We start from the raw sequence: 70,653 nt of genomic DNA, 5'->3' as shown, positions 1-70,653 counted from the left end.
TGGGTTAAAGATGGCAAACAGGATTTAAACGGAGAGTGATGGACACTTAGAAAACCGCACAGCACTTTATAGGCGAACCCACTTTATGAGCAGCTGATATCCAATCACCGGCACAAGGCTTTAAAACCTCCGCTGAGTTTTAGCTCTCAGTAGAGTTTAAACACTGGACATAATTCACTCAGGTTCTGTCTGTTGGGTCACATTTACTTCACTGTTTTATTTACAACTGAGAAAATCAGTTTGGCTCAGATTACAGTTAAGTTTCATAACTGCATAATTTTACTGAAATTTAATGTCTCACTGGAGCACATGTTAGACTGAACCATCTGGTGCTCATTATGTGTTGGATTTTTTTAACCGTGACTTTTGAATTTAAAAAAAAAATTTATGCAAGGAGGAACGAGAAGGTGAATTTCCACCGAGAGGAGCAGCCTCGGATACTGAAAGACTCCAGTCTGTCCAGAAATATTACATTATCTGTTTGTTAATAGTTATTCAACTGTAAAATAAAAATAAATGAGGTTAATATATGATTTGTGAGGTGTTTTGTTTTGTTTTTTGATGTTGGTGTTTCGGTCATGTTACCTTTAACTCTCAAAGGCTTGTTAGAAACTATGAAACACATTGTGCAGACTTCTGGATGTTAGAAGAGAACTAATACTGCTCATGAATGAGACTAAAGGCAGGAAGCTGTCCTTTATAACTAAACATGTTAATCACACCTTCACATGTATATCATAGTTTATTATATAGCAGGTGTATTTCAGTAATAGCTGATTTATTTCAGTATAGTGGTGTACAGTCACACACCTCACGTGGGCATTATGTATGATACTCCGAAACTATAATTTAAACAACAATTTTACATATATGATCTTAAAACAGGACACAGACACTGTAATTGCTGACCTCATATCAAGTGTGTATGTAGACTGAGTTTATGTTTGACGTTTGTTTTATATCCAATCTTAACTCTCAAACATTTAAACAGCAGCGAGTCTGCAGCTGAGAGAATACAAACTTAAACTGGTTTGATTTTTAAAATCAGCAGGAAGTGCCACATTTTCACTCAGTCTTTTATTTGCTGCATGTTTTAAGTGTTTAAAAGGGGGAATGATGGAGGAATGTGTTGTAAGTGAGCATTGTGCTGTAAATCTCTGCACAAACAGTGTGTAGCATTGTCAATTTGGTTATTGATTATTCACAAAATCACCAAATGATTAATTTGGTGATTTCTTAAATGTAAAAATTTTATTATACTTGATTCTAATCTGCTGCTGAGTCTCCTACTCTGATGGAAATGCAGATAACACAGAACACAGATGACGAACACCTGTTCAACCAATCACATTCATTCATTCATTCATTCACCCAATCCGAAATCATCAAAGCAATTTTGCAAAGAGGCTGTATCTTGACAATCCGACCAGATATCTGAAAAAATAAACCACTACATTCTCGGCTAAAAAAAAAAAATTAAAAGCGTGTTTGCTGACACACAAACAGTTTTTTTCAGTACAGTTCAGTTAGTTTCTACATGCCAGGGTTGCTGGTGTGCAGAAACGGGGCCACCAGGTCAAAGTTTTGACTCGATCAGCGATAACCCCGCCCCCTGAGTATGACGGGCCACCCTGAAAGATAAAACTAATTCATGAACAGCCAGGGGTCAGGACTGCCAAAATGAATTAATTAAATACATCAGTAAATAATTAATTAAATGTGTCAATAATTAATTAATTAAATATTTATTTAATTAATTAATTCCAATTTAATTTAATTACACATTTAACTAATTATTTGATGGTGTATTTAATTAATCCATTTAGTCACTCCTGGCCCTCCATAGAACTCAGTATCCATTTTAAATCTTTCTTATACAACTTCCAGTGGGTAAATTAAATGTAATATTTTTTAAAGGAACTCCCTTTTTAGCTTTCACGACAAATGCGGAGCTGCACATCTTTCCTCTAGCATCCTCCCCGTCGTGCACGCGCACGTCGGGTCGTCGTAGGGTGGTGGGGGGCGGAGCCAGCGGACTGCTGCACTGTCCATGGTTGTGTAGTGGGAGCCAGAAAGGGTCCGGATACGTGCGAGGAGATGCGGCCATAGTCACGCTGTACTGTCTAAAATCATAACCTGCTGGGATCGTTAGCTTCGCAGCGCATTAGAGCCTACTGAAAGGTGAGCCTCCTCCTGCATTTCCATTATTTCCTTTCTTCCTCGACACTCTGGTCCTTGTCCTTGAAAATAACTGCTGACGATCCATTCCTGTCTTGCATCAAGAGCAGGCCGGGGAAGCGAACCAACATGGATGCTGTGCGCTATAGCAGTGCTGCTGATGCTTGCACGGAGATTATGCATCAGCATCGTACCCAGAGTCTAATCCTTCCTTTAGACATCTTTTGGAGCGGGATGCGATTCGTGACGAGTGGAAATTTGACAGCCGTTTGACTGAACATGTAGTTTTTGATGAAAATTTAAGAAATTAGGCATTATAGGGCTTCAAACAGCGTAGTAGATGTTGATTTGTGTCGAGATGACACCCATTTGGAGGCTTCTGTCTTCTTTAAAGAGTGTGTTTTCTGGTCCTCACCTGATGAAGCCTGTGCTGTTGCAGTGCGTTGTCTCTATGGGTGTCAGCTGCTGATTTACTTAAAGCAGCATATGCATCAGGGGTCCTGCCAAGATGTCACACCTTCAAAAATCAATAAGGAGAATTTATCTCCTGCTGAAAATCTAAAGTTTATATCATCAAAATAAAAAAAGGAGAAAAAATCACTATTTTTTCCCCCTTCCCAGGACTTTTTTCCCCCATATATTTCCCACACAGCTGGGTGTTTCTAGTAAGTACTGGACATCTGTATTTCATCCAGACAGCACAGGACCAGCTGTTGCCTGCCTGCAGCAGAGAGCATGGAATCACAAGGGCCTCACTTTAGTTGAATGAATGTACATCCTGGTAAAACAGTCCAAGCAGTGCCTCTTAATTTTGTGCATTTCTGTGTGCAGCCTGTGGACGTGAGGCATCATGAGTGAGCAGCAGAGGCAGCGCTCTCTGTCCACCGCGGGTGAGTCTCTCTACCATGTGTTGGGAGTTGAGAAGATGGCCACGACGGACGATATAAAGAGATCTTACAGGTGAGGCTTTACTCTGGTCACCTGGCTTAGCTCACAGAAAGGTCTGATAACCTGTAAAGCTGACTGTGATGCATTCTGCAGGAAACTGGCGTTAAAGTTCCACCCTGACAAGAATCCCGACAATCCAGAGGCCGCAGATAAGTTCAAGGAGATAAACAACGCCCACGCCATCCTGAATGACCCCACGAAGCGTAACATTTACGATAAATATGGCTCTCTAGGCCTATATGTGGCAGAGCAGTTTGGAGAGGAGAATGTTAACACTTACTTTGTCCTTTCTAGCTGGTGGGCAAAGGTAAGACAGGATCGTTTACTGTTTGCTCTTGTACAACCTTTTACATCTGTTGTCTTAACCTTTATTTCATGAATCTGTTTCCTACAGGCTCTGTTTGTATTGTGTGGCCTGGCCACTGGCTGTTACTTCTGTTGCTGCCTGTGTTGCTGCTGTAACTGCTGCTGTGGAAGATGTAAACCACGGCCTCGAGAGGGCCAGGAGCAGGACTTTTATGTGTCCCCTGAGGACCTGGAGGCTCAGCTGCAATCTGATGAGAGAGGTGAGAACGAGCACAGTTTTGTTTGTTTTTTTTCTTCTCACAAGTACGTTTTTTTGTATAGCACTTATAAAAATAACAGTGCTACAAAGAGTGTCACAAAAACACATAAATCACACACACTCAAAATCCAAAAAAATCTAACTCTTGCTGGAAATGGGTGGGAACAGTCTGCAGGCTCCTGCCTGAGGATCTCAGACTACACTTGGGGTGTTATGGGTACAGCAGCTCCAATATGTTTTCTGGAAACAGGCTGCAAAGAGCTTTAAATGTAATAAGAAAAATCTTAAAATCTCTTCTAAAACAAAGAGGAAGCCAGTGCAAAGTCATTCAGGCTGGTGTATTATGTTTGCTTTTCCTGTAAGAAGTCTTGCTGCTGGCTATTGAATCATTTTTATTTAAGTATTTTAATTAATAGCATTGTACATTTTACACCTTGCTAGTGTTTGATTGGACCCCTTTTGCCTTCAGAACTGCCTCATTTCTCTTTGGTATAGATTCCACAAGGTGCCGGAAGCATTCCTTAGAGATTTTTGGCCATATTGACATGATAGCATCACATAGTTGCTGGAGATTTGCTGGCTGCACACTGGGTACACTAAACACACTATTATATTCAAGAAACCATATATTTTGAGATGATTTGGGTTTTGTGATTCCTGGTGGACTAAGCCAGTTGAAGACAAGTTCACTGTGGTCATAGAGTCAGCAGCACTCAGGTAGGCTGAACTACAAGGCAGCATGGAGCTACGCTTTTACATTGTTTATGCCAAATACTGACCCTAGCATCCAACTGCAGCAGAAATTAAGACTCATCGGACCAGACAATGTTTTTCAGTCTTCTATTGTCCAAGCTTGGTGAGTTTGTGTGAATTGTAGTCTCAGTTTCCTGTTCTTAGCTGACAGGATTGACAACCAGTGTGTTCTTCTGCTCCTGTAGCACATCTGCTTCAAGGTTCATCATGTTATGCTTATCTGTATACCGGTACCTTGGTTCTAAAAAGTGTTTATTTGAGTTACTGTTGGCTTTCCCTCACCTCAAACAGTCTGACAATTCTTATTTGACATCAGAGAATACAGAGAACTGCTGCTCACCGGATATTTTCTCTTTTCAGACTCTTCACTGTAAACTATAGAGATGGTTGTGTGGGAAAATCATAGTAGATTAGCAGTTCCTGAAATGCAGTTAAACGGGTGTACCTAACAATGTGTCCGGTGAGTGATTTTTCATCTGACAAGCACTTGAAATATTCCTTGTGTTTGTCGTACAGAGGCTGGTGGTGAACCTATAGTGCTGCAGCCGTCAGCGACAGAGACAACCCAGTTAACATCAGATGGGCACCACTCCTACCGCACCGACCCCGGCTTCAACTAACCCTCCGTTCCCATCGATCCTGGCCTGCGGTCCTGCCTGCTTCCCTGCTCCACCTCAGTGAGATGAACGAAAGGGGCAAAACATCTTTCCACTTCAGAAAGAGAGCCATGCGGAGGTGAAGGGGACTAGTAAGCATGGCCCATGAAAGGAACTAATGAATTCGCATCCCTTACACCTCCCTCCCTGATCGGTCCGCTACGTATTTCCCCGCCAGTACGAGAAGAAATCCCTTTTATTTCTTCTTTTGTATCTCTCAGCCTTTACTCACACAGGTCGCCTGCCCTACCTTACCTTTCCCATAGTTTGCATTATGGTGTAGCATGCACTGTTTGGAAAAAAAAAGGTCTCCACGTTTTCTTTAATCCTTTGCAACATTTTTACTTTGCAAAGCCCATCATGCAGGTGCAGTTTTTTCAAATGAGTACAGTACATGAGGAGGGGATAAAGTTTACCAGATGTTTTATGCTAAAGGAACAGAGAGCCATGGCTCAGGGAGGTGCTGGTTGGAGAAGTGCTCGCTGGCTTAGGTGGTCGGTACCATCATCAAACCTCCAAGAACTAAGTTGTCATACATATTTACACTTTTCTCGTGTGATTCGCAATCGATATTCTTTCAGTTGAAAATGCCACCTGATGTTGTCAGACCTGCAGCGTGGTCTTTAGTGTGCGCCCCACCAGAGTGTTTTTAATGTCAATCATGAGGTTATTAAGGCACAGAGCTTTATTTGCAGACAGTTTGCTATAGATTTCTGCTGACGTTAGAGTTTCTGCTTTAGTTAGTAATTCGCTTTGGCATTTTCCTTCCTTCTGAAAGCCCCTCATCGCAGGACAGACTACTTCCCCCTGTTTTTCCTGCAGCACTGAGCAGGTTGTTATAATTGTTACTTTACATTAATGCATATTGTCTTTTAATGTATTTTAAATCAAATATGGCACATTTCAACCCCATGGTACAGTTCACTGTTGTTTCATCATATCACCAGCTACAAATTGACGATGACACTGGATACATAAAGTAAAAAAAAAAAAAAATCATACATAACCAACACGTTCTTATCTCAAGGAGTGATATAATGTTGTTTTGTCAGATGCCATAAATGTTTCCAGGTTAAAGATAAAATGTCCTTTGGTGACAGTGCCTTAATGCAATGGCCATAGTTAATCCGTGAAAGTTAATAGTCTGGTTTTAGACACCTATGAAGTCTCTGTTAGGAGGCTGAAGGGGTGGAGGTGCATAAGTTGTAGTTTTGTCATGGAGGAGACCCTGGTTTGGTTCTTGTTTGAACTTATGTATCATGGTTTACCAAGTTGAAAACCAAAAAGCAGATTCAGAGAGCTTTAATTTTAACATAAATGTAAGCAGTCCAACAGAGAGCAGCGATTAGAGCACAGGGAGTCATCTGCTTATCTCGTAGAGATGAGTTCACAGACTGGAGAGAGCACTTTGGCAATGAGTAAATGGGCTCTTTTATGTGCAGGAGGTAATGAGTTGATGGGAAACAGGTACACCAACCTGCCGCTCAGCAAACAGTGGAGAGGACACACCTCTAGCTTGCTCGTGCACGGAATCCTACCAGGGACTGAGAGAGGCCATGGCGCTTTGTGTTTTTCCTCTTTTCATTTTTGCTTTCACTCAGTTAGGTTTAAGCCCTAAAACTACTTGGTTGGCCTCCCTTTAAAATAGCAGCCTTGCTTGATGAAGTTGGAAGTGACAGTTCTGTGTCACCAGTGCCATAACCCGGTGCATCGTGAGCTGCCACCAAAGGACACCTTGTGCATAAATGAGCCTCGGCTTTGACAAAACAGCGTTATCTGACACCCGACTAATGAGAATGGGCAGATGAAACAATAACATTTCAATAGATTGTATTTATTTTATGGTGACACATCCAGTCTCTTCTTCTCTTCTGTTTTCCTGTCCTTACCTAAGATTTGTACTAATAGTAAAACTATTTTTTAGAGCTACTGCAGCTCACTAAGACTGAGAGACATTTATTTTATGTTAGTTTTATTTTTCTGCTACGTGAAGCCAAGGAGCTCCAGGTAATCCAGCTGGCTCTGATGAGAACTGCTAAAAGGTAGAAATAACAGATATTTATCAGCAGCAGTGCTGGTTAGGAGGGTGACATGTTTTTAACTCTAGATAAGGTTTAGGGAAAAAAACATGTTACACTCTTCTGAGTTATTATTATAAAAAAAATAATTAGCATGGAGGATTTCTATTTTCAACTCATTCCTGTGTTTTGAACTGTCCGATGACTTTGATATTTTGTCCGATGCTGTGTGATCGTTCCTCATTGTCGACTTTTCTGAATCCATGCTCATCAGGCATATCATCTGTGAGCCAGTGCTACAGGCAGCTCAGAGTAAAAGATTTTTACATACTGCTGAATTTGCATATATTGCCACACATTTTTGCCATAAATCGCCATGAACATCTTCGCCACTTTGTCAGTTTCATGACTGCTAATGATGTGTTTTTAATGGTTTACAATTGGTGAGCTCCCGTTGCCCACCCTCTGCTATTAACGGTATGGATGTTGACCTCTGTGGCCCTTGTATGATGTTTCCTGTAACCCTTGATGAAACGTAGATGTTCCTGTCATGGCTTTTTCATTGAGATACTGAAAAATGCTACTGTAAATGTTCTAAGTTGAATGCACTGTGTGTTTAAAAAAAATTGTAATGGATCAATGATCAGGAAATGACTCCATAAAAAGACAATATAGTATATAGTGTAACTATAGTGAAATGGTTATATGATGCATTTTTGGAATTTTATTTATTTCATACTTGGTCATGTTCCTATGGAAGCCCGTTTCTGCCACTAAAAAAAAAAAAAGCTAGTATCCATAACTCGAAATTTCGAGTTATTTTCTCGAAATTTCGAGTTATTTTCTCGAAATTTCGAGAAATATAACTCGAAATTTTGAGTTACATTTCTCAAAATTTCGAGTTAGCTCTGCCAATCAAAAATATACGTGAATGAGGTCGCTTTCTTGTTACCCGGAAGCATATGGCGCAGGACCGCGCACTCAAAAACGGATCCCAACAAATTAAAGTATGTTTGCTGATAGTAACACCATGTGATTCAGCTAATAACACAGGGATTTCATCATTTGTGAAGCCAGGCTGAAAACACTCAGCAATCTGTGCATTCACGACTGGATGTAATACCGGTAGCTTAGCTGTAGCATTTGTAGCTGAGGGCTTCAGCTTCCGGGTAACATGGAAATGACGTCATTCACGTAGATTACTGATTGGCAGCGCTAACTCGAAATTTCGAGTTGCTTTTCTCAAAATTTTGAGTTAATATGTCGAAATTTCGAGAAAATAACTCGAAATTTCGAGAAAATAACTCGAAATTTTGAGTTATGGATCCTTTTTTTTTTTAGTGGCGGAAACGGGCTTCCATATGTTTCAGATGATGATCGATTATGATTTTAACTGGTATGGTGTTGTAATGTAGCCATTAAATTTTGCAAGGAATGGTTTAATGGTTAAGGTCGCTTGTACATACACTTGGCCCATATAAAGTATAAACCTTAACATTTATGTTGTAGCATGGTAACTGTGTGTCTGGAAGAAAACAAGTGGATCATTGATCTCATTTGCTCTTGGTGAATAAATGTTCCTCAACATTTTGACTCGGGTTTTTATCAAATTAAGTTACATACAGGTTTTTTGTTTTGACATGGATTTCAGATATTTACAGTAGTAGTAATGATATTACTCAGGTAATGTTTTAAGCCAAGTAACCAACAAGTTAATGTCAAGTCTTGAACCAACCTTCATTTCTTCATATTTTGTTTCCAGGGAGCCAGATTTGTAATTTTTTAAGAGGTCTTGAGTGATAGTTGTCTGGACTTTTGAAGGTATGGCTGCTTTTTCACCAATTTTTCCGTCCAGTCGGTGTATATGTACGGAGCCCCGCAGGGGACATGGGAGAAAATAAATGAAGACTGACTTTGCGAGATCCCGAGTTCGTTTTGTGAGATCTCGCAAAAGTCCGTCTTAATTTTTTTTTCTCCCATGTCCCCTGCGGGGCTCCGTATATATGACCATTTTCAGAGGATTTTTGTTTTTTAAACCTGATACAGGACATGAGAGATGCATCTACTTGGCCACTGGCCCATCTAGCCTCATCAGAAATAGTGTCAGTGGAAGGAAAACAAGAAGAAAAAGCTCAAGTATGCCAAACTGGAGTTAAAATCAGCAGCAGCAGGTCTTATGGAGCAATGAAATAAAAAAATCTTTGGCCCAGTTCATTGTCATTTCTTTATGAAGGCGGTCTACAGCCAACTGTAAACTCTGCACGATCAGTTTGGAGCTGCATTTCAGCTGACGGTGTCTTGTTGGTTTTTCACAGTTGCTGTAACATATGAAAGTACTGTCAAATTTTCAATCACCATGCAGAAAAGTAAGCATCTAAATGACTAAATAAATGTCATATTAAATATTAAAAAAATAAGAAGCATGAACACTGTTGATATCCTTTACACCAATTTATCTTTAAAATTATTATTATATTATTACTTTTAATTTAAAATATACTGCACATATATAAAAAGAATAATAAAAAAATTTAATAATTAATTTTGACAATGAAATGCTAATGCTAAATGCTAACATAACAGCTGTCAGTTATTACATTTTTGCTCACATGTGAAGGTATTTGTTAGATAAACAAATGTATCTAACTGTAATTAAAAATCAATTTTTTTAAGCAAAAGGATATTAACTAAAAAAAACAAAGTAATCTGACTTCCAAATAAATCATCCCTTACCTTCATAGTGTGGTGGATTGTTTAGCCAGCAGATGGAGACAAGTCATTCTTCCAACTTACCTCAGGATCCTTGTACTAAAACATCTCTCAACTGTTCAAACTAGCAATTTGATTTGATTTGAAACTTTGATTTCATGTACATGAGTATAGATTTTATTTGTGATTTTACCCTTGTTTTTTGAAGCTATACTGTGCAGGGGATAAGGCTAGATGCAGATGTTTTTAGTTAAACTAATTTAAAGGACACAGTAGGCATATGTGAACATCTTGCTCCTCTTCTTTGCATGGGTTTTAATCTGCATGTGTGGGTGGCCTGGTCAACCATGTTCACAGACAATGATTTCCATAATAGAATCATACCTGTTTTAATGCAGTGCCACCTGTGGGCCTGAAGATCTCTGAATCTTTTGATGATATCATGAAGGGTAAATGGAAATATATTTAAAGTCTTCACAATTTTATGTTGAGGAATATTATCAAAATTGTTCCACAATTTGCAGATGCAGCTTTTGCAGACTGATGATCTTTTTGAGATCATCTGACTGATGAAATGAGTTAAATATGAGCTACTATTTTTCTTAAAATGAAGCATTGTCTCAGTTTAAATATTTTATATCGTCCTGAGAACCAAGGAAAAAAATATATATTTCAGTTTATCATTGTTCCTGTGGTGTGTATGTGTGTGGGTGTAAGCCCATTAACAGCCTCGGTGATCCTGGCTGCCTGCCTCCTGCTGAGCTCAGTGGGGACAGTTGGCAGCAGCTAGCCAGTCAAACACTTGCGAGGTGAAACTGGCAGCAATGAGCAGACAAGGTAAGACCGTCTCGCCATGTCTGTATGGGACCATGTGTGAAATTAGCACCGACATGCATTTACTTTAAAGGTTTATTCGTTGAAATTGTGCGGTTCATGTTATCAGCTAACAGCAACAAATGTGCAACAGGTGAGGTTAGCTGTTAGCAGAGCAGCTACTTATTAGCTAGTTTTTTGTACAGGAAGAGGGGGAGGAGAGTTCAGCACTGAGGACAGCTCCAGTGTCTGTTTATAAATGTCTACAAAAAGTGTTAAAAGTATGCAGAAGTTTCATATGTATCTATAAAAGGCTTTTCTGTGGCTTTTTGTACATAACATCTATATTAGCTATATCATTAGCTGTGTATATGCTATACTGTGTATCTATACCTACATTTGGTGTATTTTGTTGTTGTTTTATGCATTTTAAAGGCATTTCTAAGTTAGATGAGGTTCTGAAGGCTAATGATATTTATGTCTGGTGAGTGCTATGTATTTATCTGTACAAATAAACAGGAACTAAACAGTTATTTAATAGGTGTTTCCATTTTACATGGCTTTATCTTATAGTTCATTGCCCTCATTGTTCGTGATGGTTTTTTTTATTCTCACTGAATATGTTCTCTCAGGTGTTTTTAATTAAATGTGAACTCTTCATCCAGTGCGCATTTTGTTGTTAATTTGCATGTTTTTCAAAGGCCTGTCTACTTCACAATCAAAGCACTAAATACTATGGTTTGTAGCTTTGGTTAATGCAGCATACCTTTTCTGTTAAAACATATATTAAATCAGATACAAAGACATTATATATATAAGAGCCAGCTAAGTTAACCTGGGCTTCAGTTACACCACAATAGCCAATATTTTGTTAATAAAATAGTCAAAGGTAACAGGAAAGTATCTATATGATTTTTTTAATTTATCTGGTCTTTTCCTCTTTGCTGTTTCTAAGGTTTTGGTGGCGCTTCTGTTCACTTCTCTCCGAGCATATTGGGAAATGGATCTTCACCCACAGATCTTACAGAGGAGGACTTAGATGCTCTACGTTTTGAACTTACAAAAGTAAAGTTATTCATGGGGGTATTTGGGACAATGTGGGATAGAAACCCTGCTCTAAAGAAAAATTGATATGTGTAACATCAGCTTTTTTTTTTCTTTCTCGCAGACAGAGGATGAAATTCAGGCCTTGAGGCAGGTGCTTTTGGCCAAAGAACAATACGCAGCAGACATCAGAAGGCAACTAGGAATGAGTCCGCTCGGTAACATCAAACAGAGCATATCCAAAGGATGGCAAGAGGTCCAGACCTCAGCCCCGTATGTGCACTTTGGTCCTCATAAACATAGTAATGTTTGCTAATTGTTTGAAAACTATTGATAGTTTAACTGGTTGAAAACACCTAAACCACTGTCGTGATAGATCGCTTACCACACATATCTTAGTGCACTTTTGTTAGGTAACCATGGAAAGTACTCTAATGACTGTTGTAGGCTCTCTATTTTGTCAGCGCAATAATCTGTCAACCTGTGCATGTTCTGTCCATTCAGATATCTCACAGCCTCTGCAACTCTGGATGACATTAGCCACTCCAGTGTGTGAGTGTTCCTCATTATATGCACAAAATAATAAACGTTCTTACTATGTTTTATGACGCAGGGATTTTCCAAAGTTTTGTCCTGCACTCACATGGTAAAGAGGGATCTCTTCAAAGAAACAAGGGATGGGATTTTCCTTGTCAAATAGGATTGGTGCCCCGTTAATAGCCTCACAGCCTGACTTAGCACAAGGAGCAGCAGTATTAACGGGAAACAGGAGGACCAGCCTGAAGCGTTCATTAGAGGCAGAGTGAGGGATCTGCTTCAGCCAGATGGACTGTCGCCAGTGACGTCTATGAGCTTATTGTTAACGACGTCTGAGTTAATACCTTTGTGCTCCCTGTATGCACCTGCCTGTTATGTAATATATTACAATAGCGAGAGACTTTTCTTAATTCAGATCCTGACTTCTACTGCTAATTTCTCCTTGTAGATATGTGAGGACACGGGACAGTCTCTCTCATGCAGGCCAGGTGACGTCTGCTGCAATGTCTAGTGTGGGCGTGGTCATCACCAGGAGACTGGCACAGATGAGGTACACCCATAGTCAGTTCCTCCACTCAATCTTCATAATAAAAGGCTTTTTTTCTTTCTTTTTTTTAACTTTTTAAATTAGCTTTGTTCAAAAATGACTCGGTAGTGAGTAAAAAGTAATAGGATAAATGTCGTTAAGATTGTACTTCCTTTAAGTTCCCTTTAGCTTAAAAATCAAATGCCAGGCTTTTTTTGCACATAATGAACGAGGACTAAGAGTTCACAGTGTAAAGGCTATCATAGGGGTGTTGGAAAAGCTGTCTTTGGCTAGTTCAGCTGGACAGATGGATGGATAGGAGGCCAACAGAGAGGCATGACAAGTGGACAGCATGTCGAAAGGGTGATTTGAAGTGTAAACTGTGGCTTTTTCTTTCAGCTGCTCCCTTATTCATGAGATGTCGCCACAGCGGGTGGCTCTGCATATTTGATTTGGCAGATTTACATGTTAGAAAACACTATCAAAGACTGCAAGTTACAAGCATTGCAATTAGGTGTTGAGAGGAGGCAAATGCAGGACACTGAGGCAGACATAGTGAACAGAAAAACAAGCCTTACTCTGATTGTGCAGAAACACAAAATCATAGTAATAATAATAACTTTATTTGTATAGCACTTTTCAAAACACAGGGTAAAACTCGAGAGGAAACACAGGAGAGCAAACAGGAGAATGAAAAATAAGTGGGAAATGATGGACATGTGAAACAAATAAAACACAGCTAAAAACAATCAAAGCAATAAATAAAAGTAGGACTGGAAAATAAAATATAACTGATATTAAAAGGCATAAAAAAAGATCAACACTAACATGAAACATGGAATTAGGCCCCTAATGTAGATCAACAGGAGATAGAATGAGTGAACCAAAGGCAACCCACTCAGTCACACCAATATGCCAAAAGTCCAAAACAAAATTGATTGTTAAAGTGGCAAAATCGTGCCGCGGGCATACACAACCCGAAATACACAAGGAAATAGGACACAATGGGGTAACGAGATGAAGGTGAAGATAATCAAAGACACTTGAGAAAAGTAATTCTACAAAATTAAAAAAGTAAGTGAGACCTGTTTCGGAAACATGATATACAGGAGTTCACACAAGAGAATGGGAGAGGAAAGGTACAGGGAATAAAATAAACACTAATACAAACTGAAACTATGACCCCAAAGATAGGTTAAGGGCTCCTTAATTTGTGATTATGTTAGTTTTATTTCTGTATTTACATCCTAACTCTCGCATTAGGATTCACTTTTCTGTCTTAGTTTAGAGTTTAATGTTGCACAACTGAAACAGCTTGTATAATTTCACATCCGACATCGGTACTGATAATGTTAAGCGCACATGTAAAGTTTCAAATTATGGTACCGAGTACTGACTGAACAGACTCAGACGGAAGCAATCCTTATACATGCTGCTAACGTGTAATCCTGCATTAGTCACAATTATAGCTACTCTAAACTCCACAGGAAAAAAACATCAATACTAACAAAATCCTTCACTGTCGTAACCCCTAGAATTTGCTTTCATAACCATCCTTTCAAAAATGACAAGGATTTCTTCTGATACTAACATTTCCATTTGAGTCTGTCAGATTTTTAGAAATTCAATAAAAAAAATAGCTGATCGTTAACAGGTTAATGTCAGTTACACCTTCACTAATCCGGGAGTCTTTCATCAGTTATCTTACAAGTCTCTGGGTGCAGAGATGAGTAAATTGTATTTTATATCCAAATACCTTTTAATGGCTCTATATGTGTTTCTTATTTATTTTCCTTCATCAGTGGCAGATATTCAAAAATCTTATAATTGTATTAATTATCATTTTAATGCAAAAAATAGTCAAAAATACAAATTATATAAACAAAATTACATTTGCATTTTTACTTCTTGCCAGATCAATTTTCCTTGTTTTATCAATGCTAGAAGAAGATTAAAACTTTTAAAGTGATGGTATGTTTGAGTGAGGTATGTCTTTACAGTGTGCCGGTATTGGTTTAAAACCCAGATTAGATGAACAAGAGATTGCTTGAGGGATTCTAGTCAGGGTGGGGCCTTTTCATCCTTTGTTACTTCCAAACTTATTTTTCCAACAGAATTTCTACAAACATCTTGTTTTTGAAATATTTATGCAGAAAAATTCCAAACCAAAGCTTCTCCAGCAATAGATCTTAAAATTCAAGGTCTGGTAACCGTGGCTCAATGCAAAATAGTTACAATACATTCAAAGCCCGTAATGTTAAAAAAAAACAAACATATAATAATTATATATTATGACCCCATACCACAGCACTGGGCCAGTTCCTGAAGAAAACTATTAAAAGATGTCAAATAAGTAGATTTAGAACTTCCTGACAGGCTCGAAATTTTGGTTGAAGTGCCTCTTGTGTTTATGTTCAACCACTAAACAGCTGTAATCCAATCACCGTGGAGCACCTGGCCATCAGCAGCAGTAGCTGTTGTTGTAATCCTTGTGGAAACAGAAGCTGATGTGACGTTATCTGTGTCTGTCTGTTTATCTTCATGCTGCAAACTCAACAGAGCTCTGCCTCTTCCAAGCCCACCACGGTAAGATCTGTGAGCGGTAAGACTGAAGTGAGCTGCATGAGAGGGTGTGACCTAAAAAGAATAAAGAAAGAAAAGTGGAAAGTGGTGATTTAGAGTGTTAGAACATCACACATTTCACATCATGCAGTCACTGAAATGGAACTGAAATAATCAGCGTGATTTAAAGAAGATGTTAAATTGTTTTGGGGTTTTCTTCATTTCTATCTTTTTAGATCCAGATGTTTGACATGTCAAGTGTTTTTTAAACAAAAACTTATTTTCCACCTTTTTTCTCTCAATTTTTTGACTAATTCAAGAATTTTGAGAACAAGACTTAAATTAATTTATAGTTCAATAAGGAGAAATTGTTTGAAAGAAAAGAACAAATTTGTTGCATGTAAAATGTAAGCATTTCTAGCAGTTATTCTATGATAAGAGGCAAAATCATGGAGCAGATTCCCAGATAAAGGAGACCGTAACTTCACCACCCAGTGTCTAGGCCAGAGGTCTGGAGCCTGTGGATCTGTTGCCCAGCTTTAGCAACTCCCTGTGATTTTGACAGAAAAATAAATAGTATAAAATAATTAATATACTGTTATAAAAATGTGTAATATGTGCCTACATCTAGATATCAACTGGTGCCGTATCTGGTTAATTTTGCTGAACATCAGTAGCAGTGGTTTCCATGAATGCAGACACATAAACACCTCATCATTTTCAAAATGTGCTCCAGCTTCCTTCTCATTTCCTAATGAGTCACCACAGGAGAAGAATCAGCATGCTTGTGATGCCCCAGAGGCTGGGTTTGGATCCTCTACTAGTCTTAAGCCAGAGATCTTTAATATAAGGTCAACCCTCTACACCGTGGAGCCACTGAGCTACTGACTCCAAAAATGTGTCATGGACAGATTTGTTTGCTTTCACTGCCCACGCTGATGTTTTACCATTATACCTCATCTACAGCCGGGCTTTCAAATTAAACTAAAACTGGTCTTCTTTTTTATTTTTAAAGTTTTTGAAAGCTATTAATCTGCTATATGTTAAACTTTCTATTATCAAAGTGGACTCCATAGTGCTGTAGCCATCACAATGATGGCCTAAACATGCATTTCTCCCTTCAGATATTTTTTTAGTTGTGTTACACAGATTAAGATTTGTGTAAAACCCTTTCCACACAATCAAGAGCCGAGCAACAAAAGTGCTTTTTATCTATATAAGATATGACATCATCATATTGGCCAGCAACCGCCTACAAACAGGCTAAAATTTCCCACTGGCATCTATGAGCCTGCAAAACTTTATGAAAACATAATCTGATTTTAATTTCATGACGCTAACATCTAATTAATCCCACAAGAGTTGAATTATTCATGATTATATTATTACATATATTATCACAGATAGATCTTCCTTTCTGAACTAATCTGAAACTGTTATTATAAACGTTTTAACCCTTATTGTACAAATCTACAAAATCTGCAGCAAAATAAAATGTATTTTTTTTGTTGTAATTTTAAGGCTTATTTGTCTTTTTTAATGCTTAAATGTCCTGCTTTCTGTTTCCCAGCACACTGAGCCACACCATAAGTGTGCCGAGTATGAGGTAAAACACCATGTCTCTTTGTCTCTTTAGATCTTTTCATATATGCATGGCTTAGACATTAACTTTGCTCATCTTTTAATATGTCCTTTGTCTTTCCTCAGGCATTCCTCTACATTCAGATCTTTTGAGGAAATGGTTGGCAATATGAAGGTAAACAGCAGGAAGGTGGATAAAACAGTTAGCTCTGTGCTTCTTGTTTTGAATACTGTCACTTGCTTCATAGGATAAGGTGACTGGCAGCACGTCAACTAATGGAAACACGTCCGGGTTTGAAAGAAGATCCCATCGCCACAGTCAATGAGGAAAAACCAGTCTAATGTCAATAATTATTTTCATGACTTCTAAAGCTATAAAAGAAAATAATTTTGCTCCCTGTCTGTATGAATTTGTTTTTTGACTGTAACCTAAAACCGATTGTCTGATAGAATATGTTAAATTTTTAACTTAAGCTCATTTTGACATAAAACATTTTTAATATTCAATACTCAGTTTCATGGATGTAATTTATTTTGACATGTGTGTGCAGAGACTCATGCAGAAATCAGCTGTAATTTAAATTATAAGTATTTTTGTAATTGAACATTTTTCAATTAAAGTTAATAGAATGGTGTGCAGTCTTTTGAAATGGCTGTTAAAATACATTGTCCATATTGTTTGATCACGGACAATATAAAACGATTTCACTTCATAGGTATGAACCTCTAGGTGGTGCAAGAGATACGCAAGGGGTGTCAAAGCCATTTTAATTCTAGGGTCTCATACATCCTCATAGATGGAAATCAAGTGGGACAGACTTTGCTTTAGAAACTATTAAAACTTTAATCTTATATTTCTAATAACATAAAAAAAGTTAAATTATATTTATTATCTGCAATTTTCACACTTAGCAAATTTATTGATACACCTAGTTTATGCTATGCTGCCTACCTACTTTGTGTCCATTCTACTTTACTTATTCAGCCTTTAGCTAAAAGCTGCAATCCCAAAAATGAAATCCTACAGAGAAGGACCCAATATTTATAGATCATTTATCATTTATAGATCAAAAGGTTATTATAAATATGTATACCTGGCTTATCATAACGGAACATTTATTAAAGTGTTGAAAATAAAAAGCCATAAAAGTGACAACCACGAATGTTAGCAAGCCTTAATGACATTAACCAAAAGCTTTTTTGACTGACCAATGCATTTTCGGCTTGTGGCCTTCATCAGGGCCACAGTAACACATAATAGAAGTTTGCTTAAATAAAAGGCAGGAAACAGAAAAATCAAATTAACCAATCATGTCTTCATAGAAAAACCATCTTAAAATAATACATGCATGAATTACATAAGAAAAATATTACAAATATACAAAAAAACTATAAAATGATTACAAAGGAAAGCATTTCACGAAAAAAGGAGTCAGTGCAGCAGTTAGATTAAAAAACAAGAGTACATCATAACATGGAACCACATTTGTGGTAAGGTCCATGTAAAATCTCTAAAATATAAACTTAAAATGTAGACTTAAAACGAGATGTCTGGAAAGCTATACTCTTTCTTTTGTTGATGAATAAATAAACATTACCCATGCGAGAATAATTGACAAAACAAAGTAACTGGTAAAAAAGAATAAAAACAGTAAAAAGGGTACAGTTCACAAAATCTCATTGATAGAAAAATCCTCATTCATACCTGCAGACTCTATCCAAAATGCTTGTCTTTTTTCCAGATAAAATTAATGTTACCACCTCTTTGGTTTAATTTAAAGTGAATTTGGATGTTTATCATTGAAGTGTCTTGCAACAGGGCTGGTTAGATCATTCCTCTTGATTGAACTTCTGTCTTCATTAATTTGATCTTTCAGAGGGCGGGATGTTTCTCCTATATATTTTATTGCATGGGCACTGTATCATGTAAATTACATTTTTAGTTCTGCATGTGATAAAGCACTTAATGGCAGTGGTTTTGTCACTTATGGGATCTTTAAATTATTTAACATTTTTGATATATTGAAAATTTATGCATTACCCACATATGAAATTACCTTGTAGGTTATGGCTTATCAGGGTTTTATCTGGAGTATAGGGTCCTGGGAAGCTCTAACAAGCCTATTTTTAATATTTCTTCCTCTTCTATAGGTTATCATTGGTGGTTCTCTAAAGGTACCTAATAAGTTTGGGTCATTTTAAAGGATATGCCAGTGTTTTAAAATCATTTCTTTAATGTTCCTGGTTTTTGGTGCAAAGGTTGTACAAAAGACAAGTTTAGGTTTAAGTTTTGGAGATTTCTTACTTGCTAAATAGAAATCCCTGCTTATTGAATTCACCTACTCTTCTGCAGATCTTAACCTGTCCTCTTTGTAGGCTACTATCTTTCTTTAAATTTGTTCAACATCTTTTCTTTGCTCTTATTATATTCATCCGGAATTTCACAGATATGTTTGAGTCTAATCAGTTGGCTTACAGGGATGCTTAACCAATTAACCAATACTAACCTGTTTTAAGTCAGCTGGTTTATCTATGAAGACATGATTGGTTAATTTGAATTTTTTTCTGTTTCCTGCCTTTTATTTAAGCACACTTCTACTATGTGTTACTGTAACCCTGTTGAAGGACACAAGCCGAAACGCGTTAGTCAGTCAATAAAGTTCTTTCTCTTCCCTTGAAGTGTTGCTGGAGTCCCTGCATTGTGATTTTTTTCATCCTCCCCACGCACCTTGTAAGCAGGTGAAGTTGTGCCAGAAATGTTCGCTGTGATTAACTAAAAGCTCAAAATGTCTTGTTCCCTGACCGGGAATCGAACCCGGGCCGCGGCGGTGAGAGCGCCGAATCCTAACCACTAGACCACCAGGGAGCGATAGTCACGCTTGCGAATCCTGACCCTTTAAAAGAGACCTTCAGCTTTACGAACTCAAAGAAATGCTGTATTTAACTGAGATAGAATTATGCTGCATTGTTGTCTCATGTGGTTTCCAGTACGGGAAGGGTAATAATTTCGGTTACCATCTCTACTTAGATACATGCTCTGAGTTAAGAAATTTATGAATGAGTCTTTACAAACGAACTGCTTTTACAATGCCTTTCAGCTCAACGTAAGGCCGAAAAACCCTTTAAAAACCACTCGTCCGCTACCTTGTTACTAACTCAAATTTCACCTGTTATTGAAAACGGCTTGGCACTGTCTGCCTGTTCCCATTTCACCTCTAAACTGGCTGGCCAATGTGGATTATCCCACGAGTCTGTGCCAGCAGCGGGTTAACATAAGCCGCTCCAAACCTGCTTCTCCTTCTCCTCAGTCTGGTGTCACCGATTACAAGGTTCCGCACGTTCAGTGGCCTCGAGCTACCACAGGCCACACCCCGTGGTTCCACAGTGGCACGTGCCAAACCCAGCTTGTATAAAATGGCCCTCGGTGACTCTGCGTGAACCAGAAGCGCAGCAGTAGTGACCGACGAGGTCATCACCGATACTTCCTTTACAAATGGGCCATAGAAACAACTAGTACCTTTTCTAGTTCCAGCCATCCGCACCTTACAACCGCACCTGGTGACAACGACACCACCCCACTCTTGCAGGTGAGTCCAAATAACATCACTAGAAAAGCGTTAAAATATCAGCAGCTAATTATTTGTATGTTTAATTGTAACCTTGATATGTAAACTTAGTGAAAACAAAAAATGTTAATTGAAAAATATAGAATACTAGTTCATTATTTGTAAGTTAAAGGTGGTGTTCTCCAAGTCTTTTCAAGTTGCCTACAAACCATCTCACATCTCTGGACAGGCACATTTTTATTCTAATTACCCGAGAGCACACTCTGGCTTTCTCTGTGTACAAAGCAACACAAATATAATGGCCATTAATGCACCAAAGTGAAAAGGAAAAACAAACTAAACTATTGTTAAAGGTATACCCGCTTACCGCAGAAGGCTGTGAAGGTCACAGCTACACAAACACTTTTGTGGTATTTTTTAATGTAAATCTGCAGTAAATATTAAAGAAGGCAGGTGAAACTGCCTTCTGGACTGCTGGTGTATCTGTGCGTCAGCTCAGATGTTAATCTGGGTTATCAGGTGCAGACCTGTACCTGCTTCATGAAATCCCTACAGCCATCTGCTGCTCACCTGGTATTAAGCTCTACAGCCTTCAGCTGGTTCTCTGAGCTGTTAATACGTGTTTTTCAAAAGGAGTCATTTTAAATAAATAAATGTAAAACTACAAATATTATTACTATACTATATTTAGTAATTAACGACCACTAATAGTAAGTTCATTTGGTGGAATAAAACAAACAGAAACAAAAATGCACTTACAAAATAAACTTAATTGCGAAGAAATATCATTAGTTAGCCTGCAGATGCTTATTGTGACTGAGCTGCCTCAATCAATGGGAAAGTGTTGCATTTGTTATAATATAATAGTACTTTTACAAAGTTAAACCTTTTAAAGCACTAAAAATGAACTGAAACCAATAACAGTATGCTGACCTGGCATCTAAAAATAAAAGTTAAATAAATATATATAAAATTAATATAGGAAGCTATAAGTCTGGATGCAGGCCTCTGTTGTGACCTAACAGAACAACCTGATTTTTCTGTGTCAGTGGTCACGCAGCCAGCTCATGCTGACATGTCCTCACACATGTTTTGGTTATTTGAGTCATGGGAAACCATACTCCCTGAAGCAGCTGTTTCTGTTTTAGCACTCTGCACTCGAGGCCCTTAAACTAAGCACAGAGGGAAACGTGCAGCGCAGATGTGCAGTATCTCTGTGGTACAACATGAAGGGAATAAAATTATAAAGAAACTTTTTTTTTCTGTGTTTGCCTTTAGGTTACCATTTTCCATCTTTGAGCGGTTTTCCACCTAAGGTCGGCAACAATGGCAGCAATTCCATCAAGTGGCTCCCTTATCGCCACCCATGATTATTACAGAAGTGAGTCCCATGTGGTTTATGTACATTTCATTTTTGTGTAAGTTTATTTTTTCTATTAATTTTTTCTTCTAGAATAAGACTTGAATAAAAAGCCAAACTGTGTTTTCTCCAGGGCGCATCGGGTCCACATCGAGTAACAGCTCTTGCAGCAGTGCTGAGTACACAGGAGAGGCCATTCCACACCATCCAGGTATTCAGCATGACCTGATTTTATATGCAAAATTTTTAAAAAGGAAAATCTTCCTCTCTCCGCATCAGATAACGTTCAGTTTTGCTCCTTGCAGCACTTCCACGGCAAGACTCTGACCACTGGTGGACTTCGTTTTTCTTTGCTAAACAGAACCAGCCCGGCATGCAGAACAGCTCTGAAAATCAAAAGTGAGCATTGTAATATTTGTGGAAGGCAGTTACCTTTGATTTTTTTTTTCCTTGTAGTTGTTGGTTTTTAAACTGTGGCTTTTCTGTGTTGCAGGAACAGTACCTACACAGTGGCCAACGGCCAGGTGACCTGCATCGCCAGGCAAATGGTGCTGAACAGACAGGTCAGCGAGAGCAGTGAAAACGGGAAGTCTGAACCAATGAGCCCTCCTCCAGTTACCCCATTCGCACCTTACTCACCCTCAGCTTGACCGTCCATCCCCATAGTCCAAGCAATGGAGATGGAGATGACGATGGTGATGGCAACGAGGGTGTTTTTTCTTACTTTTAGTCGGTAGAGTTTGCTTTTCCTGTTTGCCTGTATAAATTATTACATTTTTGTTATGACCAAAAGTAAAAAAACAAACAAACAATGTTTTTTCATATAGTTCTTCTTATGACTTGACATTAATACTATTACCAGTACTACTAATAAAATGCTTACAGTGAGCACTTGTGTGTCGCATTTTCTTTCTGTTATTGACATTTACAGACTGGTTGTCAAAAGAAACTGAGCTTTTATTTAGGAAACATTATGACAAATCCTCAGATTTGCAGCGGCTCATGGGATGTTTTTCTGTAGGGGGAGAGAGAGGCGCGCTGCTTACCAAGCAACCTTAATCTCTTTAACTTCGTTATGATTATAAACGATTATTACAAGGGGTATTACAGTTTATATAACACTTCACCTTAGCTTGAATGTGGGTCACCAAGCTCCTGGAAGACACACTGCTGCAGAGAGTAAAAGTTAGGACAGTCGGGCATGATTAACAGTTAAATAAAAATGCAGTGGGTTTATTCATGTTTTGTTCTGTAGATGCATAAATTCACTGAAAACAAATCACTGTTTAGACACCTACTACAGCAGCCATGCACCCGCTGCTGTTTGCCACCATAAAACCCACTCAGCATGAATGTAAAGCACTCCTATTAAAGCTCATGCTGCCATTGTTTTCAGAGACGGGCACATTATTGTAAAATATTCAAGCTGTTCATTCTCTAAATGCTGCAACCGGAGAGATTTTAAAGCTCCCCTGTGATCCTTTAAGACTTAAAATTCTACATGTGTTCTCAGTTTGTGAATAAATGTTGATTTCGTTTATATTTGAAAGCACCTAAATACCACATTAAAAGACAAAGAGATGTGCTTATAATCAAATAAAATTGTGTGATTTTCATGTGATTGTAGGATTAGTATGTGATTAGTAAGAGAAGAAGTTCAAGGTGGTGATTAGATCCTGATATGCCGGCAAGGATTTAAGAAAATAATGTTTTGAAGTTTAGTGCAACACATGTCAAAGGGTGTAATGAGCTGCGTTCTAGCTTTTCGTTTTTGGTTCTTGTTGAATCCAGAATTGGGTTAAAATTCTGCTTCTCACATAAAGTGGATTGACAGGCCTCTTTGTACCACATCCTCCCACCAGAGAACTCATGCTGAGTCCAGGCTTATTTGTGGTTCTTAGAATGGAGACAGACCTGCTCTCCTCTTAAGATGTTAAGATTAAACTTTCCTTTTTGACAAAACATACAGTTTGGGCTGGACTGGGTGACTCTGAACTATCCTTTAGAAATGTAGTCAGCTGGGAGAAATCCAGTGATGCACACAATATTTATTCTCCACTCTCCTCTTCCCTTTTATTTCTTTTCTTTTCCTTTCAGGTTCATATGTCACTACTGCATTTTATTAACTGTTGTCTATTCCAGCTTTTCCACAATCATTAGAGTGTTCAGTGAAAGCGAATATTACAGAAATTAATTAATTTGGTCTGAAATTTATACACAACATTTTTCTGTGCATCACGAGAGGAACATTACTGGTCACAAACAAAATCCTTAATGCTTTCATCATCTACCCAATGACATGTTGTTCCACAGCTCAACCACAAATGTGCTGGACTGTACGCTTTAAAAAGAGCTACTTTGACATCTTGTGTACAAATGCTAAACTTGCTGATGCATGCAGTGCTACACAGCATTATCATCATCACAGAAATCATTCCTGGTAGAGTATCTTTCATAGTCACCGCATTTAGCAACTGCTCTCTGAAACAGAATGAGGGGAAAATTTTTGAATCTGATCCTCATTGGTTGTCGTGAGCATTGTTACATTCTTCTTGGTACTAATTTAAGTATCGGGGTCAGCTCATGCAACCTGAGCTACTGCTGCAAATTGGCACCATAAAGATGCAGAACTAAGTCAACCAAGTCATGGAAGATTGATAAGGCCTTTACCTATCATACATCCTGTTTTCCTCTTGTTTACAAGGATTCAGGTACACAGTGAGAAGAACAGTTGCCAACATCCAACCATACTTTAATTGAACTGTGAACTATCACCATAGCACATTTCCTTTAAAACCATAGTCTTGTGTAGCTCTCTTATTAAGACTATCATCATAAAATAACTATGTAACAGATTAATGATAACAGGAGGATCAATAGGTGTTTCCTTGAACTACAAGTCAGAGATGCTTTTGTAAACTATAGACTGACAACTAAGAATAAACTGAGCAAAGTCTACGTGCAGTACTGTCCTGTTCACAAGATAATCTATCTGGAAAAACCAGAAATGCAAACAGTTCCAGTACTCTATGCTGATCATTTACAGCCGTGTCAAACATGATTCATGCAGTCAGAACTTTAAGTTATACAACTGATTTAAAAATGGTACAACCTGTTCTCAATGCCCTCCAGAGCTGACCTATTCCTGGCGGTGTGTCAGGGAGGGCTAAAAATGTCTCATGATCCCGGCTGAGCACAAGCAAACCTGTGGCAATGCACTACCGTGGGACTTTCCCCTCGTGTTGGTCTTTTTAGTGACTCCACATGGTATCTTGAGTTTCTCTGTACAAAGTTTACAGACCAGAGTGAAGGACAAATACAGGTTAAAGAGGTTAAAGAAAAACAACACAGACCGTGAGGGCATCCAGGAGCAGCAAATACACCAGGGTGTCCAGATCCTCTTTTATTGTCATGGCGCCATGTTCTTCTGCAGTATTTAATGAGTTTTGGTTGCTTATTCACTTTATTAATCTTTTTTCGGTGTTTTTGTTTTCCTATTTGTCTCCAGTGTTTCTCAGACTTTGCCTCTGTCTGTCTTGTCTTTTAGTGTCTTTGTACTCCTTATGTCCACTGTCTTTTTTATTTTGGTTAATACACTTCCCTCCATGTCTGCTGTGCCTTGAGTTCCTTCCTTTGTGATTGTTTTCCTCACCTCAATTTTCCCTTATCTGGATTCCCTGTTTGGTTTATGCCTATTGAACTTTACACATCTTTAGTTCTAGATCAGCTGAAAAAGGCTGGTTTTATTGTTGATAACATTGCCAGCGTGAGCTTACTGAACTTGGGTCATTTCTCCACTAACCAATAAAAGCATAAACCCAAAGCTTTTGTGCAAATAGATGCAAAATAATTACTTTAAGTTTTGAAAATGCCTCGTGGTGGTGGTTTGGTTCCCTGCCTACCATTCTCTCACTTCTTTAATTTGCAAAGGTGAACTTTGAAGGATGAGTGAGAACTGTCTGTTGAAATGGGTCAAAATCATCATGCTAGCTCTTCTTTTCATGCAGAAATCCTACAGCAGGCTAATTTACAATATAAAATATGCTGTCTTTTTTTAAAAATGGATTTAAAACACTTATAATATCTCTGATTATATGACTTTTTAGTTGCACTTTTTAATATCAAACTATATCATTATGTCTATTTATAAAGATGGCCTAAGGCCTAAGAGGCCTAACTGGTTTTTGGTTTCCCATTTATATAATCCTAAAGATGTCCCTCCATCTAAGGATTTATTACAGAAGTACACTACTTCAGGTTTGTGTTATTCTTTAGGGTATGTTGTTATTAGACAGACTGAATGTTTTTCTCTATATGATGCATGTCAGTGAAATAGTTTAGGAAATCATATCTTTTCTGAATGCTGACTCTGTGCAGTGAAAGAGCCTGGCATGGCCGCAGAGCTCCCATCCAGACCAGACACTCTAAAGATAAATGGGGAATGTGGGGCAAAGGTATCTGGTTCATGAATCGATGCCTCCCCAAAGTCCAGCCTCTGACTCCCAACAAATGTACAACTTTAAACTGCTTTGATAAGATAACAGGAATAACAGGAATCAGCTTTGTTTGACTTCTCAAGTAAAAGGGTTTATACTGTTTGCAGGGGCACTGCTCGCATCCTTTTTTATGTCTATGTTTGACTGGCAGCATGGCCTAAGAACGTGGGTTCATCTGTCACTGAGGGACATTTCATGTTGAAATCCAATCCTGATTGATTTTCTCCACAGGCCACAGATGTTTGTCTGTGTTTTTGTTAGTATTTCTTCACAGGATCAAGTTTAGCAAACTGAAAAAAATCTGTTTTGATTTGAAGCGACACTCCGAAAAATGCATTTCGAAACACTATGATTTCAAAGGCTTTGCAGTAGCGTCTTTTATCCAACAATGTCTGAGTGAAATTTATTCTTAACTCTATGTAACAAAAAAAACCAAAAACAATAAAGTGTTTGGAAATAAAATTAACATAAAAAAATGGTGGTAAAATAGACCTTGGGTCGAAAACACTCATGTCAAATTGTAACTTGAACTTCATATGGCCTCTTTGAGGCTATACTATTATGTATGTTTGACTTTACTAGAAGATTTAAATGCCTCATTAACTGTTTTACTGGCGATGATTTGAAATAGTTCAAATGATCAGTTTGAGTGTTATAGACTCAACGACCACCATGTTACTTTCAATATTAAAACAAACAAAAAAGCATTCACGCACTTAGATACGCCAGTTCAGCTGCTACTAGCAGAAACTCACAGAGGAAAGACGATTTAAGTGAGTTTAAATGTGGCATAGTTATTGGTTGGACAGGCTGATCTGAGTAGTTCAGAAACTGCTGATTTACTGGGATTTTCCCCAAAACAACCATCTGTAGGATTTTCAGAGGATGGTCTGAAAAAGAGAAAAGTGTGCAGCAGTTGTCTGGGTGAAAATGTCTTGTTCATGTCAGAGGTCAAAGAAAAATGATCCGACTGCTTCAAGCTGATTGGAAGCCAGATACTGGAAAAATGTTTCCTGGTCTTGTGAGTTCTGTAGGAAGGGTCAGCAATTGGTATAAAACAAAATGAATGCATCAATCCATCCTATATCAAGCTGCTGTGTGTTGGTTAATTATGTGGGGGATATTTTCTTGGCACACTTTGGGTCCCAACTGCAGCAGCCTGCAGCCTACCTGAGTATTGCTGCCTGACCATGCCCGTCCCTTTATAACCACAGTGTACCCAGCTTCTGATGACTGCTTCCAGCAGGATAAAACACTATGTGTTATCCTGCTGGATAACACATAGTGTTTTCGATCCCCGGGCTCTCTGTCCTGGTCGTTATGTCCTTGGGCAAGACACTTTACCCTACCGCCTACTGCTGTTGGCCAGAGGGGCCGATGGCGCGATATGGCAGCCTCGCTTCTGTCAGTCTGCCCCAGGGCAGCTGTGGCTACAACTGTAGCTTGCCTCCACCAGTGTGTGAATGTGAGAGTGAATGAATAGTAGCATTGTAAAGCGCTTTGGGTGCCTTGAAAAGCGCTATATAAATCCATTATTATTATTATTATGTCACAAAATCATCTTAAACTGCTGTCTTCAACATGACGGTGAGTTCACTTCACTCCACAGTCTTCAGATCTCAATCCAATAGAGCGCGTTTGTGATGTGATAGAAGACATTTACATCATAATACTGGCTTTCGATTGTTAAATGATTATTTTTAATTCCTAATAACATTTTAAGCCAGGTAAAGCCTGTAAATACTAATAACCGTTGAATAAGCTGACATGTATAATGATGTAAACAGACTTCTATTTTGCTTTGTGGGAATATTTACTTGTTCTGAGTCAGTGTACTCACTAGTACAAAGTCAATAACAGAGAACATGTGTCAATAGTCTGTCATGTGATTGCTGATTATTGGAACATTCACGCTTTACCTGTGCAGCACTTGCTGCACACTGTTTCCAGCAGTGAGCACCCTACGTCTCTGACACTCACGATATCCTGATGTCACAGCACTGATTATTTCTCCATGTTCTCGTTAATGTACTTTCACTGTTTTCTGATTTGCAGTCTTTTTCTGCTTATCTGTTCCTATCTCTGGCCTATCTCAAGTTTAGTATTTGGGGGGGGTTTGTGCTTCAGTGTAGGATGACTGGTCATTTCATTTTTATTTTGATAAAGAATTTTGTTTGTGTACTTTTTGGTTTTCCTTCCTCCCACCATGTCTTGTTGTCCTCAACTAGACTGGAGAATATGAGCTTCTGAGTATCTAAAGTCCTTTCCTTCTCTTGTTTCTGCTTGACTGTTGATCCACCTGCTTCTGTGGTTTTTGTTTGTTCATCATTCTCGTCAGTCCTCACATATAAACCAATATTAAAGTGTTTGCAATTTCAAAAAAATCTCAAAAGTCCTGGTTTGTCACTTTTACAACCTTAGAAACTGAGGCCCCCACCTGTGTCATGGAACTGCTCCACCCCTCTTCTTCAATCTGGGGTTCTCAGATCCTCAGATAGAGGCCTTCTCATGATCAGAAAATTAAAAAGGGATTCTGTCTTCTAAGTATTAGCTCCAACACAATGGATTAGCTTACCACTCTGTATTTGCTCCCTTGACTCTTGGAATCGTTTAAAAAGCAGCTCAAAACTCATCTGTTCAAACAGGCATTTAAGTGTTTGTAATTTTGTACTACTATGTTTATGTTTGGCTTCTGTCCGTCCACTTTGCCTTTGGCATGGGCAGATTTGTATTTGTTTACCTATGAAAAGCACCTTAAATAAACTTTAAGTACTTATAATTTTGTTTTGTCGTAGTGCATTTTATTGAACTGTTTTGCTTTATTTCTATTTTCCTATAGATTGTGTTTAAACTTTTGCGATAAAGAAACTTTAAATGAACATTTACGCCTTGAACTACTGTCTGTAAGGCTGTGCTACATGCAGCATTTATTTGGTTCCTTTGCAAACGTTAATCATTACTTTTCCATCTGCTTTCTGTGGCTCTGCTGCCCTCTTGTGCACAATATACTTAATACTGAATAAAATGAGTAAGTGTTAAAGCAGCTCTGTGTTTAATTTTTTTTTTTTTTTGAGCCTTCAGTTGATTCAAAATGCTGCAGCAAGAGTACTGCCAGGGAGTAGAAAGAGAGAGCATATTTCTCCCATACTGGCTTCTCTTCATTGACTCAGAATTTAAAATTCTTCTCCTTACCCACAAGGTCTTAAATAATCAGGCCTCGCCTTATCTTAATGACCTCATAGTACTATATCACCTCAATAGAGCACTTCACTGTCAGACTGCTCATTTGCTTGTGGTTCCTAGAGTATTTAAAAGATGAATGGGAGGCAGAGCCCTCAGCTTTCAGGTCCCTTGTCTGTGGAACCAGCTCAAGAGACAGACACCATCTCTGCTTTTAAGATATAGCTTCAAATTTTCCTTTTTGATAAAGCATATATTCAGGATTGGATCAGTTCAGCATGAATCCACCCTTAGTTACGCTGTAATAGGTGCAGACTGCTGGGTGCTTCCCATGATGCACTGTTTTGTTTTTGCTTGCTATGTGTTTATTTACAACTTCGCATTTAATAATTACTTATTAATAATCTCTGGCTCTCTTCCATAGCATGGCCCTCCTCCCTGACCCTGGTTCCGCTGGAGGTTCCTTCCTGTTAAAGGGGAGTTTTTCCTTGCACTCTTGTCTGGTGCTTGCTCATAGGAGGTGTTTTGATTGTTAGGATTACAACAATCTCACAATATAAATATAATACAATACATTTACAATATAAAGTCCCTAGAGGCAACTGGTCTTGTGATTTGGTGCTATATATATGAACTGAACTGAGACTCTTTATTTTTGCAGAAATTAAAGAAAAAAAGGAAAACACCACGAGCCGAGGTCTCAGTTTGATAGCTCATCGCACTGTTTTATTCAATTACTGACATCTCAGGAGAAGAGGAGAGCCTTGCAACTCTGCTGTTGGTAAACCACTGGTGTTTTTTTTTTTTTTCATAGCGTTGATGCAACACTGAAAAAGCGCTATTTCCAAACAAACACAGGTCCCTCATTAGTGATATGTAAGAGGCAGAGAGAATCTCACCTGGACAGTTTTGCATGAAACATACAAATGAAACAGGTTCAACCTTTTTCTTTTGTCTTTTTGTAGTTTCACATATAATAATAAATATCCATACCTATAAACACTCCAAAAAATTAAGTCACAGGTACTGGAAAAAGCTCCACTTTTAAATCACAATGATAAATGTACAAAACAATAGACATCTCATATAAATGTTAATGGTTTTCGTTAAGAGATTTAAATCTCATTTCAGAGGAAATCAGCGGATAAAAACTAAACTTGGAGATTCAGTATTACCTGAGGTTTATGGGTTCCCCTTAAAAGGCCAGGAGAGGGGAATGGCTTTTATGTTACCGAGGAGATATTACAACAGGTCAAAGTGTACCTTTCAGGACACCTGTCGGGTTAAGGACAAGGAGTTTTCCCTGACAACGCGGCCGGGATATTAAAAGATTATGAGCACTTCATGTAGAAAATAAATGTACCTACACTCCATCGTTCTCCGTTTAGGCCACAATAGTCGTTTAAAACAGCTGATTAAAGTAATCAAAATCCTTAATTAATCTTTGCTGGTCCACTTTGAGAAGTTGCGAAGCTCCCGTTTTACTTAATATTAACTTTTAAAATGTTGGAAGCCACCACAACGCCGAGCCGACCGCAGCCAGTTGACACGGCACACTCTGACCATGTGACCAGGTAGTCAAAGAGGTCACGTCTGCACTTGATGCAATGAAACAACAAAAAGAAAATACCTGGGCAAATGTACACAGATTAGAAGGAGAGGAATAAGTGTGAGAGGCAAAAAATATGTCGGAATAAAACGCGAAAAACAAACAAAAGCAAAATATCCTGAAAAACTGTACATGTAAACATCACACTTTCACTGAGTCCAAAACCAGAGGGGAAAAATACAAAGCTTCACACAGGTTTACAGTACAACCTCCTGCACAGAGCTACAGTCACTTATCCGTGCAGAAGAGGCAACAATTGAAATAATATAAATAACAATAGAAGTAATACAGACCACCACCAAATGATAAGTTAAAACAGGCAAGGGCTAAACCACTTTGATTTTTTTTTAAACAGCGCTGTACCCACAGAAAAAAGAAAAGGTTTAAAACATCTTTTATCACTCTTTGTACAGCTATACAGTACATTTATCAGACCACTTTAGCAATCCACAAGCTACCAGGGCATTTTAATCAACACCAATAGATTACATTGTCCAGTCAATACAAAGAGAAAATCCATTGGGCATTATCAAAAGAAACCAAAACGGAACAAAACAAAAACAACAACATGACAACTAATGGTTGTCGTTGATCACAGTAACTCTAGCACAGCTAAAATGTTGCTCAGCGTAGACTTGAGACAAAATATCGATCTGCAAGCAAATGTTTGGTTGTGAAGATGGGACGAGGTTCAACAAGGTGTCACATGTGGAGGATCTGCTATGGCTACAGTAACAAACAAGCAGGTTGGAGGAGACGAGGAAGACGTGTGTGAGGACTCACGTCCCGTGTACATCTATGATTATGTCTGTGTGAGGCCAGAGGGGTGTTTCATAAAGTAAGATGACCAGTTAAACCGAGGCTGTTTCAGCAACATCACAAATTCACTCACCTTTAGGAGGCTTAAACCATAAATTCCATATAAAAGATGGCTCTCATATGATTAATTGGTTTGTGAAGCCTCAGTTTAAGCATTTTGACTGAGACATGTTGGGATTTTTGGAGCCAGAAGTGATCGTATGTGGATAAGAAGGCAGATTGCTGAGATATCAGAAAGCCTGGGACAAAAACTGCATCCAAATAAGTCCAAGCATACACACTTTTCATCTAGTTAATAAAACACTAGACTTTAACATGCCAATCACAAACTTTCTGGATATTTGCACTGCGCCGCAAAAAATAAAATGTCTCAGATTTTCCCATAAAAAAATTCTACAAAAGGCACGAACAGCAAAAACATGGCGATAACACAAATTAGCCAGGGTGAGGCCTAGCAGACTCTGATTACATCCCCTAACCTTGAGCTTTACAGCCTCAAGTGGTCACTAGAGGAACTGCAGTTTTTGGCACTTTGTTAAAATGTTTCCAGTTCTGCCCATTCTAGCCAATCATGACCATCTACTCCGTAAAAAGCGGGTTTATTAGGATGACTGGCACACCTGTAAGCTGTAGCCCAGTTTCAGTGCTGTATAACAAATTTCATTGCTATGGCCAGCTCTAACTAATTCAGTCTGAAATCAATTTGGCTCCTTGGTTACATGTCAAGGAAATCATAACTAAAGTATATAAAAGCTTCAGACTAACTCTTACATTTCTCTGCTAATTTCAGGCCGCTGAGTGCGATTAGCTTTGATGTTTTTTCAGTCATTTTTTAAAGTGTTTACTATACCTAGGCCATAAGACAGAACAGCTCTTGAACTGCGACTTCATTGTTCAGCCCCAGAGGCCACTGCTAACCTTTTTTTTTAAACTTTGCTGAAATTTTTCTTTTAAATCTCTTTAATATATCTTTCACGGTTATTCAGCCACGAACGTTACAGCTACTTTTCTGTTTTCTTATCTATGAACTAATCAAACTAAAGTTTGAAGTCAGACTTTACCAAAGCTAAGATTACTAGGTGCGGCACAGTAGTTAGCACTGTATGACACTTCAAACAGGCTCCAGCCCCTTGGGGACCTTAACTGAATAAGTGAAAGAAATCTGATTGGTCATTATCAGCTTTAAGGATGGTCTCCAACAAGGCTTATTCAGGCCTTTCATAACAAGCATTGCTTCTGTCCTCTATTATGAAACACCGCTCAGATGGACCGAACACACTGATGAGTTTAAACTCCGATAAAGGAGCTGTCTGCTGTTTTGTTTTTTGTTTTTTTGTTTCTTGATGAAAACTACCTCGGATTGTGACTTATGTCAGATTATCCTTTGTTATAATCATTTGTCAGAACTGAAGCTAATTATTCAAATGAGGTAAAAACACACTCAGATCATTGTGTTACCTTAATCCTGAGCTATAAAGTGCTTCCAAACTTGCAATAGATAATAGAATTTAAATGTGAATGTAAATGTGAATGTAACCCAATCATGACATGGTAATAAAACACAGGTCCCGACTCACTAGCCAGGCCTGCAGGTGGTGAGAAAGAGGTGAATGACCCTGAAGAGACTGATTAATGATACATGTGATAGGATTTGTGATACATACAGAAATATAGCTCTCTAAACTTTGACAAATCAGTAAGGTGCGAGCCGCTTTCGGCTGCTCGAAGAGTCTTTGTCTGGAATGTTTCAGCCTACTGAATTAAATCGTCACAGATTGATGCTGTTTACAAACTGCGTCACTCCACTTATACACAAACAGGAAATCAACACACTGTCAACATCGACAGAAAGGATTAAAAGAACACACACATAAACACACACACATACAGAACTGTCTTTGTGCTGAGTGACTCACCATTAAAAGTTGTGAGGCTGTGCTCTTGATCGGCTTTGAGTACTCGTTTGTGTCCTCAGTCCACACACATGCACAAACATAAACACACACACACCATAGCAGAGAGCTGGGAGAGTAAACTGTGATGTGATTACATCTTTTTCAAAGATTGTCTCTTGCTTCTTTTCAATCTGTGTGTTTTCAGACGTGTTTTTAATGAGACTGTGATGCAGGGTCAGAGGGGACGATTCAGACGGACGCGCGCCCAGACGAAGGAGTTTCTTTTTGTCTGAACATCCCGCCCGCTCGCGCGCTCACACGGCCTCCGCCGCAGTCTCTAATGGATGCATGTGAGCTCTATGTACCTTTTCTAAACGTAAGAATAGTCACTAAACACTTCCTCCACGAAACAACCCGCCCTCCCCTGAAAAAGACGTGCAACATAAAGTCCCATTTTTTTCTGCCAGGTCCCTTTTTTCCTTTTTTGTCACTGACTGATCCAAGTACACGAAAGTGCCTCAGTTATGAGGTTAGCGATAAAGATCAGTAATCACAACAAACAACAACATTGAAATTGGCTACAATGCTGCATGGGATATCATTACTTTTTACAACTTGACAGTAACAGCAAGAGGGGAGGGTAGTTAACCCTCTTAAAATGCCTCATCAAGTCATTTCAGCAACCATTACCGATTATCTTCAATATTGCACCTTTTTCCACTTTTCTGGTTATAAAACCAAGAGTCTAAACAATAAATTCATCTCCTTTCTCTCCCTGACAGGAGTCTGTGACCTCAATTTGCATACCCAGGCCTCCGAAAAAGCCTCCTTCCCTTTGAGTAATGAGAAACTGCCCGTGATAGAAATATTCATAGTAGGATAAGTGAAAACGAAAAGGTGCGCTGGGTAATGACTCTTTGTCTCGTAGTCTGGAAATCACTCCGACCGAGCAGAGCAGAGGTATAATATTGACCACGCGTTGATGGATCTGCTTGTTTTGGTCAAACTTTACAGGTGAAAACTGTCAAACACTGTCACTGCTGATATTTTCGTGCTCTACTTTGTAACATTTTTTAATCTTGTTATTTTTTTGGAGTATATATATATATATATATTTATATATATATGAAAGTCAGCATATCCGACAGTAGCTGTTGAGGTTAACAGGTCAAGTGGCAGATCGCCACATCTTTTAGCAGCAATTCATCTGTGGACTTTCAGTTATCCGGTTATCATTTAGAAACGACTCGATTCACATGACCCAATCAAATCACGCCACTGTACAGCATATTTTACACACAAATAGAAAGAAATAATGATGCTAATTCACTGCTAGGAAACTATTCATTTGTCCAAACGTCTGCACAAATGAGCTGACTTGGCGTTACGGTGGTTAAGCTGATTCAACACCTCAGTCTGTGCACCAATTTTTCCTATTTTACTTTTTTTTTTTCACATAGATCATCGCTTCCTGAGACAAATGGAGGTTGAGGTGCTAAGATGAATTGAATGGGATGAATGGCTACAGATAACAGGGCACTATAAGGTCAAAGTGAACCAAATGCATAAATAAACATCTTTCAGCCTGTGATATGTTCTGGCCCGCCCAAAGACATAAACATGTGGGGATAAGTATCATACCTACAGGGCCCACTGTGCGCTGCAGTATCACTCGTGTACAACTGTGTCTTTGTATGTGAGAGTCTGCCCCGAGACGGACAGGCCGAGGAGGGGGCAGGGAGCTGGCACGGTGTGGCTCGGACTCAGTTCTGCTGCAGGATCAGGTTTTCCAGCTCGTCTGCTGAGCGGAGCAGGAAGGCCGCAGACTCCCGGTACCCCGCGATGAGCTGCCTCACCGCTGTCGCCTCTGGAGGGCTGAGCTGAGCGGAAGCGCCGCCTCCGCCACCTCCCTGACCGTGACTGTTGGAGCTGGAGGAGGAGGAGTTTGGGCCGACAGATTTCATACTCAGATCTGTGGGACCTGTGGAGGCAAACAGAATATTTTAGGGAAGTCAGACGATACAGGAAATACATTTAAGTGGCTCTATGTTCATTTCTAGCCTCATCTTTGTATTTTTAGATCTTTTACATGTATTTTCATAAATTTTACAGCTTTTCCTACTGATGAAAACCTCCAGCGTCATTTATACTACATCAAAGTAATGAAGTAATACATGAACATTTAAATGACCAAGAAGTTTCATATTTTTCACTATCTACAATAGAAATTGCTATTTTGTGGCTCCACACAATTTAATAAGAAAAAGAAAAAACAGAGGGTAAAAAAACAAGAAAAAACTTTGTTTCATTAACAGATCCGATCGGGCAGTTATTACTCACAATTTAGTCCCAAAAGTCAAGCTGCTAGATTTCATATTTACTATAAAAGTATTTCTCTATCATGTAGAAAAACTCAGACATGCTGTTGAAGTACTTTTTTCTTATTTGTCGATAACTGAGGGATTAAAGTTCTTTATAGCGACAAAAACAGGAGCTTCAATGGTCCGGCCCACTTAAGGTTGAAGTGGGTTATATGTGGCCCACAATGTAAAATTAGTTTGACATCGTTGGTCTAAGGGAGGAAGAAGTGACCTTTAGAGTATCAGGGTGGAATCACTTCATTGTATTTAACAGAGAAATTAAAGAGAAAATTGTGGGAGTATGTTATGTATCAATGCACATCAATGCACAGATTATTATTATTATTAGCTTTTTTAAATGTATCTGAATCCATGAATGTTAACCAGTGACTGGAAGAGGAAGTCTTCATATGTATATCCTCAGGCTAACTGGAAGCTCCTGGTGAAAGGCATCATCACCAGAATAACTCACCAGGTCTCAGATTATCTATATGCTAATCTTACCAAGTCACACTGGTTTATTTCAGGCAGGGTGGTGACCATTAAAAGAAGTCACAAAGCAGGCTTCTGAGCTGCAGCTTATTTCACAAAGGTACAGATGTACAAATGTTAGGTAGTTTTGGTAAATCTTAGCAAATGTGTAGAAGTCCTTTTGCCATTGATTACCACTGATTCCATTAATGACAGATAGCCATACAAAAATTCATCCTCATTACCATGCGCAAAGTCTACAAAATGTGGAATATGTGTTTTCAGTGTGACTGGACCAGCCATGGAGCATATATAAAAGGTTTTTTTATTTGTTTTTGGCTCTACCTATGTTTGTTTGTTTGTAACTTGGTGAGAGAAACCAAAGTCGATGAACTCTTATATGGCAACATTTGATTGTAAGAAGGCCACACCCAAAACACATCTATTATCTATTTTACTATAAAGTAAACCCCAGTTTACAAAATGAAGATCAAGTTTCAGATCAAGGGGTCATAAATAAAGTGAGAAGTAGGGTCATTTTTCCCCAAAGGCCTCTTTAAAATGTGGCTTCCGTTTCCTAACCAGAGGTGATGCCCCCTGCTGGCCATAAAAAAGAATACATGTATTTTTACACTAGCTTTTATATCTAGTTCATTAAATACAGTCTCTTAAATACTGTGGGTTTCCTTTTGACCCTTTCTTTTACAAGTTATGAAGGCAGATGATACAATCCAATGAAAGCGACTCACCGTTGGTTTGCGCAACATCAGAGTTTTGCTGGGTGCTGCCGACCGTCCCATATCCCCGCAGATTATAGTTGAGGCCTCCGTTGGTGTAGAGCTGGTCTTGGGCAAAAGCTGCACTGGAAATGGAAAATCCCGAAGGAGCCACGGGGGCTGGGTCCCTCAAGATGGGTTTGTCAATAGAGGCTGGCTCATCCTACAAGAAATTAAATATTTTCAGTTTAGGCAGAACATTGGATTTTGTGTTGTGCAGTCTGCTGTTAATGACGCATGGCCAGCCGAGCACATTCCCAAATCCCTGCTGGGCAGATTCACAAACACCAACTGCCAAGACATTTACCGTCGCTTGGTAGACATCGAGCCGCATCCTCTTGGCAGCATTTCGGGTTTCGCTCTCGCAGGCGGCAGCGAGGATGTTCTCGGCCATGGCAGAGGTGAGGTGGGGAGGTGTTGGTCGTATCTGGCAGTGGGGCGAGTGAGAGGTTTTCATTATGAATGTGAATAGTTATGAGCTGAGCAGAAAACACTTAATCTGGGGGCACTTTGTACCTCAAAACCGCCTTTTTTCATGCGGCGACAGGATTTGAGGTAGGTGCGGATGCGCTTGCGGGAGCGCTCCTGGAATTCTGGGAACTGGCGGCTACAGGACTCAATAATGGCCTGGATCTTCTCCTTGGGCTGTTTGGAGATGGGCACCATGCGGTCCAGATTCTCATCCACGAACAGACGCACAAACATCTGACAGAGAGAGAGAGAGAGAGAAGGGGGAGGGGAGAGAAGGGATGTAGAGCAGAAAAAATCGTGGGGGTGCAGGGTAGAGAGAGAGAGGGGTGTGAGAGTCAAACAAAAGAGGGAAGGAAAGGCAGGGGAGGAGGTTGGGGGGGGGGGAGCAGTAGAGGTAGAGTGGAAGAAGAGAGGATAAAGAGGGAGGGGGAGGTGATGACAACAGGAGGGATGGAAATTGAGTCACTGCTCAAATCCAGGGCAATATTTCTGGTTGTGTTGGCATATTTGGAAGTCTACTTTTGCTATTCTACTGGTTTCTTTTCAAACCAGAAATGCACAGAAAATGGATTTCACAGAGTAAATAGGATAGTTTGGAACAAGCTTGTATATGCAAATTCTTCCCATCTAGAAAACTTGTAAATATCGTGCCCCACACCCACCTCCACCGCACCAGTAGAAACTGTGGTGTAATGAGCGCCAAACCCTGCAGAGACCCCTCTGTGTCACATAAAACTACATTTCAAAATATCAATTGTCAGTCTGTTTCTTCTTTGATACCTTTATCAACCCTTCTTACTACCACCACATTATTATTTACTTAACAAGCTACTTTTAGCTGCTCCCTTATTCACGAGGCATTACCACAGCAGGTAGCTCCACATATTTGAGTTTTTAGGGATTTTTGTCTCCTCCCGAGATCAAACCAGGGGTCTTTTGCTTGTTAAGAGAATGTGAAAAACTACTACACCACGAAGCCACTTAATAAGAGTACTAATGCAAATGTTTTGGGTCATGATTGCCATGATTCATCCTTTGTTATTTGTTCGTTTTCACAATAAAAAGAGCAAATGCAGAAGATATATTATGAATAAATGTATATTGCTGAAAGCAAGGTTATTATTGGTAACTAAATCCTCTAAACTCCACCTCTGTCACAAATGAGATAACAATCTCAAGCGAAAGCTTTCAGCGTGTAGTAGAAGATAATCAGCCCCCCCCAAAGTCCCGCACAGAGCCTTTCCCAAAACTTGATTTGCTGCCAAAAACCCCTAAAAGCGAAAGCCACCGTGTCCATAACACCACCAATCAGAAAACACACATCAGATCACGTGACATTTAAACAGGTCAAATTATCATTATGTTGTTTGTACATACCTGATATGACGAGTACAGTCAAATTATTTATTTCATATCTATTTTTTTAAATACATCATTACATATTTATCTTTATTTATTCTGAGAACAGTTTATGGTGTAGTTATTGTGTAAGGTCTCCTGTTATTGTCAAGCAATAAGGTGTTCTGTTTTACTGCTGGTCAGTTTGTTCCAAGTGCATCTTTACTGAGTTTTGTCCTCTGTCTTGTCCAAAGAGGCGGACTTTGAGGTTTAAAAAGTGCGCATGGACATAATGAATTTTTGTTGCAAAAGACAAATTTGCTACTAACCAGTGAAGTGACTTAAGTTCCATATCTGAAAAATTCATTTAATTACTAAAATTCTTGTAATTTAAATTGAAGAGAAGGTACCGAACCTGAATGTGGAAAATAAAATTAAAAAATTATTCTTCTGATGTTCTTAAATCTCTGTCTGACAAATACCGCCCATGTCGCAAAAACAGAAATTAAGAAAATGATTAAAACTAAACATTATTTACCTCACTTCAAACTACACTAAGCTGAAAGCAAAAAATCTTAAACTGAATAAAAATAAAACCTACTGAAAAAATACAAAAACTAGACCCCGTTGTGCTGGAAACACATCATTAAACCATAGGCTGTCATCTTGTGAGACTGATTCAATATGTAGCAAAGCAATAAAGAATAGCATGTGCGCGGAGTAATAATACATATGATTTAACATCTGTGCTGACAGGCTGATGAACAGCTCTGCGCTGTATTTTCCATCCACATTAATTTAGGTCTGCTGCAAATATTACTTACATTGAAGGCTTTAAGTCTCTCAGGGTCCAGCCCCTCAGCGTCATTAATCTTGTCGCTGTCATCATGGTCATCATGATCGTCGTCATCGTCGTCAATTATCTGTGCTCGAGCAGAGGTCAGGTCCTCTGCGCTCATGCTCAGCTCAGTTTTCACAGAGTCATAGCTTCCTGAGCTGTACGGAGGGGACTAAACACAGAGAAACACACAAAAAAATCCATTGTTGTGGATCACACAGACACACGGGAGTTTATCGTGATCAGTGCAGATCTTGTTTCTGCTGTTACCTTGTTGGTGTACTCGGTTTTTATGGGGTACTTCCTGTTGGGGTCTGCAGGGTAGGAGTTTGGTGGCGAGCTCCCCGCTGGCAGCAGTCTGTCGCTCAAATTCACCGGCTGCTGATCCTCCGAGGAGGATGAAGATGAAGTGGTGCTGAAGTCCAGGGGAGCGCTCACCCCGTTCTCTGCTACCTCCCCGTATGATGCCCCACCATCTGGGACGTTCCCACCCACGGCTAGCACCTCCGGGGAGGTCAGAGCCGGCAGCCCGTTGGCGCTGCCGCTCTCTGAGGAGTCGTCATCTGGCAGAGGGGAGGGAAAGAGACACAGACGCAGATACGAAGATGAGCTGTGCAGATGTTTTCATAATTTAGCATTAATGTGGGGCTGTTTACTGGAATAGATTTTAGAGTGGGAGTTGGAGTAGGAGTAGGAGAGGGGACTTCCTGCCTCGTGCTCTGCATAATGAAATTGTGAAGGAAGTGTGCAATGGGGTCAACTGTCACCACAAATGAAAGTTAGAGTAAAAATAGGGAATCTTAAGAGTTTTGCAGGGGGGAAAACAGAAAGAGATGAGGACGAGGAGGGACCAATGGGGAGAGGGCGAGCCTTCTTTTCCTGCTGTGTGCAGCTTTTAAAGCCAGTTACTGCTAAGATCTCTGCACGTGTCACACCTAGGTTTGGCGAAACACAGAATCAATCCCTTTCAGTGACTTGCCCCAATTTTTTCTCTCTCCTAATCTGTGAAGGTTAACATCGGCCTTTGTCCTACTTCTCTAAGCTCTGAGGGAGAGGGGTGACGAGTGGATTGGGGCTGTGGTGGTGTCCCACCCTCTGTAAGACTGGATTTATGTGGATTAGTCCACTAAGAACAAGGCAAGCTGTTTCCTGCATAACACCAATCTGTAGCCTTCCAGATGTAAATAAAGATAAAAGGGGAAAAAAACAAATCACAGGGCGGAGTATGATGCTGAGATAAGAGAGGACTGTGCTGCGGCGGTTTGCAGCCACTTACCATCTTCTTCTTTAATGGTGGCTGCCGGGTTGCTGACCCTCTCTCCATTCGGTGGGCTCGACTCAGGCACTGGGGGCTGCTCAGCTGCGACCCATGTGGGCTCAGCGTTGTTCATGTCCTCGCTGCTCACCGAACTGTCATCCTGAAGGGAGGCGGCGTGAAAGAAAGACAGCGAGAGAGTGGAAAAGAGAAGTGAACAGGAGGGAAGAGGGCGTGGAGCGGTCCCTCACAGTTCTGACAACTTTGATTACAGTTTTTGCTGCTAAGGGACAGGTTGACACCGACCGAGTTTATCACAAACCGATATGTGTTTCGCCCTGTGTTAGTCCTTCCTTCAGTTTCTATAAGAAGCTAATGTGAGGCTTTATATTGATGGTGGGGATTTTTTTTTCACAGATAATATCCTTGTTTTTGCAAAATGATGGCCATTTAAATTGCTTCAAGCTTCAAGCGCTGAAAATGACTGAGTGGAGTAATTTATGACCCCATTATATTTTATACAGGAATACCTTTTAATGGCTTTATTTGTGTTTATCATACCTATACCATTTCCTTTATCCAGTACAGAGATTCAAAAATATTCCAACGTCATTAGTCATAGTTTGTAAACATGCTTGTGCAAAAGGGAACTGAATGCGGAAAATTATACAAGCAAATTATGCTAAGAGCTTACAAAACAAATGTTTTTTTATTTAATATTATAAAAGCTGTACTTATAGTGTCTCCATAGTGCAGAGGTTAACACATTGAGTTGGGAATAAAAAAGTCTCGGGTTCATTTCCAGCTGGAGGAAAAAAAATTCCCATTAGGGTGGCGTTAGGATTTTTCTTTTTTTGTGAAATCTAACAGCTAAAAGTAGCTATCCTCTGAAAAAAAGATGCTTATAGTGTGAGTCTATCACAGTACAATTTAACAGGATAAATGGGTGTTATCATGTTACATCATACTGTTTTTGTCATTTGTTACTTCCGTGTTTCTGTTCCAAACTAAATCTAAACAAACATCTTATTATATTCAAAATATTTTTTGCAGAAAAATTTGAAATATTTTTTTGCAGAAATATATCAACACTGCTTAGGAAGTCTTATTATCAAATAATTACCAAACATTTTACCAATTCCAATAACATTAGAGTCTATAATGTTAAAATAAAACATATGTACAACATGTATAAATGACCCCACACAACCTTTTATTATTACCTGCTGCACCAATTCCTGTAAACATTCCTGTAGGAAGCATTTTTATGATTAAAAATACCAGAATTGCACATATAAATACATAAATTTGCTGGCTTGAAGGTTAAATTCTTCCAGCGAGGTCTCACTGAGCCCAGAATGTTCAGAGGAAACATCACAGCCACCAACTTCCAGTTCATATGTTTTTGGTGGATATTTTTTGGCTAAAAAGTGATGACATCAAAGAGCAGAATAAAGCAGGAGACTCTCTCTTTTAACTAATATGTTTCTTGGAGCACTGCTATTTTTAACTGTGTTATGCAGAAATCCTGAAGAAGCTTGTTCTAGCGTAAGTCAAACATGAGTAAGCCACGAGGGTGAGGATTAAGCGAAGGAGCGCTAAATAATCTCTCAAACTATTCACAGACTGTCCTGAGTTTTGGCTCCAAACTAAATGCATGAATCCTATTTACATTTCATACCAAAGCTGAGCTTCAAAGTGCAACCCAGGCCGATTTAATTCATGTTCGCATAAATGACCTGCATGCACGCTGTCATGTGTCTCACTCAGAGGGAGCACAACTACCAATGTGTGTCGTGAATGGAGCAGAAATGCATCTCGTCATCTCATTCCCCCCCCCACACGAGTACACAAATAGGCCTAAACTCCTGGGAATACGCAGCCTTCCCTCTGTTAGGGGGTTCGTGGAGGACCAAAATGCTCAGTGACAGCTCTATTAGGCACCAAGTGAGCCGTGGAGCATCAAAGAGAGAGAGAGGGGAGGGTTCCTAATTACATGTTTCTAAGTAGCTGAATGTGTAGCATCATTAATGTCTGTGCTTAGAAATAGATACATAATTTAAAGAGAGGCAAGGTTAACTTTTAAAACAGGCTCACTTCATGCATTGTAGGTTAGATGCATCACTCTTTGAAGATAGTAAAGCTTACAGTGCAGATGAAAGCTTGCAGATATGTTTGTCTTAAGATGGACAGAAATCTGCAGAGATCTGCAAAAAAAATCTATTTGTCTTTGGAGCAAATATCTCAACCTCAACCCAAAATATCTTCTATTTTACCAACTTAACAATTAAGAAACACACCTAGAATACTATTTAATGGCAGACCATTGACTTTCTGTTTATATTTGGAGGCCTGTGACAAACCAAAATGGCCTCTTTAAGAGCACAACAGTGAGATAAAAAGGGTGTAAAAGAAATCAAAGACTTGGTTTTGCCGCATGTTCTTTCACCCATTACATCTGCCGTTTGTTTCTTTACCAGACAGAAAGTGAGAGATGAATGTTAGCAGCCAACAAAGTTCTGCAAAACAACATGCAGGCAGCTGAGAAGTGAAGCTCCAACAGACTAAACACACAGTCGTGAATTTACTTGTGATCTGCTGCATTATGAAACAGCTGCTGCTCTGAGCTCCAAAACCAGTGCTGCACAGATATGGAACAGATTACTACAACGCTGAAATAAACCTCTGTGATGGTTAATAATTAAATTATTGGCCTGCTCACACTCTTGTCTGCGCACAGATGCGACCAACAGTCTGAGCGTTTGTTAATTTGTACTCACCTGCGAATCACAGTCTGGGTCATTGTTCCGGATAATCCTAATTATGCGTGAGTGAGGTCTACATTATCAGCATCAAGTGCCGCTCCCTGCACTTTAGTGGCAGCAGTTCCCGAGTGTTTCTGTCACAGCTACACATGGGAGTGGTCTCTCACATGACGTCACCACAGATTTACTAATCCTCATTTCACACTGGGCTGCTCCCCCCTCTGATTGTTTCGTATTACGTCCTACTTTCCCCGTACAGAGCATGTCTCCCTGCTGCCTCTAAAGAAAATAACGAGGTGACTCGTGCAGTCGGTGCAATTATACCTGGGGTGGAAAAGCTTTTATCTCTGCCCACACCTCACAAAGATCCACTTAGAGAGAGAGGCACTTACCCTTTCAGTGGCAGTCATGCACTGCAGTTTCATTTGTTTCAGGTAGGTGGCAGTTAGAGGCATGTTGTAATCGATGAGGTCCGGGACCAGCGAGGTCGGTCTGTCGTTCTCTGGTGAAGGAAAGCATAACAAACATACAGTTTATTGTGTAATTACAGTACAAGCATGAATTACGGTAACCTAGTCATTATTATAATTGTGTTGCTGCTGTAATTATAATATTGAGGTGCTTTAATATTTATACTATTTAATATTTATACACTAATTATTAGTTATTCCACTACATTTACTTACTTGCTACTTTGAAATATAAAATATGTGATCACATTATAAAATATTCATTAATGAGTTACTACTGAGCCCATGTTAATACATCACTCTTGGGGTACTTGAAGTATATTTACTTTGCTATTTTAGTTCTCCACTCCTTTAACTAGCTTTCTTCTGATTGGTTGCCCCTCGCAGCAGTTTGTTTGAACACTGGGTGGGTGGAGCTTCTGCATTCACAGGCAGACTTGTTGTTGTGTTTCATTTCACTCAGAGGTTTAATTTCAGAGCTGGAAATGACGTTACTTCTAGTTGAGAGCGTTCCAGTAGCAAATTTGAAAAAGCAAATGCTGCTTAGCAAGGTACAGCCATTCACTCATCACTAGCATCACTGTTTGTTTTGTTTTTTGTGCTTAAAAACACAGATAAAGTACGTTCATGGATAGAGCCTTATCAGCGCTCTGTGCATGGCTTATTTAGCGAGTCACAAACACACATCAGTGGCTGTACAGATGACTTCTTTTAGAGTTTTACCGCCGTTTATGTGAATTGCTGCCATCTTACATTTTTAAGTTCGGGTTGGTGGGACTGCTCTGACTTTCTGAGTTGGAAGTCTGACTTAAGTATGGGGTGTTTCAGTTCAAATCTACAACTGGAAAGTCAGAAATTTGCACCGTGTGTCGCTGAGATGACCATATTAGGGATCTTCCCTCTCAATGACATCATAGAGAGTCAAGAGTAGAAAAAACTGTGAGTAACAGAGTGTTTAGAGGAGTCTAGAATGTTAGCTTCTGGCTCACAGAGATTACTTGTGCATACAGCATACTTAAGATTTAAAAATTCGGCCATATTTAATATGAACATCTACCATTCTAACTGTATCAGAAAAAAGCGCAATAGATCCTTGTTTTTACACTGGGTCAGCTCAGATTCTGTGATTTTATATCTCTGTCTGTGATGCTCTAGCGTCAAAGCAGAAAATGCATGTTACAGCTGACTGTAATGCAGTCAGCTGTAACACTACCACATTCTCAAAAACTACAACAGAAATAAGATCAGCACATAAACAACTGCAGTTTGCAGCACTAGCAATTAGTGTCTGTCTCTTGAAAGAGTATTTATTTAGCTAAACAACTATAAAACTTGAGAAAGAAAAATAAAACACAACAAAAGTGCACGGTTTCCAAAAATACAACTCACCTGCTGGAATTTGGAATATTTTAAAACAGAAAAACTACTATCTTTCTGTACACGAGTTACTTTTAACATCATTTGTCGTACTTAGTGAGTGACAGCTTTCTGGGACTTAAAAAATAAAGTTTATTGGTGTTTATTAATATCCATTTTCATTACAGTTATGCTATTCTGGCTAGAAACAGCCTCGGGTCTTGTTCAGTTTCTTTTAATATAATTTGTCACCTTTTACTCTGACCCCTTCTTAATGTCTTTTCATTTTATACATTGTCTAATGCAGTGAACCCCCCTCTTTTATCTGTCTATCATCTCTTTTTCTTATAGTTTTGAAGAACTAGCACAAAGACTGGACTGGCTTTTCTCCCTTTGCTGAATCCCTCTGTGGAGAAGTTCTAAAAGCTCTCAGTTAATCGTGCAGACAAATGCTTTGTGTACAGCAGAGTTGCTTCAATACCCTGCAAAAGAAATCCAAGTCTCTGCTGTAGTTAACACCAGAAACCAAACAATGTGTCTGGCAAGGTGCCTGCAGTCTCCACACCGACCACTAGAGGAACTCTGTGATCATTTTAGAGGCTGTGTACGGTCCCAGAGAGCCGGCCCTCTTGAGTCTTTGTTACATCATGTCAGTGATGGATACACACATATGTTTTATTAATGAGGGTTTGATTCAAAACTCTTCAAAGTACAAATCCCTCAGATCATATCAGCTCATATTTAGTGTCTGACAGGACAATGTAGCATAATTTCTGTCATCCAGATGCCAACCCCCTCTATCTTATCTCTGTCCTATGTGATAAAACACAGTATATCTAAGAATATCATGATCACGTGATAGTAATTAGCTCTTTTCCATGTCAGTGTGTCAAAGCATCTCAGCATTAACAACTCTTAAAGGTTGATCTCAAAAATAGTGCATCAGTTAATGATGTCTCTGGGTTAGTGTGTGCCTTTACCTTTGAACTCAGCAGTGCTGGGGTTAATGTGCATCCTCTTCTGACACTCTCCACAGCTCATTAGGAACCGAGTCACCGCCTCTCTGGGCAGGAAGGCGTAGGTCTCTGCAATCTGTGCCGGGGTAGCAAGCGGAGGACACTGGGTTAGCAGATTTGGCTCAGGCTGTGGCTGAACTCAAACTGTGTGCAGGTGTTTTTTTTTTGGTTTGTTTTTTAAATTCCTCTATGCATTTGTGAAAGCATGGGGTCAGTGATTATGTGTTATCTCGACATGGCATGAGGAGGAATCCTCCCTCTAGGCGATCGCTGGTGCTTTTGGATGGCCTAATTCCAGCTGCAGCCCCCCTCCGTACTCTTGCTTTGATACCGTAAAACACAAGTGGTGCTCATCTTTTCCGATTCCCTTTCTCTTCCTGTTCTCTGGGGAGCAGCTAACTCATATCTACACCTCTCCTCTCATGTTCAGCCTTCCTTCCCTGTTTGTCCCCACTGCCATGCCACCCTCCCCTCCTCACCCCCTCTGGCGTTTCCCTGTAAAATGCGACCTTCACGTGACCATGGAGAGGCAGTGGGGGTGCCCACCACCCCTCACGGCCCCTAGAGGCAGCTGAGAGGGAAAGGCCACCCAGAGGAGCGCGCACGTCCCAGAAGGCCACAGTGACAGTTCCATATTATGCCCGGCCCCAGTGATGCTGCCTGCTCAAAAGGGTACACTCTATGAGACATGACAGGACCTCTCTACGGGGCAAGAGGGACTGGCTTTATGACTTTTTTTTTATTCCTGGGGGGGATGGCAGAAGAGGAGGGGTACCAGTGTCCTGCTAACCCCCCCCCCCATCCACCCACCCAGCCACAAATGCTGCCGCTGCACCTCTATGGCTGCAGACAAAGCCCCTCATTTTGTCAGGACAGCTTACACGGCCCGAGACCACACCTCAGTCTGCAGCAGAAACTAACAGAAGCTCTTTGTTCTAAAAGGATGAATAATGTGGTAGAAAAAAACATTTGTGGTTTGATCCCCGCATCGACTTTGTTTACTTAAAGCTAAAAATATATATATTATGATTCCCAGACTCACAAAATTTGGCCTTCTTTGATTCTCCTGCTTTTAGCCATGTGGATGATCAGAGTCTGGGACCCCCTACAAAGACCTCACTTGTTGCCTCTTCTTTTCAAATCCACTAATCACATTGGGATTATTTTAAGCTCTCTGCAACTGTGGGCCACATTTCACACAAAGGGAAAGAGAGGTTGTCAACACGCTTTTTATAGTCTCCCAAAAAAATATGTTTTTAGTTTTTAGTTACGCAATATTTCCAAGAGCTTCCACAGGCAAATATTCAGGTGAGAAACAGACAGATGATTATTAACTTTGGATAAAAATTACAGCTGCTAGAGCTAGCCTAATGCACAATACTTCTGCATTAGGCACGGATTTATTTTTTCCTTTGAAGAAACTTTATTATGAATTGTGCATTTTCATACTTTTCACGCACAAAATAGTTCACATTACCCAGTACAGCTACATGAAGTGCTCTACATCTTCCCAAGTAGTTTAATCACAGTGGTGGAAAAGTTACACTTGCAGGCCTCACAGTTTTTCACCAGTGGAGGGAGATTATATCTAGATTTTAGATCTTTATTTGTATTGTTTTCTCAGAATCACAACGAGTTTCAAATGTTAAAAAGCACACCAATCACAGTCAGATATTGCAAACTAAATGCAGGCAGGCTTGAGTGAAAATTTGTGCGTTTCCATTCAGAAATCATGGCTGTGTAGTGGATTCCGAGTACGTCGATGCTATAAGAGAAAAAACAAGTTTGTAACGCTTTACGGACGCCTACTCGGCTACAGTTTAGAGAGTATATCAATCGCTATGCCAATGCCTGCTAGCTGCAGGTTTTTAGAAGGCACTGATGCTACATTTGGGGGGTTTTTTTGTATTTTTTTACTGTTAAATAACTCATCTTGAATGTAAAAGGCAAAGTAGTACATCAGTCCCAGTGAATGTGTCAATCATCAAACAAGTGTGCTGCACAATGATGCAGAAACAGGAGTATCTGAAACTGCAAATGCTTGTACAAAATTTCATGAATTAAAGTGACGTTGGATGGGAAGATGTTCAGGTATATATCATATAAGCTTCTTTATGTTTTATATGTTCATAAACAACAACATGAAAGGGTCGTTTTAACATGTCCACCCACGGAAACACAGACAATTTGTTAAGGTAATTATCTCTGACAGCGTTGTGAATAAATTCATGTAAAATGTGCAGTGTCGTCATCTCGCGATGGGTCGAAACCCTCAGAAAATTGAGCTGTTCAATGTGTGTTTAATTCTGCAGAAGAACTCTTTTTTTAAGTGAACAGATTCCTTTTAAACCCTAATCCTGATCGAACAATAAATAAAAACTGAAGTATATTAGAGACGAAGCAGTGTATCAGTTACATGTTAAAGTGTCTAAATGAATGCACCTCCACCAGCCTCAGCATTAAAAATGGGATTTTTTGGCTCTGAAAACTGGCAAATTCCTCACTTCATGAATTTGCACAAGAACCAGCTGCAATGAGACTCTGCTGTTTGTGTATTTGGTGTAAGGCTCGTTGACGTGGGATCTTTCAGCTCCAGGACATGTTGGAAGATGTAATCTATTACTCCTGTTACAGCTAGTGAAAGGAATGTTGCATGTCTCAGCATAATTTTTCCCCAGAGGATGAATTTTGTTGATGTTGGTGGTCAAAATTTGAATAATCCAAAACTCACTGACCAAATATTTAAAATAAAAACTAAACACACTTAAATTGGTCTCAGCTGCACTTTGTCTTTATAGCTTTTATAATACTTCTAAAGATAAGCACGGTGAGTCTTATAAACATATTTCTGTTAATTACATTTTTGGGAGCTTGCAAACTTCAACATGTGAACAACCTCTCATTTTTCTGAGCTGAATATGCTCACCCTCCTGTTTCCCACCACAGGCAGCAGCACTACTGCTCGTCGTAAGGAAACGGAGGAGACAAGAGGAAATAAAATATGATGTTAATACTGCCGAGTTTATATTGACTTCATATAATATTTGGCTGCTGTTACTGTCAGCCCACACACTATCAGCAAGGAGCAGCATGATTACTTGCACCTTGCAGGCACCTGGTTGTGTTTACTCACCGCTTTGTAGGTCTTCTTTTGGCCTGCATGTTTGGGTGCTCTGCCGGGATCGGCGCCCATCTCCACATGCATGGCGTAGATTATGTCAAAGAAGTCTTCAACCACGGCTACGCGCTTCAGGGAGGAGTTCTCCTGGGTTGAATTTCCATCAGAACACTAAAACACAGAGAGACAGGAGTTTATTATGTAGTCAAGCTTCAGGACTTCTTATTTTACATTTTACTGTCTTCACGGCACACAAGGAACTTAAATGAACGACAGAATGATTTGAGCATCGTCCAAGGGACAACTAGAGCTGCACTGCACCCTTGTGTTTAACGTCACAGAAAAAGGTGTTTCAAGTCTTCAAAATGCACTTGACAGTTTAATAGCGGGACATGCCTGAGCCCTCGTGGATTTAGGAAGGATGCTGAAAGTCTGTGAGTATGGATATCAGCATTTGGCCCATCTACATCCTCAGATGAACCATCCACACTTTTGAAAACACAGCACATGATGAGAATTGCTGGCCAAAGCATGTTTACCCCAAGAAATTTACATTTATGAACTGCCATACAGCCCCATTCCTTCTGTAGAGTCTTCTACAAAGCTGGAAGTGTGCAGAGGTGTGGCTATGAACAGGGATACTTGGTTGGTTCTACACCGCCTGAAATTTGATAGGCCGACCTAGGGCCCACCATAAATTTGAGTTCTTGCATGAAAGCAACCAATTATGGATATTGTTGGAGAAAAGGCGGGTCTGACGCCTATACAGTAGATCCATAAAGTTTAAAGTTCAGTACATTCTCTACTTTCTAAGTCCTCGCAAAGCTGAACTTAGAACAAAGGAGGTGCGAGACACTGATTTTAAGTCACTGCCATCTCCATCGCTACGGGGTTAAATCCTGTGCTTTAATTTAGCCAAGATATCGTTAACGAGGCAGCCACGTCTCCTAATAAACGGTTATGGAGGCAGGAGGTCTGCCCACAATTAAAACCATCAGAACAATTAAAATGTTTTTGAAGTGTCGTCGGGCTTTGGCAAAGAATATTCATAGGAATTTAATTTAATGAGCATGGGTGGGAAGCTTTGAGCAAAGGTGAAAACTGGGATTAAAAGGATTTTTCCTTCTTGTCATAGTTTGAATAAATAATAAATTAGGTAAGTTGGCTATAAAATTGTGTGCATACATGGGTTTTTATGTTTTAATGCGATACATAGGCTGTTTGTAAAAAGATGGGCTTATGAAATATGTGCAATAGCACTTAATGGATTTTCATTTCAGATTTTACTTATTTTCCCACATAACTGTAAGTAAAGAAAAATCATTCAAACCTACAAATATTCTATTTTGTAAAGCACGTTGGTTTGCTATTTATTTCAGATTTCTGATGGGCCCACTCTGACTTGCTTTCTGTCCCCAGTTTAAAAATAAAAAAAACCCTGTCCAGCTCACCTCCTGCAGTCTTTAAATGTCTCCGTTAGGTGGAGAAGTTTGGGCCCCGGCTGGGTCTGCAACCATCACCTCATCTCTGCTATGTTTAAAAATAACACTGTACAAGACCAACAGTCCCTCCTACCACCACCTCTGGCAGCCATCCTGCCTCCCGTACTGCTGACCCTGTCGCCATAGAAACTGCCACTGATTTCTCTCGGGCAGGTGTGCTGGGCAAAGGGTCATGTGACAAACCATAGAAGTAGGATCGCCAGGACAACGGCCTCCATCCGCAGCACCACATGGGGCTTTCCTCTCCTTCCCCCCCACCCCCCACCTACACCCCCACCCCTTCCTCCTTATCTTCCCCTCTAAACAGCACCTTCATACAGAACACTCAACACTTTGCATTTTCACCAGATTTTGTCGTTACAGCCGAGCACCTGCTGATATTTTTGAACGCAAAGTCCTCCAGCGAGCGTAAAATGGAACAAATGGATCTGGACGTTTAATTAGTTTTTTTTTTCTCCACCTCTTCCAGGCAAATACGAGACGGGCTCTCTGACATTTCCTGGAGATTGGGTTCTAGCTGGGGAGTGATCTTTTCGTGTTTGAGTGAGAGGAGGGTCCCGAGTTCAAAAAGTTGTCCCCCTGGCATCGAGGAATCACACTCCCCCGCACACCCCACCTCCTCCTCCTCCTCTCTCTCTCCTGTGACATTTCTGCACACTTCCTGGGATCTGACATTTCCTTTTTTTTCTTCTTTTTTTTTTTGTTTTCCCCCAACTGCGTCCTCTCTCCTGCTTGCATCTCTTCATCCCATACCTCCGTCCCGTCTCCCCTCCTCCTCATCCTCTCTCTCCTTGCTCCTGCTCTCCCAAGTGCGAGGTAATGATCGTTGCCATGGCAACTAAAACCAGCTCACAGAGCGGGTTTGTTTTAATCCGGCCCTCCTCTCCCTCTCTTTCTCTCTCCCTCCACTCTCCCCTGTCAGCATGGGCTAAATGTAATGATAATAAATGAAATAATAGCGATCCTCCGCCTCATCATCACAGCTGTAATCTATCGCACTTGGAGGTATCATCATCTTTCCCCTGGTGACATCACCACCACCACCGCCACCGCCACCACTGAAGCTGCTGCTGCTGCTGCTGCTGTTTGGGACAATGGTGTCGGCCCATTCACGCTGGATTTGGATAATCTCACACAACTGTGGGGTGTGCAGTGCACCCACACCACTGCTGCATCCTGCACTGAATTCTGCTACTGCAAAATATCCACAGCACTCACCGGATATTCTGCTGGGAGCGTTTTCTCTGACCTGAAAGAATCACACGCAGAAAATATTGCAGATCATCACAGTCAGACCTGCTGCATGAGCCTGAAACATAACCAACATTTGTTTGTTTGTTTATTTTTTGCATCTATTATTTTCTCTCTTTCTGATCTGTTTGTTAAACTTGTTAAATAAATATGGAGACATTATTATTTTGTTGTGTTTATTTTAAATTATATGTTGGGCTAGTTTTATTTGTTTCTTCACTTTTATTGAAATATTCTACTTTTTACTTTCCAAGCTTTTGTTGTTGTTATTGAAAGTGTGTCTATTTTAAAGCGACTGTAATGTCGCAATTTACTTAATACTCCCATACATTAAGTCTATCTGTCTATATATAAAAATAGATAAGTAAGAAACTGTACCTGGGGGCCTGTGCTGTCAGCCTCATCATGAAAAACTAGGCAACTGTATGTCAAAAATACATCGTCTGCAAAGTGAAACACATTCTTTCTAATGGCCACCAGGGGGCGACTCATGTATTAAAAAATAAATAAATGACTCCTCATTTGATCTATGATCTCGGCTGTTGCTTAGTTTAAGTTTATTAATTCTTTCCCGTGTTTAAGGTTCTGTGAATGTTCATCTTGTAAAAAGTGGTGTCCATTAGAGTCCAAATGGGAAATAAAGCGGCTGTGCTAGATGGCAGGACTACGTCAGCCCTCGTCATCACCTCTGATTTCAAAGAACCAAAACGGTGACAGCCAAAACGCCAAAATTTAGGCAGAAGGAGGAAAAAGAGATTACTTGATAAAAAAAAATAATCTGCTGGCTGAGACCTGCAGGGATATCCACTTTGATGAGCTGTTGCGAATAATAGAGCTGCTGAAAGTAACTTTAACTACTAAATGTTAAAAGGTAAAAAATAGATTAATGAATAAATGAAATCAACATAAAAACTGCAGTTCCTGTAGTGGCCACTTGAGGCTGGTTTCAACCTTCAAACAGACCCATGGTAAAACGAAATAAACCAGTTTACAGCCTGGTATCAAAGCGTCTACACAGTTCTATTACTGAGTTTATAACAAATAAAGTAAGGTAACTGTTTTTATATCTCCTGCATGACTACCAGGAAAAAAAATGTTGTCCAATCAAAAAAAAATTTAAATCCCCCAATGTTTGTAAGGTAATTAGAAGACTGAAATAATTTTTTGGGAAAAAAAGTTTACATTTTTTAGATATCACATGTCCACTGCAGAGGACATTGGAAGGCCAAACGTGTAAAAATGAACTTTGATGGCAAACATTTGCTTCAACTCTTCACCAAGGACAAGTTTGAACTCAAGGAACTGTAGTGGTTTCTTCCCCCAAAACTGCAAGTCATTGCTATACTGAAGCCACGAGTTGGTGATTGCCAGATCAAAAAGTAGAAAACTGCACATACTGTCAATTTCTGAGTGCGAGAGACCATCCTGTAGAAACTCAACATTCGGCAACAAGGTCCACGTCACCTATATTGGTAGTGTACTCAGAAATTGGCAGTGGACTTGGCACATGGACAAACCTTTTGTTTTTCTTAGACCATCTTGTGCATCTGTCCTGAGGTTGATTGCCATAGGCAGAGGATGCCATGACAACTGTCCAACCACTTAATGACAGCAAGTTCAGGTCTGAGTACCATCCCTGATGCTCCTCCTTCTTTCTTCTTCAAGGGCTTATTCCCTATGATCTTCTTCATCAGACAACTCAAGATCTGGGTTTCCCTCATCAAACTGCAATAAATTTCTTTCTGCTTCTAAAAAGGACTCCTTTTCTGGTCATTTAAAAAACAGAACAAAATGGAGGAAATGACTACAAATGTCCACTATGGAGGACATTTTTTAAACACTTCAGTACTATACTAAAATGAAGTTAGAATTAAGCATACTATGTTTTAATGTGTTATTAAGAGACTTATTTAAAATATGTTAACAACATTTATAGCTAAAAATTGCTCAATAAGAAGTTTTATGCACTTACTTTTCTTCTTCCCATAAAATGTGCTTGCAGCGGTGGCTGCCATGTTCCTTAATGAAAAAACTAAAGTTCCCAAAGCTCCACCCCTTCACATTTGGTATCATTGGAAAGCCCTAAATGTCCTCTGTAGATACCAAAAGGAGGCAATTCTGTAGTATGCAGTGCATGGGAGATATTCAGGTTTAGAAAGGTGCTCTACAGAGGACAAATTTGCATTGCTGGTAGTCAGGAGGTTAAACGTAAAGTTTGATTAGTGAGTGCTGCGGACAGTTTTATCAGCCTGCTCAGCGTCACCTCTACTAACCTAAATCCCTGAACTGGACTTGTTTACCATCTTTGTGGTGTTGATGCCTTTATATGTCAAATAATCTGGCCTCCTCTATGATTTATTTTCCCCAAAGCCATTCCAAGAAGTCTGTGCTCCAGTTTGGTGAGTTAAGCTGGATTTTTTTTTCTTTTTTTTATGCTGTTTAGTGTTTATTAGCAGGCATCTGCGTCTCTGTTTTGCATCCCTACAGTTTATAGCTGTTTAATTACTAACCAAGCTGATAACGGCGCACTCCACCTTCTTCCCCAAATGTGTCTCATTCGAGTTTTAAAAAACAACATAACGTTGGCCGAAGTACTAAAACTGAGGCTTCAAAGCTGGGCTTCAGAAACCAAAGGATCCCACAGTGGCTGTAGCTCTCTTTTATATACAGTTTTTGGTGAGAGCACTGAGCTAAAAGTGCATTTCCTGCTTCATGAAGGCCCCTTCTCGGGGCTTCCCTGCGTCAATGAGTTGGGTTTTTCTTAGTCAACAGAGAGTTAAACATTCACCTCTAACCACAGCCTGCTCTCAGTGTGTGTTTAAGCGCAGTATATATGTCTACCGGGCAGAGCTGAAGCATCTCTGAGGAGAACAGCTGTTGAGCAGAGCTGTAGATATTTGGTCTCTTCAGCAACATGCCGCTCTAAAGCGCAAAGGAGACATGTCAGCATCCCTAATCGGCAACAACACAGCAAAACTCTCACCCTCCTTCTTCGCCTTTCCTCCTTCCCTCCATCTTTGTAATCCCATAGGACTTTGCTCTCCCCAGTCACTGTACAACCAGCCCCCATCCCCTGCGCCTCCCCCTGTCCCGCACCAAACCGCTCTGTTGCTAGGAGACTGGAGGGGTTGAGTCGACTGCCCCCACCCCCGCTGGCAGTCGCGCGCACACATACACACGCACACACACACGCACACACCAACTGTAGCCGAGAGTCGCCGAGGGGAGAGAGGAGCAGTCCTGCACACAGGCAGGTCAGGAGGAGGAGGAAGAGAGGAGGAGGTGGGGGGAGGTTCAGGGGAAGCAGCTGGGTCACAAAGACAGGCCGCCAAAGATAGAAGAGATGTATCACACAAGAAATTAGCTCCATGGCCGACCAGATAAACACGAGTGGGACAGGCCGAAATCTGAAAATCAGAAATCTAATTAAAGTGAACCTGCAGGTTTCCAGCTCTGTGCAGCTTTGCATGATTCACAGTTTAAAATAAGCCTTATTCTCAGTCCGGGTCCTGGTGTCGCTGGGTTTAACCACTGCCTGAGACAATAGACTGTAGATAAAAGACAGATGTAGCTGCTGTGATGATCTCCACTGTTTTCTCTTCTCTCATGTTATCACTTTGGCAACCACCATGTTGTTTTTCTGAGCGAAAAGTGACCTTGCTTGGATAAAATGGTGGGGTGCTAATTCAACAGACTAATAAAATACAAAAAGAGACTTTGAGGATTGTATACACTGCACACTAAGTCATACTATTAGATTTATAATTTGATTAAAATGCTTCAAAAGGCGCCAAAGGCACAAAAAGGAGGTTCAGAGGTCCTATTTGGTGAGTAAACTTAGCTAAAACCTGTTAAAACAGCCAAACAGCCCCTATTTTTAAGGCTTATGACTCTCCAACTGCCTGACTTTTTTTCTTAAAAATAGGGATAACTATCCACAAAGTCCAAAATATTTTTCACCAGGCTGTAAACATGGTTTTAACATTGAAGTCTATGCATATTGACTCACTGTTGGAATTAAGCCTCAAGTGGCCACCAGAAGAATTGCAGCTTTTGCCTCTCCACTCCTTTTAAGTCATCTTTCTTCTAATTGGCTGCCCCTCTCAAGCAGAATATTACAGTGTAAACAGCAGGTGTGTTAAACCTGAGTGTTATAAGCTTTTAGGCTCACGGGATGGTTGCACATACGCTGACCTCCTTATTTAAAACTCATTATTTAAAAAGGAAATCCACTTTAGCGACAGGCAAAAAAGGGAACTGCATAATAGGTCCCATTTAAAGTGAAATGCAACTTCTATTTTGCAGGATTGTTGCACAATTAGTAGCGTGAATTGATGGTGCAGGGATATGTGCTCAGGTGCTTTTATGTGTGTGTCTGTTTACATGTGTGTGTACACCCAGAACACAGGGAGATGGCTGTGTCAACAGTACTCATGACTCAGATGATCTCAAGGCAGATGTGACAACAGGTCATCTTTTAAAGTCCCATCTCCCCTCTGTAAATCTATCAGCTGGCTAATGGGTACATAAATGGGCCAATCCTTGTTCCTCCTGCGCCTGTATGTGTGTCATGGGGACAACACCGCAAGACAAAGGTTTGTCATGGAAAAAAACTGGGATAAAAGAAACTCTTACCTCAACACTGTCCCCATTTTTATAATATAAAACGCCCCCCTCCCCTTCTATTTCTTTTCTTTTCACTATCATCCTCTCCTGCCTGCTTCATTTCATAAAGGCCCGTCATTAAATCCACATTAGGTGCACCGAGCTCAACCCCTCTGTCCGACGTCTCCGTGTGTGTGGGTGTGTGTGTGTCTCGGTGTGTGCTCGTCCCTCTCGGCTGCTCCCATGATGAACATTATTTGATAGAGTGTGTGACATCCCCAATATCCCACCGAGCCGGAGACACAGACGGTCCCTCTGGCCCCCAGCAGACTGGCACTGTTGACGTTTCAGTCACTGACTTAAAATGGTATGTAAATGACTCGCACATACATCATCACATCCCAGAGTCCATTTAACCGTTTTCAGGCTATTATCATGCTGTCCCAGTTCGTTAAACGTTGGCCTTGCAAAGGTATTAAAAATGACAGCAACGGTGTGGTAGGGAGATTATTGCCGTCTTTAAGGCTGTGTGTGTGCGCGGAGCACAACTCAGACTATCTCCCACACAGGGGGGAGGCCCCTGGGCCAGTTAAAAATGGTGTTAATTTCTCCTCCTATGGGAAAGCAAAGAACGGTCTCTCCATGGCAACAGAGAGGGTGCTGAAGGGAGGAAACACAGAGCATGCGATCAGCGACCCCCTCTTTGTACGAGCACACACGCTCGCGCACAGTATGGATTTCGTCACCCGTTTACAGTAAGTCACAGTAACGCAGCAAAGTCTGAGATGACCACATGAACAAATGCTGCCATAAATATACTCTTTATGGATCTTTAATTGACTCCTGTTTAACAAAGAAGACCCCAATGAGACACATCTCCAGCTTTGAGGGCAGTTTTTTTTGTTCAGCCCCTCTTAGGAGCAAAGCATGGGCTCGGAAGTTCAAATGCTCAGCTGCTAAAAGAAGAATCACCTCAGCTCCTGTTGTGTTATTTTATACATGCAGACGATCTGCGTTTCCTTGGCTATAACGGTACTAAATGGGAATCGAAACACTCAGCAGCAACGTCTCTTCCCAGAAATTATGACCCAGTGTGAAAGCCCTTTGACTATCTTGTACAACAGTTGACTTAAGCAGGTTTACAGCTGATGCATTCGTCATTTCTGGTTCACATTATGACACCATAACTATAATCTTCCTTTTTTTCCTTGTTATCTTTTCTAAACGTTCAAGCAATTTCCCTCCCCGTCATCTGATTGATATATCATAGAAATGCCTCCAGCCTGGTGCACAACAATCAAAATGTCACTAAAGTGCACCATGCCAGCAGTTGTGACGTCTCGTTTGGCGCTCCAACAGGAAAGAACAGTGACATGAAATGCTCGGAGGGTTGTCAGCTATTGCAGCTAATGCCTAGGCCTTCCTGGAGTGATAAAATCTGTCCCAGGATCTCTCTCCTGCTTCCACCTTCTACCAACCATCTTTGGTCTTTGTGTTTTGTTAGTTTATTTGCAATAAATCTTTTTTTATTTACAAAAATCTCCTGTTCGGACTTCTTCCCTGTCTCTTAGTTTGAGCCAACAGTTTCATATAGGAACTATTTTCTTTCGAACTGCACCCACAAACAATAGGATGTTTGCAGCCAGCTAATGGGCATTCAATACACAGGGTGCCCTTGGACGTTTGTGTTCCGATTTAGTCATTTTTCAACATGCAAAGATGCATTTTACCCCGAACTTGGATCTTTTACTCAATGTAACCAAGTAGTTTCCAGTCTCTAAACATAACCTGTGAGTCAAAGTGAAAGTTAAAGGCTGTGAAAAACAGAACAACAATCACCAAGTAAAAAAAAGGAAGAAGTGCAAAACAGAAAGGACCCGATACGACAAGAAGCCCAGTCTCCTAATGACTTATGAGACTGCTCCCACCCTCCTATTGCAGACTTTGTGTGTCTTTTCTGCCAATATTTCCGTGGACACCTTGTTTTTAATAATAAGACCCAGGGTGACATGTGACAAAAATGCATTATATTACACCCAGGGATGAGAACATGTTGCACTTCCTGTCACAAGCAGGAGCCTGTTATCAGTGCGCAGTGATACGATTGGTGGGGATAGTTTAGTACAATGAAAGTAGTCCCAAAATGAAACTGCCCACCTCACAAAGGTTTGTTGATTTTTTTTAATTGTTTTTTTGATTTTTCTTAGTCACCAGGTTGTGATTTCTGAAAAGAGACATTGCTGTTGGTTTTATATATATATATTCAAACTGTTTGAACACCACAGAGCCACCACAGAGCCATTTCCTTTCATTGTATTCAAGACAAGGCAGACATCTATACTGTTCGATATCTCCAATACTGGGTAGATGACTCTAAAACATTCTAGATGGATAAATAACAAAACAGGCCAGAGGACAAATAATGATATTTGATTTGGGGGTAAACAGCCACTTTAAAACCTTTAAAATAAATAAATAAATAAAAGGAACAGGTCAATCACTATTAGAGGTGCTTGGGTAATTTCTCTGCAGCTCTGATGAAGAACGAGATGTGAACAACTGCGTTGATTCTTGTTTGGGCTGCTGAGCCTTTTGCCATTTGAACCCACGAGCATGAGCCCATGTGTTGCTCCTAATAGGCGCTGCCAGAGAAGGATGAAACAAAAAAGGCTGGACAAAAGCGCTGGAGACTCGCTATGCAAAAAATAGCATTAATGCAAATGCTGCTGAATAATAGGGCCAGTATTCTTTTGACTCTGTGGCCCATCCACAAAAGACGGGCTCTCAGGGGAAACGCGGACTAATTAATCAGATAATAATGATGATGTTCCTCATCCCATCTGACGTGGGCGAGGAGCAAACATTTAGTGCCCATTTTCCGAGACATGGATAAGGACTAACAATGTGGGGACGTCCCGAGACAAACCCTTATTTTAGGAAATAAAGCTTCATTCAGTTCTTCAGTCTGAAAACCTCTTTCTGTGGTAATCATGTCTTCCTTTGATCATGTGCTGTCACTTTGTGGCTGTAACTAATGTTTATTGTCATTGTCAGCTATTGATTGATGTGGGATTTTGTCAATAAAATGTCAGAAGATCTTGAAAGGGGCTCGAGGTTGTGTCCCTTTAAATTCTTTCTTTTATCAGCGCAAAGCTCGACATGAGTGGAATAAGAACAAAAGCAGGAAATTCTCACATTTAAGAAGCCCAAAGCAGAAAAACAAAGACAAGTATTCAATTCTTTAAAAGAAAAGGTGAAAAGGCTGATTGACAGACAATAATCTGTAGCTTTATTGATCAGAAGTCAACTGCTTTGGACCAAAAAAAAGAAAGAAAGAACAATCCTGACTATGATGACGTTTCACTGTTTTCTGCTTGTTTAGATGCTGATTTCTGCTGATAGGCTCTTAGTTTTTACATCGTTTGTTTCTCTTTTGTCTATTAAACGGTTAAATGGGCTTAAATGAACACTTACACAAGCTTATTTTGTCTGGTTCACAGTCTGTGCCAGCATGTCCTGTGCGCACAGTTCGAGCCCCTTTCATGTGAAGTACTTCTGTGTGTCTCTGTGTGAGAGCATGTCCACCAAAGCCGTGAGACATGAACAGAGATATTTACAGCTTTCAGTAGGCATGGCAACAAAAAGCAACAGCTCGCAGTTTTTCAAAAATTTTCTTCAGTACAATGCTCATGTCAGCTGAAAGGAAATGCACAGGGCGATTAAGCCCCGTTTCTTCACTCGGGAAGAGGCTTGTGCTCATTTTGTGTAAAATTCTGTGGTGCATCTCTGTGTCTGTTTCTGGTCCTATCCCCCTCCTCCTCTGTAGCGTCCTCTAATCAGGACATAATGAGAGCTAAACGAGGTTGCATCTCCACACTGAGGGCTGCTGGATTCTCCGAGCAGTTGCAGGGCTCTGAGATGTGCAGAAAGAGGGCGAGACAACAGGAGCAGGAGGACAGAAAATAATTCTGTGTCCCGGCTTGAAAAGAGGCATCAGCGCTGAGTCTGTGCTACTGTGCCCAGTCTTTCTGTCCTGCCACACACTGAAGCCGCCTTGTATGCTTCGCTGACACACAGAAGAGACCTTCTCTGTCTGCACATCAGCCACCAACCATCCCTACCCCCACCCAGCCTCCCGTCATTTAGCCCCATGCCTGCTCCCACACAGAAACTTGGCACACCCTGGGAGCAGCTGCAGAGGGGCTTCCAGTGCTCGCGCTCCAGAGATACGTCCCCGGCCCTGCAGCCCTGCGAGCAGGCACTGACCATTGTGTGTGCGTGTTTGTACATGTGTGTGCGTGTTCCTTTTCCAGTGGCACTGGACAGCCTATTTATAAAGCCCACGAAGACCAGCTGAATCAAAAATCGGGCTTTCTATAGCAGTCACATGCACATGAATTGGTTGATTTGTGGCTTCTGACTCATCATCAGAAGCAGCTTTTGTTGGCTGATGTTTTGTTTGTTGTTTAAATTTCCCAAGTGCAGCTGAGTCAGGGGGAGGTTTCCCCCTGCCTTCTGATATTAGCTACAAAAGTGTGCACACTCCTCTCCAGTAAACGTTAAGGTACCCTGTTTTTAAAAAGAACCACACTTTTAAGGCCTTGTTCAGATTTTATTTCAGCTCATCTGCTTTTCACATGGATTTTTTTTAAAAGCTGATCAGGTTATATTGATCAATATATTAAACTGTTATCAACTAGAAATGGCCAAAAAAAAAAAAAAACAGACAAAAGCTCATCAACATCACATTTCAGGCACCATCTGCACCTGCGGAGTCAGATCACACCTGCCCTCCTGCTCAGGGGGGAAACACAATATTGAGCCGAGATTAGAGGAGTTTTGTAGTCTAAATCGTCCATTCACACAGGTAAAACACCTGTAGAGGGATCAGTGCTATTCAGCTAAAAGTCAAAGGACTCTGTCTCTGACTGGAGCCAGAATCTTCTCCGGTTTGTTCGCAGGAAATGTGTTTCTGCTCTTTGAGGTCCGGAGAGACTCTGTCCCAGCAGGCCGGGTGGGGGAGATTATTCCTGAAGGCGCTTATTTAAAATGGTGGTTGTCTCCGTGCTGGCACAGCAGGCCCAAACACCATACATAGACATGGGCGCGCGCGCGTGAGCACAGCCAGCGTGTTTGTTTTCCGCGTGCAGGAAAAGCTGCTGGGGCACTGGCTGACAGTTCATCATGCACATGTTTATCTGGCCAGTCCGACAAATAGGCCTAATAAAACTTAACCCTTGAAGCACCTGCAGCTTCACTGACCTGACTTCCATTTTACAAGCGAAACATCGCCACACATCATCCAGGAGAACGGAGAAGTGAAGTCTGAGTACTAACTGTGGGCGTATGTCGCTATCAGCCCAGAGCAGACCCTTTTGTTTCCGCCACAGCCCCTCACGTGGTCACCAATTACGCACCGCTTATACTCTCCGCTAAAATGTGGAAATTACCTGCAGTGAGTTTCTCTTGAAGATAATCTTAGACGAGCTTACAGGGCTTAACGTCGGATCGTAGACTACAGAATAAAATGCGGCAGAGGCGGGCTGTCCTGGGCTGCACAGGTGTTGCCAGAGCAACGAATGCCTGTTAGCCGATCCGCATCCTGCCCAGGACAATGAAAAGTGGGGACTAAACACTCGGGCTGTTTGCCACGCCGTGCCATTTCGTTACAATGCCCCCTCTTTCAGTACTTTAGAAGCCTATCTTTGCCCTCCCGAAGAAAGAAAAATCAGCCAGGTCGACGCACGGACACAGCGCGTGCTTCTTGGTTTAGATGGGACAGTGAGTGCGTGTGTCCTTTGATGAATCGCTGACAATGAAACCTGCTGAGCTTCTCGGCATGAAAAAACGCTGAACGTGATCATCTTAAGTTTGGATTTAAAAAAAAAAAGAAGAAGAAGAAGCTTCTGCAGCTTCTCAGCTGGTAACACCAGAGCAACCTGACACAGACCCACCAACATGCCGCTGCATCCACGTGTGCGCGCACAGCATCACCATACCGGGCTACACGAGACCCGAACTGCAAGGTTCACGCAAAATGCTGTCAGTAAGTAAATTATCTCGTGCTTTGCACCCGGCAGCGCTGACAGGACTTAAACCTCGCTGGTGAGATGCTTTTGCTTGATAGCCTCGACTCCCTGTTTTTTTTTTTTTTTTTTTCAAATGCGATTGCCAGGAGGCACCGGCGTTGCTATGGCAGCAAGGGATGACAGTAGGGCTGTTCTGGTTGGGATGTGGACAAAGTGAAGCTTCATCGGCAGGGATGAGGGCGAGACGGGACGACAAAACATTTCAAGTTGGCGTTTTATCCGTGTGACAGGTGCATGTGTGCACCCTGATATAATGATAACTTATAGGCGGCGACGGGACACCTCATGCTCATGTACACGCACGTTCCCTCTCTGTGCCACACACACATATGCACAAGCATGCACACGCACGCACACACACACACACACACACACACACTTTACCGTTGACTTGACCGGGACGTATAAAACGGGTTTCCCTGGAGCTCCTTTCTTGTTGTGCTCTCCCAAAACGTTGGTCCCGACCTGAAATCCTTTAGACTTCACCCAGAATTTGAATTTGGCGTTGATGTGGCTGTTGTCGACATAAACGCCATCCGACTCGTCGTTCTGCAACAGTGTCTGCATGATTTTGTTGTATTTTCGCCGGGTGACGGTCTTTGTTTTACCGGAGTCTCCATAAGTCCGGAGACACCAGTCCTGAAATTCACTGAACATCTCCGCCTCCAAAACGACCGGACTCCGGCTCCTTTTGGGTGCCTCCACGCACGCCTTTTTCGTTGCCATTGCTCCCCCTCTCCCTCTCTCTCTCTGTCTGAAACCGTTCAAACAGCCCAGGCTAATAAAGAACAGACTTGAACGGGTGGATGTCTTTCTCCTCTGGTCCCCGCTGTCCCGCGTCCAGGAGGCTCGGTTCAGGTTTGGGGACGCTACCTCTCTGTGGCTTCTCAGTCAAACTGACCCGGACAGCAGCACACCTGTTTGCAGAGGAGCAGTGCTGTCCCGAACCGCAGCGGTGAAAAATGTCACTTCCTCACATCATCCGCTGAGGAGCAGAAAGGGGGGCTGTCCTATGCTGAGCGGGTATCTCCCACCTGTGCGTAAAACGCTCCACACAAGGGTAGGCTATGAAAAAAAAAGCCCACAGTCCTCGCTAAACAACAAAGAACACAGACAAAAGCGTGGAAACAAACGTCTCTCTCAGTTCCTATCGACCTACTTTTTAACAGACAACACTATTTTCGGATGCGGGTTGCTCAACCCCTCGAAAAAAGCGCAAAGATGCTCAGAGTGTACCCCTGTATGGCCATGCATCCGATCAACATGCGCCACCTGGGACTGTTTCTGCTCCTAACACCTGTTTGAATGGGATTAGCTTTTGCATTGTGGGCTTTTTCTACCACGTAAAGGGGGAAAAAACAACACACACTCAAATCTGCATTACACTGGTAATTTGCTGCAAAGCCTGCGGTTTACAAGTAGCTTTATGTTGCCCAGCCGCAGAGAAAATGTCCGATTTGGAGACACGGAGGGTGGAAGAGGGTGGAGGCAGAAATCATTCTTTAAAAAAAACACCGATGAAGGATTTTAAATAGGAAATACTTTACGCAGAGTGAGATTCCAATAATGTATAAAGTGCTTTTTTTCGTTTTTTTGTTTTTTTTTAATGGGCGTTAAATCTGAATAAAATATCAATGTATGTTTTGGAAGTCAGCTTAAGAACATTATTTATATTCACGATCAAATCTTCAAAAACAATAAAAAGAAAGAAAAATGTGTTCCGAACAAAGAATAATGAGATTATTTGTGACTTTTATGTTTAGGGACAGTGTTTGAACAACCCAGCTTGCGCGTGTCTACAGATGTTAGAGGAAAAACAGGCTCATTTAGGATCAGTGGTTTCCTCCTCGGTGCAGTTTTCTACCGTGTGTCGTGCTCTCTTTGTGTGTGTGTGTGTGTGTGTGTGCGCGCGCGCGCTTGTGTGTGACTCCTCCTGGCCTGTGCATTACAGGCCCATGCTGGCGGTGGTGACTGCTGCTGTTGCCATGACAGCAGCGCAGCAGTGTCTCCGGCCGTGCGGAGGGTGAGTGGGATGCCCCGTCCTCATCTTTCCATCCTGACTCAGACAACGGTGTGCTGCATGGGCCGAGAAGCCACACCACGACTGAATGACGAGAAGCTCAGATTGTCAGATACAGGGAAAGAAAGAAAAACGAGCTCACTCACATGGTGTGTGTGTGTGTGTGTGTGTGTGTGTGTGTGTGTGTGTGTGTGTGTGTGTGTGAGTGAATGCATGCGTGTTGAGTGACCGAGGCTTTCGCCAGCTTTCATTTCGTTTCATCATGTGGTCTCGTGCTGTGTCTTCTATCAGGACTGGCCTGCATGCAGGATACGCTCTGGGAACTGCCCATCCATCCCTCGGGGGAGACGCCACGTCTCAACACAGGCTTTTATTTTGAAATGCTGAGTTTAGGACAGAAACATTCAGTTTGTTATTACTTAAAACTTGCACTCAGGGAGTAAATTGGTGTTCTCCGGGAGTGGAGGTTCTTATTTGCAACTTTCTGAGAAATTCTGCAGCACTTCTTCAGCACAGTTTTTTATATATATGTATATATATAGCACAGATTCATAGCAACAGTGGCTTGATTGTGCTTTATGTTGCAAAGGAAAGATCCATCAACATTAAAGGGTGTTGTGAGAGTGGACAAAGGAGTGAAGCCACTCTGTCCCCATCACAAGGAGTGCGTTTTGAGAAACTCCAGCAAAAAGTGTAATTTTTACTTCATCCTAATCAGAACTGAGAGAGTAAAATCTTTATAAATGATCTTATCAGCAGGCTGTGATGTTATTAAACCTGCTCGAAACAGACACAAAAGAAATGAAGCATAGCAGAGGTATGCTTTTTTCAGTTACCAATGAACAGCTGGTATTGTACAGGTGAGTTTAATGTGGAAAACTATCTTACACCCCATTTTTATGCTGTTTCATGAGAGTGCAACAGTCATTTTAATCTACCACAATCTGATTTTCTTTTTAAATTAATCATTCTGTCTATAAAATAGTTTTTTATAGAATAAAATAATAGAAATATTTTATAGAACAGTGAGACTTCTAGATTTTCACCGTTTAGGTGAACATCTTCAAATATATTTATTCTGGTGAATCAGAGGTCACAAAGGAAATATTTTTTCCTATCATGTGAGACAAACGAGCACAGGTATTTTTTTTATTTATCTGCTTAAAAATTACTAAAACAATTACTGAGTTATCAAAATATCTGCATTTATTTTCTTTTGATTCATTTAAACTTAATGGTTTTTTTGCACCACTTTGAATATGGTAATGTTTTATATTTCACCCGAGGTGTTGAGATAAAACACTTTCAAAATGTTTCCCTTCATTTAATGTCAACAAGCAAAGACAAATTCTCACACTGTGCTGTCATCACAAAGAAAACTTTTATTTCTGTCTCACATGTCTGGCTTTAGGTAATGTCTGTAAAACTGAGAATAATTCAGATCTCTGGCTTTTATGAAAAGAACAAACTGGAAGACAAACCGTCCTTAACTGCAAAATAGAGCGAAAGACAAAAAGTTCTCCCCACTTTCCTTTCATCACACTTTACAAAACCATCAGAGGCACAATTTGTCCCTGCAGGCCATGTGTTTGTCTCTGTTTATGCTATCAAATGTGATGCTTTAGTACATTAGTACATACATTAGTAAGAATCTGGGTCATCTTGATCCCAGTAATATAACTGGTTCCAACCTTTCATATTATCATGCATTAGATTAACCTGGGTCGAAAGGGGCTCAGGCAACAAGGCTGGTTCACCTGTGGATAAAAAACAGGGACATGTGGTTGCTTTGCCTGTGTGTTATTCTCTGCTTTATCTCTGAATGTTGTCTTATGTGTCATTCACAGGTTTTAGTTCCACATCTGCACATATTTGCAGAACTTTACCATCATTTTTATTGTTTTGAGGTTAAACTCGAGCTTCTATTGTAGAAACAGCTGACCGGTTGTTAACCCATAAATCACATCGGTGTTGTGCTAAGCCACACAGGGCATGTTATTACCCTGTGATTTTACCATATTGGATTTTTCTTATCTGAAGGATGTTTTGAGCCCTGGAGAGCTGAAATCATCTAGTATGTAACATACTTTAAAGATTCTTGGAAACTGAAAGGGTGAAAGAGCAAACAGTGGTAAACACGTAGCTTTATCTCACAGGAAGTCCAAATGAGTACTTGCTGTTTATATTTCGAGCTCTTTTGGTAAAACTGTTGGTAGATCTGTACTCATATGTAACATAATGAATGCACAGCTTGTAATTTTACAGCGTGACAAAAAGGACTGCAGAATTCGCACATATTAAAGGATTCAGGACTCAGATTGCCCTCGTAGCTTCCTGTGAGCCAAGAACATCTCTCAGCGCCACCATCCGTGCGCGTCAGCTGTTGGACCTCTGGGCAGGGTCACGCCTCCTCACTCCTAATGAGGCAAAACTGCTGTAATTATGCTCACAATCTCCCACTGAGCGCTTTCTGTTCACCATGAGGTGGACTGCTGCTGTCCTGGGGGGCCACAGCAAGGGCTGTCTCGCGCTGAGATACCTCACGTTCAAAAATAAAACCCAAGTTTTCGACACACAGGCAGGATGACAGCATTTTCACACCCTTGCTTGAACCTCAATAACTGCTGCTTCAACTCGACTCTTTTATCGACCTCACTGTCCACACGCAGCGCTGTCTCTATTAAATTAGTTTTTCCTGCTAATGCCCCTCGCGATGTTGTCAGCGTGCTATCCGCTGGTGGAGGTAGGATTCACAATCAGAGACATTATAATAGAAAGAAATGGCACTCAAAGGACCATGAATTGAAATCTATGTGAGAGGTATGTAACTGCTAAGGCGGTGGTGGAATTCAAGTCCAAACATTTGGTGGCAGCAACACCAAGTAAAATTCCCTCTTCTTTTAACAACAGTCCACAGACATCTGGGAACTGAGGAGACCAGCTGCTGGACATTTGGGAGAGGAATGTAGTCCCATTATTGTCTGATAGATAATTCCAGCCTCTCAACAGTCCTGGGTCTTCTTTGTCCTGTTTTTGGTTTCCAAATGTTGGTAAGAGGACTAACTGCAGGCAGGCCAGTTCAGCAGCAGTCTTCTAATATGAAGCCATGCTGTAGTAACAGCAGCAGTTTAGCGTTGTTCTGCTCAAACATGGGACACCTTCCCTGAAAAAGACATTGTCTGGATGGGAGCATATGTCGCTCTGAAACCTGTTTATACGTTTTGGCACCTTGCTTTTCTGGTGCAAGTCCAGATGTGCAAGCTAAAGATTTTTTTGGGCACTAATGCACCTCCATAGAATCAAAGATGCAGGCTTTTGAACTGAGCGCTGATAACAATCTGAATGGTTGCTGTCCTCTTTATTTGGATGCAGCATCCATGTTTTCCAAAAGAATGTCCGATTTTGAGTCATCGAACCTCAGAACAGTTTTCCACTTTGCTTTGGCCTGGATCATATTCACATATTGATTTTTCTTTGCATCACAGAGCTTTAATCTGTATTTGTGGATGAATCATGTTCACAGACACTTTCTGGACGTGTTCCTGAGCCCATGCAGTGATTAAATTATGGTTTATCATGCAGGACCACCTTAGGGCCCGAAGATCACAGGCATCCAGTATTAAATTTCACACTTGTCCCTCACACACAGAGATTTCTCCAGATTGTCTGAATCTTTTGATCATATCATGAACTGTAGGTGATGAAATATTCAGTCTTTGCATTCCAAAATTGTTCCACACTTTGCAGGTGCATTTTGTTCCAGATTGGTGAACCTCTGCCCAACTTTACTTCTGAGAAAGTGTGCTTCTCTAAGATTCTGTTTTTATACCCAGCAATATTATCAACTTCTCCCGCGGTTTCTCTTTAGTACCACTTACTTTTCCAGCCTTTTCTTGCCTCCTATCTTAACTTTCTTAAAAGATTTTGCTGGCATGAAATTCATAATGAGCTAACATTTTTCATTAAATAGTAAAATGTCTTGATTTAAACATTTGGCATGTCTTTTATCCTCTGTTGTGAATAAAATATAGGTTTATGACATTTGAAATCCATTGCATCCATGTTTTTTTACACACCTTTTTTTGATGGGGTCCTCTAATTTTCAAGGGGAAAAGCTTTTTAAAACCTTATTCTGGAGCAAGGTCAGCAAACTATTTAAAGCAGTTTTTATCTGATGTGACTGGTGATTCCGTAAATCCAGCTTTTATGTATCCAGCTGTGTGACCAAGATGGCTGTAAGTGGTAAGAACTCATCCTAGAAGACGATTGTCAGAATTTATTGGAGGGTCATTGTTCTAGTCATTTGTTTTTCATAAGAAAACATAACACTACAGATCCAGTCTATATTGTAATCTTATCATGTCATAAACAGAGCTGCATGGCACTGGTCTGTGAGCACAGGTCCCACTAAAGTACGTCAGGCCCTTATTCCACCCTCATGGAGTCTGTTCCTGACAGTTTGACTAGAAACATGCACGAATAGCCTGCTGGAGGTCATTTAGTATGCTCCTCCTCTTCCTTCTCACACAAAGGAGCAGATCCCGGTCCTGCTGCTGGGTTCATGACCTTTCCAGCTCTCCTCGTGTAATGGCCCCTCTCGTGATATCTCCTCCATACTCTCGAGACTGTGCTGGAAGACACAGCAAGACACATGTGGATGTGCCATCATGGAGGAGCTGGGCTACCTGAGATAAGGACACTAGCAAAAAGTAAAACTAAAGGCAAATTGCTCAAGCGGGATAAGGAGAGAGCAGTTGTCCTTAGCCACCACCTTGTTGCCTCTCCAGTGCACCTGGTGTCACTTTCATTTGCACTAAAACACGTGAAGCTAATTCTGCTTCCTCAGATAGATAAAACCGAAAGTTTTACTGACTTTGTGTTATACTGTGAGGATTGAGTGTTCCCTTAATTTGTCTGTGCAGAAGAAGATTTTAAATAATAAGGTTTTTTTAAAAAAGTCTTAGTTAAGCTATTTCTGGTATGTCAGTCTTAAAGGAGACCATTGATTTTCAAAGAGCAGACATGCTTCAGGTGTAAGCACTTTTAGACTTTCAACAAACAGATCCTTATTTTTAATAAAAGTGTGTTTACTGTATCCAGGGATTTCTTATCTTTTCTGTTGTTTTCATAAAACAAA

General features: G+C 40.5%; 4 protein-coding genes and 1 non-coding gene across 8 annotated transcripts; 3 read left to right on the top strand and 2 right to left on the bottom strand.

Annotated features, from left to right (window-relative positions):
• The first annotated feature begins 2,018 nt into the window (after positions 1–2,018).
• Positions 2,019–6,096, top strand: dnajc5aa (DnaJ (Hsp40) homolog, subfamily C, member 5aa). Its single transcript, XM_005731605.1, has 5 exons — positions 2,019–2,181; positions 3,010–3,138; positions 3,220–3,433; positions 3,521–3,692; positions 4,961–6,096. Exons 2-5 carry the CDS (start codon positions 3,029–3,031, stop codon positions 5,062–5,064), a joined length of 600 nt encoding a protein of 199 aa, XP_005731662.1. The 5' UTR covers positions 2,019–2,181; positions 3,010–3,028; the 3' UTR covers positions 5,065–6,096.
• Positions 6,097–10,536: 4,440 nt separating this feature from the next.
• Positions 10,537–17,522, top strand: LOC102193655 (tumor protein D54-like). 2 transcript variants are annotated; one of them, XM_005731604.1, is made up of 9 exons: positions 10,537–10,664; positions 11,596–11,705; positions 11,809–11,957; positions 12,189–12,236; positions 12,670–12,771; positions 15,307–15,333; positions 16,880–16,915; positions 17,017–17,065; positions 17,139–17,522. In XM_005731604.1, exons 1-9 carry the CDS (start codon positions 10,652–10,654, stop codon positions 17,214–17,216), a joined length of 612 nt encoding a protein of 203 aa, XP_005731661.1. In that variant the 5' UTR covers positions 10,537–10,651; the 3' UTR covers positions 17,217–17,522. The 2 variants fall into 2 exon arrangements, with proteins under 2 accessions (XP_005731661.1, XP_013765969.1); XM_013910515.1 differs by lacking the exons at positions 15,307–15,333; positions 16,880–16,915; positions 17,017–17,065; positions 17,139–17,522 and adding an exon at positions 15,177–15,300.
• A 2,162-nt stretch (positions 17,523–19,684) lies between these two features.
• trnae-cuc (transfer RNA glutamic acid (anticodon CUC)) lies at positions 19,685–19,756 on the bottom strand. The gene has a single exon. It is a non-coding gene; the product is annotated as a tRNA-Glu (tRNA).
• A 553-nt stretch (positions 19,757–20,309) lies between these two features.
• On the top strand, positions 20,310–22,704 carry ppdpfa (pancreatic progenitor cell differentiation and proliferation factor a). Its single transcript, XM_005731603.2, has 5 exons — positions 20,310–20,477; positions 21,735–21,837; positions 21,950–22,027; positions 22,122–22,215; positions 22,310–22,704. The coding sequence occupies exons 2-5, from the start codon at positions 21,783–21,785 to the stop codon at positions 22,464–22,466; spliced, it is 384 nt and encodes a 127-aa protein (XP_005731660.1). The 5' UTR covers positions 20,310–20,477; positions 21,735–21,782; the 3' UTR covers positions 22,467–22,704.
• Positions 22,705–30,192: 7,488 nt separating this feature from the next.
• Positions 30,193–64,572, bottom strand: nol4la (nucleolar protein 4-like a). Of its 3 annotated transcripts, none has more exons than XM_005731600.1 (11): positions 63,881–64,572; positions 50,065–50,220; positions 46,896–47,007; positions 44,482–44,591; positions 41,346–41,487; positions 40,340–40,632; positions 40,056–40,241; positions 37,939–38,127; positions 37,730–37,849; positions 37,396–37,585; positions 30,193–35,796 (listed from the first exon to the last, which is right to left on the bottom strand). In XM_005731600.1, the coding sequence occupies exons 1-11, from the start codon at positions 64,220–64,222 to the stop codon at positions 35,579–35,581; spliced, it is 2,058 nt and encodes a 685-aa protein (XP_005731657.1). In that variant the 5' UTR covers positions 64,223–64,572; the 3' UTR covers positions 30,193–35,578. The 3 variants fall into 3 exon arrangements, with proteins under 3 accessions (XP_005731657.1, XP_005731658.1, XP_005731659.1); XM_005731601.1 differs by lacking the exon at positions 63,881–64,572 and adding an exon at positions 55,786–55,890; XM_005731602.1 differs by lacking the exon at positions 63,881–64,572 and adding an exon at positions 54,775–54,963.
• Between the last annotated feature and the right edge of the window lie 6,081 nt (positions 64,573–70,653).

This window comes from Pundamilia nyererei, unplaced genomic scaffold (assembly GCF_000239375.1).
Source record: "Pundamilia nyererei isolate P.nyererei 1_Seehausen unplaced genomic scaffold, PunNye1.0 scaffold00044, whole genome shotgun sequence".
Lineage (NCBI taxonomy): Eukaryota > Metazoa > Chordata > Actinopteri > Cichliformes > Cichlidae > Pundamilia > Pundamilia nyererei.
Note: the sequence above shows the minus strand (reverse complement) of the source record. Positions and strands in the feature narration are given on the sequence as shown.

Excerpts from the sequence above, each read along its gene's own strand:
- dnajc5aa (XM_005731605.1), top strand. The coding sequence starts at position 3,029 with ATGAGTGAGCAGCAGAGGCAGCGCTCTCTGTCCACCGCGGGTGAGTCT. Across the intron at positions 3,139-3,219 it reads GATATAAAGAGATCTTACAG|GAAACTGGCGTTAAAGTTCC; the intron begins GTGAGGCTTTAC and ends TGCATTCTGCAG. Across the intron at positions 3,434-3,520 it reads TTTCTAGCTGGTGGGCAAAG|GCTCTGTTTGTATTGTGTGG; the intron begins GTAAGACAGGAT and ends TGTTTCCTACAG.
- LOC102193655 (XM_005731604.1), top strand. Across the intron at positions 12,237-12,669 it reads GACATTAGCCACTCCAGTGT|ATATGTGAGGACACGGGACA; the intron begins GTGAGTGTTCCT and ends TTCTCCTTGTAG. Across the intron at positions 17,066-17,138 it reads AAATGGTTGGCAATATGAAG|GATAAGGTGACTGGCAGCAC; the intron begins GTAAACAGCAGG and ends CTTGCTTCATAG.
- ppdpfa (XM_005731603.2), top strand. The coding sequence starts at position 21,783 with ATGGCAGCAATTCCATCAAGTGGCTCCCTTATCGCCACCCATGATTAT. Across the intron at positions 22,028-22,121 it reads GGCCATTCCACACCATCCAG|CACTTCCACGGCAAGACTCT; the intron begins GTATTCAGCATG and ends TGCTCCTTGCAG. Across the intron at positions 22,216-22,309 it reads AACAGCTCTGAAAATCAAAA|GAACAGTACCTACACAGTGG; the intron begins GTGAGCATTGTA and ends TCTGTGTTGCAG.
- nol4la (XM_005731600.1), bottom strand. The coding sequence starts at position 64,222 with ATGGCAACGAAAAAGGCGTGCGTGGAGGCACCCAAAAGGAGCCGGAGT. Across the intron at positions 50,221-63,880 it reads ACGTCCCGGTCAAGTCAACG|TGTTCTGATGGAAATTCAAC; the intron begins GTAAAGTGTGTG and ends TCTGTGTTTTAG. Across the intron at positions 40,633-41,345 it reads CACCATTAAAGAAGAAGATG|ATGACGACTCCTCAGAGAGC; the intron begins GTAAGTGGCTGC and ends CCCCTCTGCCAG.